Source organism: Scardinius erythrophthalmus, assembly GCF_964197995.2.
Source record: "Scardinius erythrophthalmus genome assembly, chromosome: 6".
Classification (NCBI taxonomy): domain Eukaryota; kingdom Metazoa; phylum Chordata; class Actinopteri; order Cypriniformes; family Leuciscidae; genus Scardinius; species Scardinius erythrophthalmus.
In genome coordinates, this window is record NC_138226.1 from 26569638 (window position 1) to 26641726 (window position 72089).

The window sequence follows — 72089 nt, forward strand, 5'->3', positions numbered from 1 at the left end:
GTAATTACTTCTACCAGCTAATAAAGTTTTCTCGTAAGCGTAGAATCAGCCATTTAGAATACAATACGAGCGAGTCGCTCGAATGGCGGCAGCCACGTTGCGCCTCCATCTTGAAAATACATTAGCCAAAGAGGGACATACCTGGAAATTCAAGCTTCGCCTTTCGCGTTTTGACACTCAGTGGCACCGTGACGAATGCGAGGGGGAGATTACTCACGACTGCCGGCAGATTTGAAATAATACGGCCACCGTTGGAGTTAAAACGCCCTCGGAATGGGAGGGGCTAGAAAGTTATATTCAGACTTCTAAATTGAGGCTCAAGAATCTTTGTAATTTATCATACTTTACTAAAGCTCTACAAAGATTTGTTTAAGCACTGTTTACAAATTGAATTTAGTCCTGTATCAATCCATAAATCTAATTTGTCTGGGAGCTTCTGAGAGCTTCCTTTTTAAACAGATATATACAGACATTTATGGAGTGCTCCAAATAGACACTTAACATACCCAGATGGCGCTAAAGAAGAGAATGAACATGATACCATCTACAAAGTGCAGAGCACTCCAAGAAATCCACCCTATACTGCAAAGTGGACAGTGAAATGAAAAACACATGCCTACTTTGATCTCCTTCCAACATGCCCTTATATAAAACGGATTGTGTATCAGAGAAATGGAATTTCAGCAATCTGATAAACACATCGCTCTCAAATCTCAAAATCTATGCAAACATAACCACAGAGGTAAACAAACACTGCATTTCTTTCTCATGTGGTTGGGGAAGAACAGGCAGTTACATGAAGTTTGATGGGCCTTAAACATCTACAGGAATGAGTGCATGTGTGCATACTGCACATGTGACTAAAAGAGATGTCTTCTGACTTCATAGCTTGAGTCAGAAGATTTTAGTGAGATGTTTTTCAGCACAGCCAGCAGAGAATGGGGTCTGAATATTGATCGAACCTCTTCAAAAGCTTCCACAGGCCTGAAGAAGATATCTGCTCTTGATTTTGTCTTGGCACCTGAGGATTCTTTCCCTGAGAGTGTAGAAATCCCATCTCAGCCCCTCAAATTGATTCTCTGAGAGAAAGATGAAACAATAAACAGGGACAAACAGAGGAAGCCCCAGGGAATGGATTGTACCAAGTCGACCCACTGCAAACCTCCTACGAGTCAATTACAATGAAAATGAATGCCAGACTTCTCGTAAGCTGAATTCTTATGCAAAACATCTCTGAACTGATATCATATTTAAAGCATGATTCAGTCACGGTAAAGCCTTTAACCTGAGCGCAGTGAGCTGAGCTGGTGAAATCATTAAAGACAGTCTCTTCAGAGGCACATGAGAGGTTTCCCACCTCACTGCATTTCTTCCCTGGTGACCACCATTAAAGAGCAAGTAAAACAGTGTCATTTTTTTTATGGCGCTAAGCCCATTTCCAGCTGGTGAGGAAAACTACATGTGTGCTAGACGCAGAATACTGGGAAAAGAGTAAGTTCTCTTCAGTCAGAGTACTTTCAGGACAGTTTGCTCCTCTAATCTCCTCTATGCCACAGTAAACCGAAATTAATGTCATACACAGGCCTCGCTTTTGAAAGGCAGCACATCAGCAAAAATGTAATCTTTAGACACACATACAGTACACACTCCCAGTCCTTTTTTGCTGGCACAATAGCTTAAATTTAGAGACAAATTCACACATCTGGTTTCTTCCTTTTAGTTTTTAACACAATTCTATTTTCACTTCTACAAGTCAGCACATCAGCAGCAACAAATCAATATGTGTGAGCTAAAACGGCACACATAATATATGTGTAGCATGGTGGTAAACACACACACACACACACACACACACACACACACACACACACACACACACACACACACACACACACACACGTAGTCAGCAACTCTTTACTGATATACTGATACAGATATGCTTTACTGAGAAAGCAAGCCAATGTGTCATGTATCTATATCTAATTTCTGTCTCATTTGAGAGAACATATATCTACATACTCATCTGAGGCGGCAAGGGAGGCAGTGTCTCCTCAAAACAATTGGATAATAAAAAAGCAATCCACAGGAAAAATAAATAAAACAATGCAAATATTACAAAATATGACATTAAAAGTGTATGAATCACTTGTTTTTTTTCTAAAGTAACACTGTCCAACAGCGACAACCTCAGGTAAAGGTACGGTGGGAGTCCGCGTCTCTCTTGCCTCGCCTGAGCCCATTGAGTTTTAACAAATGGCTGCATTTAAGAAACACAGAGGATATAGAATTTATTCATTCAATTTATTTATTCATAAATGAATTAATTCCTTCCATCCTTCATTCATTCATTCATTCCACCCTTCATTCATTCATTCTTTCCACCCTTCATTCATTCATTCTTTCCATCCTTCATTCTTTCCCTCCCTCCCTGCCTCCCTCACTCACTCGTCTACTGCAATTGCTGATTGAGGAATATGGGATTGACCTTTCAGCCTTGTTCATCAGCACAGTATGACAAAAAAATTGTCCATGTCATCCTGACACTGAAATACAAACAAAAAGTCATCCTTTGCTTCAGATTAATTCCCTCCCCAGGACATTCCCGATGGCATTTTGTTGATCATCACTGTTCATCTGAAGAAAAGCAGGCTCTGTCAACTCCCCACGGAATAAGTCTGTGTGATTGTGAACCCAGTACCACCACGCTGTATGAAGGTCTCTCACAATGGTTGGCTGTTGCACCTGGTGAAGTAAATATATAAATATAAGTAAATATATATATAAATATAATGGCACATAAACTAATTAAACTATTTATTCAGTATGCATGCAACTTAAATCAGTGCTCCAAAAGCATTCAAGATTTATGACAGTTTGTGTTCGAAATTCTCTTTTTAGGTCCACGCTAAAAAATGTGAATAAATGGATTATAACTACTGCATAGATATTATTTAGTAACATAAAATCTCCTAAAAATACAAAATATTGAATTAAAACATTATTGAACTAGAATATAGTGCCATCATTTCATTGAAATACATTTTTGACTGACACGTGAACAGTACCAGAGGGTTAAGCGCGATCTGCTGTGACGTCACAACCAGTGCATTGTGGTCTATGGATCTGCCTGAAGTGTACATGTTGGCTCGGACTTTAATGGAGGATTGTTCTTGTCGACTAGCATCTGTGACAAATGCCGTTGATAACTGACAGTAACGTTTGTACTAGGCTTTTTTGAAAGTTATATTAACTGTCTGAAAACAAAACAGGGTTCACAGACCGTCTAAATACGTTCACCACAGACCATATCTGTATATAATAAAGAGTATACACTATATATAATAGCACCTTAGTAAGATATATCAACATATGAACCGCTTTATCGTGTTTTATATTTTTACATTTGTATCATTAGATATTTGAGTAAGTTGAAATCCAATACTTATGTTTAAAAGTGTAATTCACCAATTTCTCAAAAAAAATCCTGTCGTCACTGGCGTGCAATGCATTCTGGGGTAGGCAAGGCCCCGAAGGATCCATCTGTTGTATCCTTCATTTCACGGGAAATGAAAGAAAGATGCATTTGGAGGAGGCTTCGAATTGGGACAGCCTTCATCACTCCACGGTGACGCAATCGGCCTTTGAAGGATGCAGCCTGTGAATTGAGTATACTCGCTCCATAGGTCAAAATCAAAGGGTCGAGGGTTTATCCAAATAAACTTCCGTCGTCCACTTGACAAAGTTGAATGTACTTCAAAATGGCTTTGGGGATTCCCCAGAGCAGAAGTGCATGTCTAAAATTGGACTTGAATGCAGCCTAGGCAAGCTTTGGGACATACTTCGTCATAATTGCGTCTTAAAAGGACAGCTCTGTCGCTTAGTGATTCTTTAATGCTGAGAACTCTCATCATGTGTTTGCAATTTGCATAATGATGCATTTAAAAGTTAATGACCAAACTTATCATTACAATAGTTCACAATGCTGTTGCAGATGAAAGATAATGTGGATAACATTGGATAAATATTTTTTCCTAAGGTTAGATTCTGAAAATCGCTCAAACCCCTTTATCTAAACCTCTCTACTTAACCAGTCAGACTCGCACATCCACATTTTTGTAGTTTTTTTTACATTTTTTAATCGTGTTTGTAGTTCTAATCGAATCCTCTTCCAACGCGCAATGGGTTGTGGGCAATTAGCCATTAGAGTGTGCACGGACCTGCACTTAAAAAGTAGACCACCAGTTTACCTTTGGAATTCTCATTTCAACACACTACGATTAGGGATACACTAATTCTAATTTCGAATATTATTTAGGACAGATAGTATGTGAGATAGAACTGGTGAAGTAAATGATGACTCATTAATAAAGACAGGCTTAATGTGTCTGTAACGATCACCAGTGAGAGTGCCACACATCCACAAACTACATTTCCCATAATCCTTTACCCAGACTAATCAGCCATGATTACATTCACCTGTACGTCTTTACCTTGTTTAGCTCACCCCATATAAGACAGGTTTTCACATTCATTCCCTGCGAAGTCTTGTTTGGTGTCTCTACTGCAATTCCGAGCGGTCTGTCTGTTCATGGTTTTCTTGATTCTCTGCCTGTTCCCTCGGATTTCTCTCTGTGCTTCAGCCCTTAACTGCTATTGTTTGGATTGTTTGCTTGTGTATGACCCTTGCCAGGATTTGGAATACAATTGTGGACAACCCTTTAAATAAACTGCATTTGGATCCTCAACCTTCTTGTCTCAGAGCAGTGCGTGACAGTGTCTGTGTACAGCATAAACTTCTAATTCTTACATTATTCATTAATGTTGAAATGTACTTGTGTCTTTTATTTACTTCAAATTGATTTTTATAACTCAATACCCAGCTAAACCTTTCATTAACATCCTATAGATTATGACATAAGTCATGACCATTAATTATCATTTACTTCAATGTTACATTTATGCATTTGGCAGACGATTTTATCCAAAGCGACTTACATTGCATTTCAAGGTACACATTTTACATTCTTATCAGTTCTTGCTTTCCCTGGGAATTGAACCCATGACTTTGGCGTTGCAAGCATCAATGCACTACTGTTTGAGCTACAGGAAAGCTATAGAAGTATCAATATATATGTCTGGCAGCACACAAATGCACAAAACAAAGAAATATATACTAATATAAATACAGGCTACAGTGACGGGAGATTGAGCACCATAGTACAGTGATGGTATCAGATGGTAATACTATGGTATAAATAGCATTGTCATGGAATTCATGTATCATACATGGGTCTCTGATTCACGTCCTAAACACATACTTTCCCAGCAAACATCGGTCCGACGGCAACGTCGTGTCCCTGGCCAAAAATAGTCGCGGTAGGACGGCATAAATCGGTAAAAATATGTAACACAGAACATTTCCTAAAAATGCATTCAGATACATTTGTACATGTCTACAGTTCTCTGGGTTTGCATGTATAATTGTTATTTTGACTTTTAGCTACGTGTAGTTCAATATATAGTGTATCGGATGAGAGGACGTCACCTGGCGACGTCTTTTACACGTGCATCTATAGTCCATCATGACCCTCAGTTGTGAAATATGCAAAAGCTGTGCTTAATCCTTGCATGGTTAATACTGCAATAATTAATTTAATTGCCCAAGTAGTTTTTAAGAGGTCGTGAAGACGTCCATTGACGTCCTTTACACGTCTAGTCAAGGCTGTGAATACACGTCCACTGACGTCTTTTACACATCTAGTCAAGCAAGACAGAAAAAAAAACAGGAATTATCTTTATGAAATACACGATTTTTATACAAAGTAAATATATTTACTTTATCTTGTTTAAATAAATTATAATCACAAAGTGCCCAGTGTGGTTAAGTGAATGCAAAGCCTCTGCATTTTAGTCATTATTTCAACCTGTTGTACCTGATGTATTCGTTGTAATTTTTTTTTTAATGGAATGTATGCATATACTTGTAAAACAGAAATATATCCGGTCACCATTTATGTCTGAGTTGGATGTAATTGCCAAAACTGTGCTGCCAAGATGTAACAAAAGATCTCGCGACATTACAAAATCCCACGATAGGTTAGATTATCTCACGAGATGTTAACGCGTTCTCCCCATAGACTCGGGAACATTGAAGTTTGAACAACCACGAGGAGAGGAGGAATTGAGGCGCGTGTTTTATCCATCCATATTATTAGAAATCTACTGTTGGGTATGTACATTTTGTATTATTAGATTAATGTGCTAGAGTTTTACTTGTTTGACATTAATGAACCGAAAGAAATGATGCCCACATTGTCAACTGAAATTGGCTAACGTTAACTGAGTTTGGCTAAAATTAGCTAGTAGGCTAAAAGTTACTTTGAACTTATACAACAGTATACCATAGTATAAAGTATGTTTGATACAGTCAAAGTTATTACTGTAGCCTTTTGAGAGTTTCTTGAAATAGAATCCATATCTGAAATAGAATGAAATATTTAGCTGGATTTGAACATGTATGTTTTCAGTAACTGCTTTGAAAATATTTTGTAATTTTAGAATAGCTAAACATGTCTATTCAGGGGACATCACAACCCACCTGTCTTTATCAGAAATGTCCTGTTCACTTTCTCACAGTTACACACCTAGTTAAGGGTCTTTCTCAAGGACACCACAGTGGTATTGAAGAGGCAGGGGACAAATTCCCCCCTCCCCCCAACTGATCTAACACCAATTTAAAGCAGAACATCTTTTATACAATAAAATAAAATGTAATGCATGTTGATTACCTTTTTCTAGTGTTTCATTCATGATTCATTCATCTTGTTCCATGGTTTTTTAAATTTAGCTGTAGACCATAAAAATATTTTGAAAATAAGTGCATGTCATTTACCTCAAATTTTTAATTTAATTTATTTCAAAAATAAATATATTCTCTTCCCTTAGATGCTGTGAAGAGGTGGAGCCCAAATTCTACAGACTCTGAAATTGATGCAGCAATGGCAGAACACCGGAAACACGCTCCAGGAAGAGCTGGGGGTGGTGGATATGTCATGAAAACTAAAGAAAACTAAGGGAAAGGACTCAATTGCAGAAAAAGAATTTATTAACAAACTGAAACAAAAATCAAAACCAAAACCCACAATGGGGAAAACAAGAACTCAACAAAACAATAACTTTAGAAACAACACATACCAGGGTTACACATGAAGCGGGAGACGTAAACCAGACAACGATCCGACAAAGACTGCAAACACAAAGGAGCTTATAAAAGGGAACCAATCAGGCAGGATAATGAAGGAACAGGTGGGACAAATGAAACCAATAATGAGATAACAAGGAGGGTGGGGTCAAAACAGTGACAGGAACACAAACACCACGTGCTACACGAGACAGGACAGGCATGTGACATTACCCCCTCCTTAAGGAGCGGCTACCAGACGCGGAGACCTTCCCTCGGGCGGCCACGGCGGAGACGACCCCTCGGGCGGCCACGGCGGAGACGACCCCTCGGACGGTGGAACTGGCACCACCGGCTCAAGCACTGGAACTGGCACCACCAGAACTGGCACTGGAACTGGCACCAACGGCTCAGGCACTGGAACTGGAACAGACACCACCGGCTCGGGAACTGGAACTGGAACTGGCACCACCGGCTCGGGCACTGGAACTGGCACCACCGGCCCAGGAACAAACACCACCGGCTCAGGAACTGGAACTGGCACCACCGGCTCGGGCACTGGAACTGGAACTGGCACCACCGGCTCGGGCACTGGAACTGGAACAGACACCACCGGCTCGGGCACTGGAACTGGAACTGGCACCACCGGCTCGGGCACTGGAACTGGAACTGGCACCACCGGCTCGGGCACTGGAACTGGCACCACCGGCCCAGGAACAAACACCACCGGCTCAGGAACTGGAACTGGCACCACCGGCTCGGGCACTGGAACTGGAACTGGCACCACCGGCTCGGGCACTGGAACTGGAACAGACACCACCGGCTCGGGCACTGGAACTGGAACTGGCACCACCGGCTCGGGCACTGGAACTGGAACAGACACCACCGGCTCGGGCACTGGAACTGGAACAGACACCACCGGCTCGGGCACTGGAACTGGAACAGGCGACACCGGCTCGGGCACTGGAACTGGCACCACCGGCTCAGGAACTGGAACTGGCACCACCGGCTTGGGCACTGGAACTGGAACTGGCACCACCGGCTCGGGCACTGGAACTGGAACAGACACCACCGGCTCGGGCACTGGAACTGGAACAGGCGACACCACCGGCTCGGGCACTGGAACTGGAACAGGCGACACCGGCTCGGGCACTGGAACTGGCGACACCGGCTCAGGAACTGGAACTGGCACCACCGGCTCGGGCACTGGAACTGGAACTGGCACCACCGGCTCGGGCACTGGAACTGGAACAGACACCACCGGCTCGGGCACTGGAACTGGAACTGGCACCACCGGCTCGGGCACTGGAACTGGAACAGACACCACCGGCTCGGGCACTGGAACTGGAACTGGCACCACCGGCTCGGGCACTGGAACTGGAACAGACACCACCGGCTCGGGCACTGGAACTGGAACAGACACCACCGGCTCGGGCACTGGAACTGGCACCACCGGCTCGGGCACTGGAACTGGCACCAGCGGCCCAGGAACAAACACCACCGGCTCAGGAACTGGAACTGGCACCACCGGCTCGGGCACTGGAACTGGAACAGACACCACCGGCTCGGGCACTGGAACTGGCACCACCGGCTCGGGCACTGGAACTGGAACAGACACCACCGGCTCGGGCACTGGAACTGGAACAGGCGACACCGGCTCGGGCACTGGAACTGGAACAGACACCACCGGCTCGGGCACTGGAACTGGAACAGGCGACACCACCGGCTCGGGCACTGGAACTGGAACAGGCGACACCGGCTCGGGCACTGGAACTGGCGACACCGGCTCAGGAACTGGAACTGGCACCACCGGCTCGGGCACTGGAACTGGAACTGGCACCACCGGCTCGGGCACTGGAACTGGAACAGACACCACCGGCTCGGGCACTGGAACTGGAACAGGCGACACCGGCTCGGGCACTGGAACTGGAACTGGCACCACCGGCTCGGGCAATGGAACTGGAACAGACACCACCGGCTCGGGCACTGGAACTGGAACTGGCACCACCGGCTCGGGCACTGGAACTGGAACAGGCGACACCGGCTCCGGCTCAGGAACAGACACATGCTCGACGGCGGCCATCTTGTCAGGGGACACAGGCTCGGCAGGCATGACGTGAAAAGGCTCGGCGGCGGCCATCTTGTCCGAAGACACAGGCTCGGCAGACGTGATGTGAACACTCTCGGCGGCGGCCATCTTGTCCAAAGACCCAGGCTCGGCAGGCGTGACGTGAACAGGCTCGGCGGCGACCATCTTGTCCGAAGACACAGGCTTGGCAGGCGTGACGTGAACAGGCTCGGCGGCAGGCACCTCCGGGATGGTCTCCGTGTTAGGAGCCACCGGATTCGGCATCACCGGACTCGGGACCACCAGACTCAGGACCACCGGAACTGGGACCACCGGAACAGTTACAGAGGGAGCCTTTCTCCTCCTCCTGTGTTTCGAGACCACCGGAACTGGGACCACCGGACTCGGGACCACCCCACTCGGGACCACCGGAACTGGGACCACCGGACTCGGGACCACCGGAACTGGGACCACCTTCCTGGCCTCCCGCTCCTGAAAGCGAGCGAGACCCTCCACCATAGCCTCGAAGGTACACCCATCATACGCCCTCCTGAGAACCCAGTCCATGGGCTCATTAAGAGCGTAAAAAAAAAGGTCCTTAAGAGGCCCATCATTAAGTCTTAAACCCTCCGCCGCTCTAAGGAATTCCCTAGCGAACTTCCTCAGGTCAGTTCCTTGTTGGCGGAGGGCACTTAATGACTGGAAACGTACAATGCGTTGGTAGTGGGGGCACGAGACAGGAGGGCCTGGTGGGTGACGTGACTCTTTCTGCTGAATCCTAGACATGGTCGGATCGTTCTGTCATGAAAACTAAAGAAAACTAAGGGAAAGGACTCAATTGCAGAAAAAGAATTTATTAACAAACTGAAACAAAAATCAAAACCAAAACCCACAATGGGGAAAACAAGAACTCAACAAAACAATAACTTTAGAAACAACACATACCAGGGTTACACATGAAGCGGGAGACGTAAACCAGACAACGATCCGACAAAGACTGCAAACACAAAGGAGCTTATAAAAGGGAACCAATCAGGCAGGATAATGAAGGAACAGGTGGGACAAATGAAACCAATAATGAGATAACAAGGAGGGTGGGGTCAAAACAGTGACAGGAACACAAACACCACATGTGCTACACGAGACAGGACAGGCATGTGACAGGATACAAAAAATGAGCCAAACAATGTGTTTAAGGGATAGTTCACCCAAAAATGAAAATTGTCATCATTTACTCAACCTCATGTTTCAAACCTGTATACCTTTCTATCTCCATTTACGGTAGTTTGAGCATCAAAGTTTTTAAACTCGGTTTATGTTTTGTGAGATGCAACCTTTTATTTTATTAAAAATTACTAACAAAATATTTTTTTACAAAAATAACACCGCACAGGCATTAATAAACAACTAATGGATCAGATTGTCAAAAACTCAATTTCAACCAAAAGTGGAGATAGAACCTTATAATTTTAAGCTCACGAAATGTTAAACATTGAAAAAAATAAAGAGAAATTTTGGTTGTTCAAGATCAATAAAATGTTGTGCTTAATCAGAACATGCTTCTTTTTTGCTTATGTCCACAAATAATGTGTTCTTGTTTTTGATGTACACGTGATTAAAACGTTTTATTGACGTTCAGGTCTGACTGGACCAATTTTGGACCTTTTTAGAACCTTTGTTAAGATGTGTAAACCTCAAGACTTGATTGCCTTTCACGATGTTACACAATAGGTGTGTGATTATTTTATATGCAGGCTTATATATACACTCAAAGGGACACTCCACCCATTTGCATTAAGATCTGCATTGTTAGAAACCCAGTCATACTATTGAATGGTCGTGCAACACTCTCTCATTTTCCCCTGAGACGGGAGAAATCCGTTATTTACCTCTTACACTTCCTCCTACAATGACGCAAAAATCGTCATTTTGCGTCATTGTAGGAGGAAGTGTAAGAGGGGGGGATTTCTGTTGAGACTACAAGCACTAGTTCCTCATCTTTCCCAGGGGGCGGGACCCGCTCACGCTACAGACCTATTACAGATCAGTGGGTGGGACTTTACTCTCTGAAACTGAAAGCAATATCCTCCATCTTGTTTGAAGCTAAGCTAACAGGCGCTGTGGAGACAGATGTAAAGTTATGACAATACCGGAGGAGAGTGCTCAATATGATATAGAAGAAGAGGATTTCGGAAGTCTGATGCTTGAATCAGGTGTTTGTGGCTACCTTGACAAGCCGCATTATAGCGAAGAGCAGCCGAGGCAGAAGACCTGCCTGCCGCGGACGAGGAGCCCGGACTGGCTCGAGTTAGGGCGGACCGGTGGCGCCGGTGATCTCACTATGCAACTACGAACCGCTACGAACACAGAGAGAGAGTCCGTCTGCGGCACGATGACAATTTCTCATGGACGAAATCTCTGAATCAGACGAGGACACGGACGTTTGTGTTGAGAACTATCCTAGTTTCGCACCGCATATGTTCTGACTGAATATCCAGGTACCATGCAATAATTCACCTTTTCGAAAGAAATACAAACGAGGAGTAATGCACTAATGAGTTCGCCAACTAACTAGACATTTTGTGTGAATGTGAAATGAATTTCAAGCTCTGGTGGTAGCTAGCCTTGTAGACGGAGGAGTGATTTCTCTTATAGGCAGATATGCGCTTTCTGGATTAGTGGGAGTGGCTTGCGGAGCTGTGCAATGTGGTGCATTGTGGGAGTTGTTGTCTTTCATACAAATGCGTCCTGAAGTTATTTTTTGTCTTTCCTCGGTCACGAAGGCACCAAATTCAAATTTTTTTTACATTTCGACTACATATATGACCCACTTTAAATAAAAAACAATGTTCAAATGGGTGGAATGCCCCTTTAAATTATACAGCAACACATTTAAATACACAGATGACGACACATTTAGACGTCCAGGGACACACAGAAAAGACGTGGAATTCACGGCCAGACGACGTCAAAGACGTCGGTTCAACTTTCATTTTGGAACTATTTTTCGACCATGACGGGACGCCTCGAACGGACGTCTTTTCAACGGTCATTAAACGTCCAAATGTTTGCTGGGTTTTGGCACTTTGATGTATATGACAATGTGTATAATGTGAAGTGTAAAGAGTGCAGGTTAGGTCAGTCTATATTTTTGGAAACACACACTGTAATCACACTTACAAATAATCGAATAGAGTAAAAGAGTATGCGTATTTGGCATGCTGTCCGAGAATTTTGGCCCGAATGCCCAAAAACTGTTATTAAGCATAGCAAGCAACAAAGTATTTGTATAGCTTATCCCTGGTGCGGAACAAACAGTGAAAAATATCAATGATGTTGGACTGCCAGGACATAAAATCACAATAGAAACACCGACAGGTCCGACCTGACACTTACTTTGATGCCGAACAACATACCTGTGCACAAAACCAGCCGTAACCAGCACAAAAAGATGCTTGCCTAAGTTGGTTTTCAGCAAGAGTGCAAGAGTGAGACACACTGAAATGCTCTATAAGAATAAAGAGAGAGAGACAGTAAAGAGTAAAAGAGATGTGTTGAGTACCGTGTTTCTGACTGAGGGTCCCTCTGGTCGGATGCTGGGCTGCTATGATTGGAAAAGTAATTATTGGCCTGTGCGGAGCATCAAGGTGAGTGACAAGCTGAGCTAGAGGCTCCAAGGCTGACTGTATCAACCACTGCACTGCCACAGAGCCCGGTCTCCACGGGCATGTCAAGCCTTAGACTGTGCCTAACCCCTCTGACACCCATTCAAGGAGAAGAGCTTATTCATTTTGTTACTCCCTTAAAACCACTTAAATATTGCTCTCTCCTCTGTGAAGAAGGGTATGGGGAGATCACGGTGCAGGGGTGAGTAACTATGGCACAAGAAGTGAAATGCTGCTCTCTAGATAAGAATGAGTGACAGACAAACTTCTGAGTAAAGGTTCATCACTCTCACAAGAGAGTGTTCAGAAAAGCTTTTGACATTCTAAAGTGTCAGAATACGAACTCAGACTTGCCTTGATGAAATGCATGGAGCAGATTAAGTGCTAACCTCTACAACTGGTTTAGGGTACGTTTACACGACAACAATGTCCTAAAAACGGAAAAGTTCTTCCTTTATGTTTTTTGTGTACAGACGACAACGCTGTCAAAACGTTATCCGTTCACACGGATCCGCGAAAACGCTCTATTATTCATACCAGGCCAGTAGATGGCGATATCGCTTTGTAAAGAAACACTACACGCGAGACTGAACACGTAATACACATGCGCATGGCGTTACTGTTTTCACAAATTGGCGTTTTTGTAGTTTACATGGAGACGATAACGGTATTGTTTTCAAAAACTTGCACTTTGAAATCCATTCTCAAAAGTTTGCGTTTTCAGGCCCCCAAAACGCTGTTGTCATATAAATGAATGTCAAAAATCTAATTGCATTGTTTTTTTAACAAATGGGAAGTCATACAACATGACATTTTATAACCTTGACACACAATTACAAGAGTCTGCAAGGGACCTCTCTATGACACCATTTCCTGTTTTCTGCATGTTGGTTGCACCATGTGATTTTGTTGGCCACAGCATATGACTTTAATTTGGTAGACTTTAACAAATATTAATAATTGATTATTGAAAACTACTAATGTTTTCCCCCATTGTTATGATAGGACAGTTGTATTACACTAACATTTTTGAAATTATACACCCATATCAAAATTATTATTATGATTATTAATTCATTCAGAAACTAAAAACTGGTTAATCAGAGGAAAAAAAAAATATTCAAGGCACTCTATGTATGAATTGCATTTTTAATGTAATTAATATGGATGAAAATGAGCATTGTGTCAATGACTCTTCAATATGAATGTCAATTCTTAAAACGCAGCATGCATAAACATGGGGCCGTGTTTGCTTTGTGTATCCTACCCTTCATTTTTAGATTAAAAGCCTCTATCAAAAGTGTGGTGTAATACATTCTTGAAAAAGATACCAGAATTAAAAAAGCAATCAAGGATCTGAGATATCTGATATATTAATAAACTGTAGCTAATATATTTCAGTCACAGCATGGTTTCAACATGCTAATTTACCCAAGAACCATGTAGAAATGTATGGAAAGTACAAATCGAATGGCTTCCATATGTAAGATTTTCTGATCGTGATCACAGCACCGCCACATGGACAGTCATAAAAGCTTCTAGAGTTTCTTTTCTACGCATGAAAATATAAAGTCTACAGAAGTTTTCACAAAACCCTATTACTGCGGTTTCATTTTCAGTTATTTCACAGAGAAAGTTTCCACCTTCCGATGGGACGTTGGGAGTTCTCTGTAAAAGTTCAAGTATGTCTGTAGCTCTTGACCCCTGTCTGGACAGCCTAACATCAATGGCAATGGTTCAACAATCGTTGTTTACTGAAGCCTTCGGTCATCTCAAAGACCCCAACCTCACCAGTCCAATATGAAAGTCTGAAATTAATCCTACAGATGGTCGACCATGCAAGCATTACAGGATAGAGCCGCCATTAAATTTGTATGGATCACCTTCAGCAAGAATTTAGACCTTGCAAGAGAGTTTAGTAGAGCTACAGTATAGTAAACATATTATCCATACAAAACAGAATTACCCAATGTGCAGTATTCTTCCTTGCTTTTCTGAATGTCAAGGAACTGGTAACTGGACTCTATATTATCATAGTGTGTTTTCTCATGCATGTTTCTTTTAAAACAGCATATGGATGTGAATCAGCATTAAAGGGATAGTTCACTTTGAAATAAAATTTTGGTATGTTTTAGCTTACCTCAAGGGCATCCATTAAAACAATTCCCCATCGTCCAAATTAAACAATTCCCCATCGTAAGTACACATTGATGGCCTAAGACACGAAACGAGCGGTTTGTGTGAGAAAACGAACTGTATTTATATAGTTTTTACCTCTTATACACAGCCACGTCCAAGTGATCTGAGGGCGCGCACGCATCCTGGTGTATAAATACTGTTCGTTTTCTCACACAAACCGCTCGTTTCGTGTCTTAGGCCATCAATGTGTACTTACGATGGGGAATTGTTTAATTTAGACGATGGGGAATTGTTTTAATTTGGACTCTGTGCATGCTCTTTGAGACAGTGACCATAGACCTGCATTATATGACTGTCAGACAAGAACGGTTTGACCTAAAAATATCAAAATTGAAACTACTGCGGAAAAAAAGACACCTACATCTTGGATGCCCTTGAGGTAAGCTAAAACATACCAATATTTAATTTCAAAGTGAACTATCCCTTTAATTCATTCATTCATTCATTTGTTTGTTGGTTTGTCTGTCCATTCATTCCAAGTTATTATTATGTTTTTGGGGAGTCATACCACATGACATTTTACAACCTGAACTAACCTTGCCTTGTCATAAAAAGGTTAAATTATCTGATATTTTAAGAGACAGTGGGCCTCTCTATGACATTGTTTCCTGTTTTATGTTTTTTACTGCATGTTGATTGCATCACATGACTATTTTGGTGGACATTTCTTGCAAATAAAAAATGATGTTAAAATGTGTTTTTTCTCTCCTAAAAACAGAATTGTGCAGTATGTTTCCTTGTTTCCTTGTGAAGCATAGGGTAATATTCAGAGAAAATGAACCACTCTTACAAGTACAAGCTATATTTAGCCATAGATAGGAAGCCAAGAAAACAATTAAATATTATCGGCTAACAGTTTCACTATTCATTGACGAGCTTACCTGTACCCCTCCTCCCTCCTTTCTGTCTTTCCACACAACCCTGAGCACGACAGACACTTTTATCTTTCCATTTTTAATATCATGCTCTAATTATTTACTCTTCAGGTGTATTAAAGTTGAGCTGAATAGTGACTAGATCCGCCTTGTTAGCTTTAATTACTTGTCTTTGTTCTTCCCTTTAATGAATGAGCCGAGCAAAATTAAAAGTGCTTAATGAAATGAAACCCAAACGGCAGACAGTACGCCATGTTTCCTTGAGATGGGTGGGAGCGGGGGCGGAAAACACGGGCATAAATAATAATTTATCCCTGTAACGTTGAACCATTTAGTGACATTATTATCATCATAGCCATCTCGCTTCGAACTAATACACCACAGTTGAAGAAATAGCAAGGTTTTTTTTCCATGCATCGAAAAAGATTATTTGTCAAGATTATGCATGACATTAGAAATGTCAAATGCCTCGAACATAAAGGAGACGGATGTCAGTATGCGGCGAGGAGGTGGAGAAGAGGAGAGGTAGGAGGGAGATGAATGTCAGCCATGGAAAAACAAACGGCGCCCGCAAGCCTGTGCACCGTCTCCGAACAGAATTAAACCCAAATTCATCAACTAAGCAGCCTGCCTTATACCAGAGTCCACAATGAAGCCAAGCATCCATTTAGATGCAAGTTAACAAGTGAAACTGCTCTTTTCAGGGCTGATGGTTTGTCTAAATGCTAATTCATGTTCAAAAAGCGCTCAACATTCCAAAGGCATTATGTGTAGACTCAGACAGAGTGCAGCAGAGACATCAAACTGCTTTCAGACCGAGCGTTATGCTCTGCTGGAAGGTTATTTTCCCCCACTGGCCAAAGCGAGATTGGATTTCAGTAATGAAACCGGCTAATAATGCTCATTATACCCTTAATCTGGGAACGAATTTGTTTTTTAATAACACAGCGATTCATACGTGTAATTAAAAAGTAACTTGGCATTTGTCACCCCAAATTAAACAAATACAGCTTGACTCACGTGGAACCGAAACGGTGACTGAAAACATAACAATGACTAAATAAATGATGTGGCAAAAACTATTATGTCACATCGAGGAAAAAAAGTAGGCCCACTGTTAAAATATACATGAATGTTCCAGTAATCCAACAGCTGGAGTCGTTGAAGCTTAATATGGAAGTCTGAAACAGGGGTTTTCTTTTGTGTTTGCTGTGTTATTGAGGGAGGACAAGTGTGTGTCTTTGACGTTAGGTTTCAGATTAAGGCTTTGGGTGGACACCAGGGAAGAGTAAAGGTTTCTGATTCTGTTGAACTCTACAGTTAACATTCTGAAGCCAGAGCTACTGATCTGGGGTCAGGTGAAGTTTAGACTTTATAAAAGAAATGATTCTGTTTTAATTTCCTGTCTGTCTGCTAAGGAAAGATCGAGTCAGCAGGTTAATCCAGCAAATCAGCACATCTGTAACCAAAACCCAGAGAGAAACAGACAGAGGGAAGACATTTTCCTTTTTCATGACAGGTCATTTAAAGAACAAAATGCACAAAGTAATCCTTTACAAGTCAAAAGATACGTTTTCTTGATTTGGTGTTTCATTGCAGAGATGAAGCTCCTTCAGATAACGTCCCTGTTTCACGACACTTCTGAAAGGAAGAATGGAAATGTGGCGTGAATACGTTAACGTCTTGCAGTCTGTGCTGCAATCTGGAGAGAATGGAAAGTTGAGAAAGACCAACTGACACATTTCAGCAGGCAGGCCGGACACACACACACACACACACACACACACACACACACACACACACACACACACACACACACACACACACACACACACACACACACACACACACACACACACACTGGCCATGTTGCTGTGAAGGACACAGATTCTTCCCTCTGCCATGCAGCCATATGAATCCTGGCTGTGTAGGGTGAGACAGATAGTGAGAGCAGAGAATAATTCACATGGTGAACAGATGAAGGGTTATCTGTCCATATTCTGCTGCATAAATCTCAGAATATGGGCCTGCTGGGGTAAAAAGGAAAGGAAAAAAAAGAGAAAAGCACCCAGGCTTTGGCTCTTAGTCTGCCCACATAAGATGGAAGAGACTGAATTTAAGAAAGTGAAAGCTATACTTTGTAGTGACTGAGACAAATCAGATACAATTATTTAACGAAGAATAATCTTTAAACCCCCTCACCCAACCACAAAACAAGTTGCCTGTGACAACCCCCCAAAATGATCGAATCAGGCCTCTGTTTACCATGGTTTTACGATCAAAAAGAACGTAAAAAGTCAACTCTCACTCCATTCCCCGAAACAAATGTCCATAAAAAAGCTCTCCTCCACATTCATTCATAGAAAACCTTCTATGAAGGAACATGCATATCTCCAGGACATTGTGTGTAAGATTATTGCTGTCTTGTTTAGTATCTTTTGTATTGTATACCATTTTATGCATACTTTATGATAGAACAACCAGTTAACGTAACATCACCTATACCATGTTTTGTATCTACAAATTTGTATTATGATGATCTAAATAATCGTGTATATGTTGATACCAACCTATTAGTACTACAAGAATCTTTAATAATTTCTGCATCAACACCCAATCCATGCTCGAAGACGAAGAGTCGTAAAGTTTACTTCCAAATGAACAACTTCTTATTGGCTCACTCATCTCCAGAGGGTGTCACATCTTCACACTTTAAAGATCACTGATCACAAGATCACGGCCGATTCTGAGAAATTCTGACGTGAAGATGATGCTGAGCTAGACTTCTAAGGACCCCTAAGTTTGTGCCAGGCTGCGGCCTTGTCTTTCCACTCACCAAAGACTCCAACTGGTTCTTTCATCAAGACAACATCAGCAGAGATCAACTGGAGCCTCTACAAATTGCATCAGGAAAGTTTTATTCAAATGAGCGAGACATGCAAGTATCAAACTTAGTCTCTCTATTTGATACATTAAGTATCCCTACCCCTTTTAAAGAAGGGTGTGTTAAAACTAAGAAACTGATGGTTTCCTCAAGGCTTTTGGTCTGCTGAATTTCAAACAAAGCTAGAACTTCTTGCTTTCCAGCTTTTTATCTCTATTTCCATTGCTAAACTGTATGCATGTATGTGTGTGTATGTTAGATTAGTCTAAGTGTTTCGTAGTTAATAAAGTCTTGTTCGTGTCACTTGAAAAGTTGTTTGTGGTTCATGCTCATATACTGGAGTACCTAATCATGCAGATTTTGGCTACATGCACTGAATAGCACTGTACAGTAAAAAAGTCATTTTCCTTACCACGGAAATTAACATCTCTTAGAATTAATAGACCAGTCAACTAAAATGTTAACCACTTTAATTGCCAATTGTAATCACACACACACACGCACGCACGCACGCACGCACGCACGCACGCACGCACACACACACACACACACACACACACACACACACACACACACACACACACACACACCTTTATCTCTCCCTAGTATCCTTTTTTATTCAACTACACAGAATAATAACCAATATGTTAAACTCCTACCAAAGACAGCCGAGGAATTTCCTTCTTCGCCAAATCAAATATTTGGCCCTCCATACATCATAGAGGATCTGACATTAAGTAGCTCAGTGCGTCACGGCAGGGTAGAGAGGAAGGCCCACGGACTCGCCACAGATTGATTTATAGAGACATAAGGCAGTAAATCACCAGCCATAGGGCGAGAGCGCCTAACGGGGCTCCAATAACAGGCCAGCAGCCAAATCGCTGTGTGAGTAATCTATCAAGACCTGTTACAGTCAGACGCGAGCGGGTACAGGGGGTCTACAACCTCAGTTGTGTCTCAGACACCAGTGTTGTTGTCACATTGTTGTAAAGAGACCAGCTCCCATCACAGACCATGTAATTCCTTTCATCTTTGAGAGAATGAACTTTAAGTGGAATTCTAAACTTTCACCCGCTTTGCTTTGAATCTTTCAGAAACAAGAACAAGACATAGACAGATATTCTTTGACTAGGAGTTAAATTGTCAAACTAAACTAGGGATTAAAGTCAAATTTACCAGTTCCAAAACGTGTGTAAAAAGGTAATCACTTGCTAGCTTAAGAAGCCATAGCTCCAATTAAATTGACCTAACAGCTCTCATAAACATGTTCCTTAATTAAGATCTGAAAGAGGAATGAATGAGAGAATGAATGAGAGAATTTAATTAGTGCATAGACAGGAGTTCCGGAGGCTCCGGACACTGATGATCCTCAGCCATTGTAGCACAATTCCAGGAAATAAACATAAGTGAATCACAACTGAACAAAGTGAACATTGCATGATCAGATAATATGCACAGAAACGCCATGTAACCCCTTAAAAACAAAACAAAAAAACATTTACTTTACTTTTAAAAAGAGTACTTATTACAGACATAATATACTGTACTTAAACAAATCCAGTACTTTAAGTGTGAACAAATGTAATATTTTTAGGTCACTTAATTGCATGTTAATTGCGATTAAAGAAAATGTATTATAGTTTAAATTTAGTTTAATTGCAATTAGTGCTTTTTTGACTAACTTAAGTAGAACATTTTTATGTGTAATTTCATTATTACTTCTATTGTCCTTGAAATATGGTTCCAAATATTGGCATTTTATTGTCACATCTGTCCACTGCATTAGAGGATAATGGTAAATATTCTAGAAGTACTTGGTGCATCAACACTTCTGTAAACCATTTTGCATTTGCCATACATTAAAAGCATGATGACATATAAAGAAGAAAGTGATATCATAAGAAAGGGTCAAAGGTCAAACCTGTCACACCTTTCTGTACACTGTATGCGAGTCACGCTGACTAAAAGAGACACACACACAAAACACCAGCTTCTGCTAATTAAAAAAAGGGGTTCTTTTCAGAGCTAATATTGATTAGAATCGTTTATGTAGCAATCACATGTAATGAGGACCCACAAAGTGTACGCATAGAGTCAGAGCATTCATCACTCAGACCACTGCAGACTCATAAATCTTAACAGTTTTTACACAAAACCATAGGCCATTGATCACTTCCATACTTGAAAGCAAGACTCCAGGAAAACAGTGAGAGTGCTAGGAAAGATTAATAGAGATGTGTTGGTCATACACACAAATGGCATATAAATTAATTGATGGACAAGCTGGGAAATGCAGACTAATCAATCACATTCCTAAAGATGGATGAGAGTATTGGCAATGGAGAGATGTAATCTTGAACAACACAATGGAAATTACCATTTTGCTTCTTTCACAAGCTTTCGAGCTTCACACGCTCTGTGGCTTCAAATAACACTCTTATAATTCAAAGTGAGCCGGTGGATCCCTCATTTAAAGCCTTTTTAGATTATAGACTACTTTCAAGTCAAAAGAATTCAGAACGAATGGTCAACATTATTTCAAAAGACTGAAAATAGTGAGCCTGAATGTGGTGTTTAATCGCTCACTGAAACCCCGTTAGTCCTCCCAAGAAATCCTTGAAAAAGAAATCTGTGATTATCAATGCACATCTTAATGGTGGCTAATGAAATTGCACGTTTCCATTAAAGACAATCAGATGTGGTTGAGATTGTTATTTTCCTTGACTGCACCTCTGCAAACCTGAGCACTGTCTGTTGGATCCAATAAGACAGGGCAAGGCCAAAACCAGAGGTGGACAGTAACAAAGTACATTTACTTGAGTACTGTACTTAAGTACACTTTTTGAGTATCTGTACTTGAGTATTACTTTTTCTGGAAACTTTTTACTTTAACTTCGCTACATTTGAAAGACAAATATCGTACTTTTTACTCCACTACATTTCTGTCAAGGTCCTTGAGTAGAATAACGTCAGTCAGGGGATGATTTTGGTTGCAGGGATTGCATTTTGGTTGGAAATGAAAGTCGGGTTTACGTCAGAACCCGACTGACGTTGGATTCTGACATCAACCCGATTTTCATTTTAAACGTTGGGTTTGGTCTTCTAAATGCGAATTGTCATTGTTTTGGAGCACACTAGCTTAGATAACAGTAAGGGTAACATATTCATACTAAAAGCCAAAAAACTTTAAATAGGGCACTATTTGAAGGAACAGCCATTTGGGTGTCCGAAACCATTGTGGACGTTATTTAGTGCACTTATTCAATCTCACATTCAATCACACTGGAACTGTGTTCTAGAAGTAAATTTGATATTGATATGAGGATATAGGCAGGCATAGATTCATACTGTACTGCATAAGGTACTGTAAGTATAACATACAACAATGCAACAATAATATAATGCATTGACATTTACTTTTTACTTTTGATACTTAGGTACTTTTAAAAATGAGAACTTTGTACTTTTACTTAAGTAAAAATAGGTCTTTACTTGTAACAGAGTAATATTTGACCAGTAGTATCTGTACTTTCACTCAAGTAAGGAAGTTGTGTACTTCTCTGTCCACCTCTGGCCAAAACTGACTTCAGTAACAGAGATAAAAAACAAACTAAACTTACCTTACCTTGGGCAACAATGTAGAGTGGAGCGGCATCTCAATGAACTGGCGTAGCCTAATAACAATGATCCAAATAAGTTGTCTTCTGCAATCCATGGACTGAATGAAGTGATTATGAAATATATGTCAAAGGAAAACTGTATAAGTGAATGCAACAGTTGGTTCATTGAATATGTCCAATACAAACACATCTGAGAAACATGGCAGGATGTATGAGAAGGCAGTCCTAAACTGAGTAAAGAGCAATACTGCCCTCTGCTGTGGAAAACTGACAACTTGTGCCTTATTTTGCGTCAGTTTAGCAACAGGGTCATTCATGTTTGGAGGATTTTGGACCAGGTTAGTTAAAAAACAAAACGTTAAAATGTCTTATCTGAGGGAGAAAATGTCTGTCTATCAGAACACACACTGGTTAAGCTCAAGCCTCAAATTTCAAGTGTGGCATAAGAAACATAAAAGAGTAGGCAAAAAGTTCCTAGATGACCAACTACTTCAGTTGAGATTCTGAAGTGTGCATGCGATGGACACTTTAGGCTACTGTCCCATGAGGCCACAGGAGAGGATTTGTGAATAGCAGTGATGCGACAACTCACGCTAGGTCACATGATAATGAAAGCATGGCGGATGTAGTACATTCAGATTACATTCATAGTGGACACACTACTATATACTATAGAACGTACCTTTTTAGCGGTCGTGAAGTAATTACTTATTTAAAATAAGTACTCAAGAGAGTATGCGATTTCGGATCCAGCCTAATTCTTTGTTCTTGGATTTGTTTTCCCTTCAAGGTAATTATAGCTACTTGCAAGTCGTGATTTCGAGCATATGCTGATGATAAGGTAACAGAGAAACCCCCCTGGTAGGATTTTATACCTCTTGATGGAAATAAATGTTATGTTATTTCCATCAAGAGGTGCATACATATTTGTTCAAGATTTTGAATTTAGAAAATGCTAAAGTCCAGCACTCTGTGCTACTCTAGCACATCCCAAAGACTCTCAATGAATTTAAGGTCTGGACTCAGAGGTGCCAATTCATGTGTGAAAATGATTCTTCATGCTCCCTCTGAACCATTCTTTCACAATTTGAGCCTGATGAATCTTGACATTGTCGTCATCCTGACCTGGAATATGACCGTGATGCGTTTTCCAACATGGTTGTCTAAGAAATGAATAGCTACACGCTCCATCAATTAAGGTTAGGATAACTATTGCCAAACATATAACATGCTAGAAACATAATTATCACTGTAATAACGATACAATCAGCCTATTTTTTTTTTTTTTTTGGCCGGGCAGTGTATATGAATCTGTGATCTGTGTTACTATGAAATGGTTTTCAATGAAGATATTTGATTATATGATTTTTTTTTTTTTTTTAAATATGCAGGCTGGATCTGCTGTTCTGGAAGCCCAAAAGCAAACTCCCCTTTGTCCCGAAGCTCAAATGTAAATGAGAACGAGATTCCAATAAAATGTGCCCAGTCTCGAGAGGAGCCAGAAAATGGATCTGTTTCAAAAGAAATTCATGGCCAAATCACCGGTAGCCAACTTTTTTTTTTTAACATGGGAACACAAATTAGTATTATCTTCAAAAAGAAACAAACAAAGTGAAGGATTTCACTCAAAGAGAAATTCCTGCCTTTTACTCATATTTCCATGCATGGCTTCAGCTTCAGCCAACCTCCATCTGTTCGTGCAATAGAAATCACTGAAGGATAAATATCTGAAGAGTTCCATTCAAACATACTTCCATTAAAAAATACTTCACAGCTAGGAAAATGATTGCTTTTCCAATAATTCAGATTTGATTTTTGTAATGCAAACGTTTAAGTTAAAATATGTGAAGAGCATGTTATTAAAGGCCTATGTATTATAAAAAATAATTAATATTAAATTCTGTCAATAAAATCACTCCCATGTTTTAATTTACCTACATTTTTCCCATTTTTAAACTAAAAAAAGGGAAACATTTTGTACAATGTGTCCACAACTGACCTAAAACAAGGGAACGAATTAATAAATTGTGGGAACGAATTGGGCCACAATTTCTTATCTTTTTTTCCCTCAATACATAACAGAATATTACACATTTCACCGCTATCCCCATATGGAATTACAAATATAATTACTTTTCAAACAAGTTTCCTGAACACCCATGCATTCTGATATCTCTTAGCCTTATGTACCTATTAGACCACAAGAAAAAAGACGACACCAGCTGAATGCTGCTTTAGTGCCCTGAAAGCTTCTTACAGATAGGCTTTGAATCTCAAACATTGTAAAAAAAATGTTTTTATTAAAAAGTATTTTTGTCCACAGTAGTTAAGACTTTGGCACCTAAAACACAAACAAAAAAAACAGTTTACACCCATAATCTGCATTCCATCAAAACGCATACATAAAAGGGATAAATAAAAGAAAAAAAAAAGTTCACTTCTTCATTAACACAGTGCTTTCCTTTGTCTCCTGGCAGACACAAAGGCCACAGATTTCAACCAACCAATCAGATTAGGGAGGGGCGAATATTACATCATACAAAAAGGATGCCTACAAGGCACAAAGGTTCTCATTGTAAGACAGTGCTTGTTTTAGAAAAGAACACCAATAAAAGTTTATCACTGACAAAAATACACAAAAAAAGGTCACAAAATCATAAAATCAAAAACCACAATCAAACAATAGGCAATAATACTGAAAAACACAAAGGCAAGATTTGTTGATTCTCTGCTGATGTTCCACTGATTTGAGTTTCCAGCGTATACGATGTCAACAGCCAAATTTCAAACCAGTGGAATCTCGGTGTAGACGGATGGTGTCCTTCCATCCACCGTGCAGAGGGAGACTGGCTGCAGACTCAACCAATCAGAAGAGTGAGAAGTTTTGTCTCTGGGCGTGATGTCACAGGTGGAAGCAGCAGGACAGAGTTTGCAGTGTGAGTGAAAATAAGGACAGAGAGGCACCGAGGGTGCTAGATACAGTCTCTGGGGGTCGTGTCCTCTCCAGTATTGGGCAAAACTGATACGCGCATTTATTCTAGAGGGTTCTGGGCATCTGCTAACAGGTCCGGTCTCAGGCACTCGATGGGACATTGAATGTTCTGTAGGGCAAAAGTAAAAAGTGCACTTGTTTTATGGCAAAATCCAAAACATACACATAAAATGTATGTGATGATTAAATAAAAGAGCAGAAGAGACCTCTTCCTGACCCCAAACTTTTGAACGGTAATGCATAGTCCATAATAATATACATTATCAGCTATAATTTCCCTCAAATCTGACTTTCATCAAAGATTAATACATTTTTTCTTTTCTTTTTTCTCTACAAATTGGGTATCACATCTATAAAAGACTCACAAGTTTGCGTAGGGCGTTCTCTCTGTAGCGGTCGAAAGCATCAGTGCGCACTGGAGGCTGAATGAGGTCCGCGTCAACTTCAGCTCCAGGACGACGACAGTTCTCACAGCGCCAGCCCTGGAGAGACAGCGTGGTTTTAAACATGGGAATATATATATAATATATATGGTGTGGAAACTAGGACATAGGACCTAGTGTTACCTGTTGTCCCCCGTGGCAGGTACAAGTGCAAATGGCTCCGAGATACTCCTTCTGCCACTGGTTGCCCACCTGGTACAACTTCCCCTCATCATAACAGGTGGATTCATCTACAGCAGACAATGCTTGTCAATCAACTAACCGATTTACAACTACAGTTAAACATTCAAAGTTGCTTAGAAACTACTGTAAAAAAAAAAACGACACTTACGGGGTTCACATTTAAACTCTCCTTTCCCGTTTCCCAGACAGGTGCAGCTCATCATGTGACCGTTCTCAGCATGACGGTCCCACTTCTCGCCAACTCGGTAGTTGTGGCCATTGTCATGGCACCACTCTGTAGATTAAGAGATGCGTGTTGGTTGGCAATATAAACTCTCAGAAGTGTGTGGAGAAAGACATTTGAGTTTCCAGCGTATTCATCCTTCACACACATTCATACAGTGGTTATTGCACTTAATAAGCTGGTCTCAGAGTTTAATATCATCTGGTTAAAGGCTGACAATACAAATCTGAGACATGAGCCACCTCATCTCTGACTGTCATGTTTGAAAACCTCCACAAACATGTCAGGAAAAAGCTAACATGGGCAAAAGTATGGGGGCAAAATTTGGATTTTATTTCACAAAAGATCTCAAGTGTACTAATTAAAGTTATTTTCGAGTACCGCTTAAAGCACGTGTCAGAACGAAACACCCATTAGTTCTTGGAGTAAATACTATATAGGCTCTAAACTGCATGTGTACACAGCTTTTTTTTTAAAGGCGGCTGCTGGTGTTTCGCATGCATTCGGCCAATCAGTGTAGAATTACGTCACTGGTAGTTCCTATTGTGCTGGGTTACACTGAAGTAGGAGATAATTTAGTTCCCTCAAAAGGCCGTTCCTAGAACTAAACTCGTTCCCATTTCCTGCGATGCGGACACGCCAAAAAGCGAGTATTTCCACCATTAGTTCTAGGAACAATGAAAAGGTTCGAAAGCCCCTAATAACTCCATTTATCATGCACTTTAATCTTTAAAACTTTGCAGACCTTTTACTGTACATTCACAGCTATATTACACTCTACATGAAAGGTTATATCCGAAGAAAAAGCCTAAGAGGGGCACTTTAAATAAACATATCACATTATTAAAATGCTAAACGGTTGCCCATGCCAGAGAGAGGAGTGGTGTTTAGCATTTAGTGGCACCGCTCATTCACTCACTGGATGAATCACATCTGAAATGACCACTGCCGAGGCCAAGGCACTTGCACCAGAGTTTAAAGCCTGTCTCAGACATGCGCTCCCACTCAGCGCCCACTTCATGGTGGGTGGCAGTGAATGTGTCGTAGCACACATCCTTGCTTGAGGGAGTCACTCCAGCACCTGGAACTAAAGCATATCAGGGGTCAAGGTCAAGCGTGTAAACTTCTGAAATGTGGTTATGTGAAATTTGTTTGGCTTTTGGATGATTTACCACTGTTTCCAACAGTCACAACATCATCGAGGACTTTCTGTTTTTGGTCTCCATTGACAGACTCCACAAGGACATTATAGGAGGCACCAGAGGTGAGACCGATCAGTGTAGCGCTAGTGGACGTACCAGGCAGACGCATCTGAAGGGGAGAGAGCATTCAAATTAATAATCACTGAAAATATCATACCATGAAAGAAATATGTAAACATCAACACCTAGAAGTTGCATAAATTAGGACCTACTGTAAGTTTCCAAACAGGTAAATCTGCACTTTGATTTTTAGTTTTCAAATTGTGTTATTGTTTCAGTATACTATTAATTAGCACTGACAATTTAAATGTAAATTTAATACAATTAATTACATACAAATATTTTTCAAAATAAATACATTTATATAATTATTAATAGTTAAAGAATTTAATAATGCCCCCCGAAATGTCCGTCTGCATACAAGTAATTTACTTGAATGCAACAATAATGTACAGTATAATAATGGTTTTGATGTTTCTTTAGCAGCATATCAGAATGATTTCAGAATTACATCACATGAGATCATGTGACTGAAGACTGGAGTATTAATAATAATAAAATAAAAATATTCTCTCTCTCTCTCTCTCTCTCTCTCTCTCTCTCTCTCTCTCTCTCTCTCTCTCTCTCTCTCTCTCTCTCTCTCTCTCTCTCTCTCTCTCTCTCTATATATATATATATATATATATATCACATTATTATTGTTTTTGCTGTATTTTTTTTATCAAATAAATGCATTAAAAAACCTCTTATCCCCAAAATTTTGAACAGTAATGCATGTACATATATAAACTACTTAAATAATTATATAAATAATTATTATTAAATAAAGACTTAATTTCATTTGAAATGTCCTTATACACATGGCTCAAATCAACTTTTTTACTGACCAATGTTTTAATGATGTTATGTTTTAAATGATCTTGATTTGGGGCTTTATTAGCTAGTGTTGATATTTGCGATTTTTTTATTAAATTATTTTGTATTACATATTGTATATAATAACACTATACTGTCAGCTACTGTAGTTTACTCACCTGGAAGCTCTTCTCATTGATCTCTGTGATGGGACTGCATGACACCACATACTCTGAGGTGTGTGGGACAGGCTGCCATATGATTGTGGTCTGGGTCTGAGATTCCTGGGGCAGGTTTGTCTCATTGTAAAGGCCACCAAAGGGGAAGCCCGGTTCAGGGCCCTCGTTCACCTTCACCACTGGCACTCTCTGGCCATCTGCTCCTGGCAGAGGGATGTAAACCAGGGGCTCGCGGTGGTTCGGGGGATGAGGCTGCTGGCCGTTGTTTCCCAGGTTGAAGCTCTGATATTCAGTGTAGATGTGTTGGCCCTGTTGCCCCAGTGTGTTGTGTCTGTTTGGCCCCAGCATTTGCACGTGGTTGTTGAAGTTGTCATTGTCCTCTGGGACATCTAGCATGTCATGGCGGGGCCGGCTGGGGTCGGGGAGCTGAGAGGGCAGCTGGTGACTTTCCAGTTCTAGCAGAAAAATTGTGTTGGGGCAAGCAAATGAGTAATGCAACAGCACATTTTTGCCAGCAGAGGGCAATGTAAAGCACATTTAATGTATTGTGCTTTGCTTAGATCAGCCTTGCATTTCTTTCTTTTGAATTAGGTACACTATGCAACTTTTCTTTGTTCAAAATGTATATAATGAGCAAGTACATCATTAACCGCAAGAGCGGCAAAAGTTACATAGTGTAGATTTAAAGCAATTTTAAAGACATGAAAGTGCCCAGTCTTTCTTTCAAAATAAAAGCTCCAGCTTTGCTATGTAATGTGTATTAATAGCTTAGTTGAAATTAAGTATAAAATGTATTATAATATAAACAGTTTGACTGCCAATAACACCCCCAAAATACTTCAAATATTAATTTCAACATGTAGATGTGGAAGTGCACTACAGTTCCAAAGTTTGGAATCAGTAAGAGTTCTTTTATTAATAAATTATAAAAAAATATCTAAAAATTGTAATTAATATAAACATATTGTTAATATTTTTATACAGGAAGAAAGCATTCAACTGATCAAAAGTGACAGTAAAGACATTTATAATGTTAAAAAGATTTCCATTTCAAATAAATGCTGTTCTTTTGAACTTTCTATAGGATCCTGAAAAGAAAATAATTTATTGCTGGCCAACTGTTTTCAACAAATATAATAATTTAAAATATTTCTTAAGCAGCAAATCATCATATTAGAATGATTTATGTAATGGCTGCTAGAAATTCAGCTTTGCTATCACAGGAATAAATTACATTTTAAAATGACAATTTATACTGTATTTTCGATAGAATAAATGCAGCGTTGGTGAGCATAAAAGAAAATATAATTTTTTTTTACTGACCCCATACTGTTGAACAGTAGTAAAAAAAAAAAAAAAAAAAAGGTTAATGAAGGTGTACTTACGAGTTTTTGCCTTTCCAATCAGTGGAGTGCTTCTCTGAGCATTATTTAATGCAACAATCTTGATAATGTACTCTGTGCCTGGTTTCAAACCTACACGTACAGACCACAAAAATGTTGGTTTACTAAAAAAAAAGTGAATTCAAAGGCGAGCTGTCTAAAATAAAAAAGTTTAAATACATTTAAATAAGGAGAAACAAAAGGTAGAACATTATGAAAGGCATAAACTGAGAAAAAGCAGTACCAGAGATAAAAGCGAAGGTCCTGCCAGCCTGGGGTCGAGGGGTCAGCTCTTTAGGACGGTCTCCAGCCTCCTCATAGGTCACGTAGTATCCAGTGATAGTGCTTCGTGGAGCCTCCCAGGTGAAGGAGATCGAAGTAGAAGTCAGAGAGGTGAAATGGAGGTTTGTAGGTGGGCTAATAACTGGTTTCGCTGGAAAAAAAATATTAAAGGTGCAGTCTGTAAGAATGACAACTAGTGGTCGAAATAGGTACTGCAGTCGAATTCAAACTATCGGAGATCGTTGTGTTTTTCAGAGAATCGAGTATGTGAACTTAGCATGTTTCTGCAATAGATGCAAACATATTATGCTATTTTTATGCGTTAGTAGAGTGAAAAAGTTACATACAGCACCTTTAAAGTAATTCTATTATGTTATATTATATTATATGTACCTGTAGTAGCTGTAAGGGTGAAAGGCTCACTACGTCCATTTTCACTCAGCGTATAGATATTGATCTTGTAAGCGGTTCCTGGCTCCAGACCTATAGGACACAGAATCATATGATCATAAAATTATGATTTGCCAAGCAAATGATGCAGCCTGTTAAATAAGCTGCTATAGCTGTGTGGAGTTGTACAGTACCAGTAATCGTGTGGGTGCGTGAATCCGGTTCAATGGTTCTCTGGATAGGATTATGGCCGCCCATGGTTGGTGTGGCTTCTACCAGGAAGCCTGAGATAGTCTCGGTCTTAGAGCGCCAGGTGAGAGTGATGGAGGAGTCCTTCACGTTGGATATACGGACACGTCGAGGTGGACTGATGTCTGGGAAAATGAGATCTAGATTGAGTTTTGGCCAATACACACATTAAGAATGTGGGTCTGGTTTAGAGACGTGGCTTACTGTCAGGTGTTGTGACTTCTCCCTTGACACGACGGCTGGTGAGAGAGTTCTTCACACCGTAAACCTCCACTTCATAATCAGTGCCAGGCTATAAACACGCATACAAGGGGGAAAAAATGAAGCTGAGCCTTGAAAATGTGTTCCACAAAATACCATATAATTTTCTGAAACAATCTGGCTAAGGCTTTAATCTTTGATCTATCCACTGACCAAAATGACAAGGTAGATATACAATGTGAGGTTTGCCTGATGGAGATTAACATTGCCCTCTGAGAACCAGTAACCCACAACCACAGCTAAAATCAAGAGTAAATGCCTCAAAACTTGAGGAACAGCTGTTTCAATAGTGATCTTTCCATGAAACCCCTCAGTGCTGTTTATAAGGGCTACTTTCTAGCAATTAAAAGTGTGATGCAAAGACTCCAAGGAATGTAGTAGTTTGTTCTACACTAGTCACTAGTTTTGAGAGAATGAACTTCTCCAGTATGAGACGGTTATTCACCATGAGTCCACTGGCGTGGAACTCAGTGGAGTCAGGGGTGATGTTGTCCTCTTTAGTGGGACCGTTCTTGCTCTTGGGGGTGATGGCCACACGGTAACCCGTCAGCCTGGCGTTAGAGGAAGACCAGGAGACAGTGAAGGATGTTGGACCCACCTGGGAGAACTGCAGACTGGTGGGGCCAGGAATAGCTACAGAAAGAAAAGAGAATATTAAAAGAAACATTAAATTATATTACCAGATTTTTCTGAAGAACATTGCTGATTGCTAGGTGGCTAAAAAAAAAAAAAAAACTTTTTAATGTTTTTGAGTCTCTTATGCTCAACAAGTCTGCATTTATTTGATCAAAATACAGTAAAAACAGTAATATTGTGATATATTTTTACAATTTAAAATGTATGATATAGTAAAATTATAGAAAATGAGTTAATGTAATTTATTCCTGTGAATTTTCAGCATCATTACTCCAGTCTTCAGTGTCACGTGATCCTTCAGGAATCATTCTAATACGCTGATGTGATGCTCTAGAAACACTTATTATTATTATTATTATCAATGTTGAAAACAGTAGTGCTGCTTGATATTTTTGTAAAAATCGTGATACATTTATTTTTTCAGGATTTTTTTTTTGACAAACAGAAGGTTTAAAAGAACAGCATTTATTCGCAATTTTAAAATAACAAAGGTATTTAATGTCGCTTTTGATCAAATGAATGCATCCTTGCTGAATAAAAATATAAATTCTTCGAAAAATAAAAATTTTACTGACCCCAAACATTTGAAATATTAATAATAATAATAATAATAATAATAATAACCATACATAATAGGTAGCCTCATTCCTATTCATGTTTCAAGATAAGTTTATAAATCTTGCATCATTGTATCAATCATTGCATCAATGATTTTACTGTAGATATCATAAAACATAAAACAGTGGAGAACTTATGCATCAAATATTTATAGTGCAAACTGATTAAATAGTAATAATAAGCAGTACTACTACTGGTACTAATAATAATTAATTAAAATAATAATAATAATAAATAAATATATATATATATATATATATATATATATATATATATATATATATATATGTATATATATATATATATTTTTTTTTTTATATATATATACTGATTAAATTAAAATTCTATATTAATACAAATATTGAAAATATGATTAAGCATGTCAATAATCATTATAGTTAGAAATATAAATGCACGTCGGTGGACATGTTATTAAATAGTGCAGTTGTTGAATGTAATACCTGTTGTCTGAGTGCCCACCAGAGGAGGGCTGGGGGTCCGGTCATGCAGTGCGATGACTTTAACAGTGTATTCTGTGCCTGGTCTGAGGTCACGGATCACTGCAGACTCCTCATCTCCATTCGGGACAGGGAACAGCTCTCTCTCTCCCTCCTCAGGACTGTAGTACAACACTCTGTATGAGGAGACCACGCCATCGGGACTCTCCCAGGAGATGCGCATGGAGGTTGAGTCCACGTCACTGAAGGACAGGTCTTTGGGTTTGTCCACCGCTAGAGAAAGAAATTTTTGAAACTATTAATTCATCTGTTTCAATTAAACCTGATGTCATTACATCTGCACTGTTTACATTGCAAGCACTTTTTTAATATTTACAAACAATGAATTATAGTGAATTGATACCATTTTTTGACACTTTTGTGTCTTTTTAATATCCTTTGTGAAATTTAAGTGTGCTAAATTGCATATTGAATGTGCACTTGTAGTGCACCTCAACCCTTAAAAGCATATAAACTTTTTTTTTTTTTAACCTGTAAAAAAAGGATTACTTAAGTGTACTTCATGACATTCGTGACTATGTTTCATAAACACACTTTTGTGCACATTTTATAATATCAATTTAAACATTAACTTTAAAAGTTTTAACATTTTAAATTATTATGTTTTAATAACCCTAACGAGTCAAAAAAGCACTTTAAGGTTCAGCTAACTGCATTTAATATACATGTAACCTATAATAGATTTTAATTTAATTACGATTAACATGCAATTAAGTGTATGATAACATTATTTTATATTATATTATTTCTAGTACTCTCTTTTTAAAAGTATACTAAAGTGTACTTATGTTTCATAAGGGATCCAATCACTTTCATCCTTCTACTATTTTTCTCAGCTTGTACACCTACTTGTGAGTACATTTTCGACCAGAGGGGGGCTCTCTCCGTTCTGGCCCAGGGCGTAGACGCTGACGGTGTACTCTGCTGTCGGCATCAGGCCAGAGAACGTCATTTCAGTCTGGTCTGGATTAACACACAAAAAAAAAACCACACAAACTTAACTATCACTTTGACAACATTACTTCCTTCATTTCCAATGTACATAAGAGAAGGCACAACACAATAGTTGCATTGAGAGTGATATTACCTGGAGCCACCACTTCAGAGAAAACAGGTCCCTGTCCATTTAGTGGAGTTCCTGTGACACGATAACCTGTGATGGGACCAACCGCCGGACTCCAGCGTACAGTAATAGTGTTGTCCTTCACGTCAGTCACCTCCATCCCTGGTGGAGACTCAATATCTGTTTAAAGAAAAAAAGTCCATTTATACAATTTTTACTTCCTAAATCCTTAAAAAAAAGTCTGACAAACTAGTGAACAAAGACCCGACAGATTCTCAGATGCGTTGGTTTACCTGTTCTATGTATAACATGGATGGGGGTGCTGGACGCAGGGCTGTCTCCTCTGCCGGTCACAGCGTAAACGGTGACGGTGTAATCGGTGCCTGGACGCAGGCCTTCAATAGTGGCAGTAGACTGGGAGCCGGGGACAGTAAACTCCAGAGGAGCGTCAAACCCTCCTGCGTGGGAAAAATTAGAATGATTTAGCCAACGGCAGACACAAACTCTTCACACCAACACAGATATTCAGTGCAAAAATTGGATGAATGACTGTTAATACATCTGTTCACATCAGACCATAAATGAACGAATAACGAATAAATGAACATTACATTGTTAATTTTATATTAAAAATGTTTGGAATTTAACACTTAATTTACACGTAACTCCATAAAGATTATTGCGAATACATGTAAGGTAAGTGCAAATGTGTGGTGTGTAAGCTAAGCTATCAGGCTAATTGGGTATCTGTTTGCTATGCTAGTACGTAAGCTAACTAAAGCAGGCAACAATGGCAGGAAAACATGCAAATACTGTTTGTCTTCATGAAAAGCGGGTGTCAGAAATGTAAACTTTCGTAGCGCTTTGTGTCCCAAAGTGAGTGAGTGAGTGAATTAGTATTTTAATTCAGTCCGTCTGCTGCTTTTTTACAAACTGTTCTGAACAGACAATCACATACAACAGGATCCAATGACCTACCTGACTCTCCGTGCGTGATCCTGTAGTACCTCACAGTGACCGATGGGGCGTCCCAACGAACTGTGATGCTGGTTGGTGTTGAGGAAATGACTTCCAGGTCAGTGGGGGCATCAGAGACTAAGAGAAACAGTGATGAGAGACAATTAGTACTAATAAGATCTAAAGTGAGCCGCAATGAGGAGTCAAAAGAGAGGAAGAGATGTAGCAGCATACTGGTAGACTGGGTTCCAGTTAAAGGCAGACTCTCGCGGGATCCGCTGACGGCATAGACGTTGATGATGTACTCCGTCTCCGGGGTCAGGTCTGTGAGGGTGAAATGGCTTCTTGATGGGGGCAGTCTCTCCTCTTTAGCACGCCCCCCACTGGTCATTTGGTAGCGGATCCGGTATCCTGAGATAACGGCCTGAGGAGCCTGCCAGCGCACGGTGAAGGAGTTGGTGCCGACATCAGAGAACTGCAGGCCGACAGGAGCGTCAAAGACTGTGAAGTAAAATGCATTTTAGTCAAACCATGCAACTTAGTCAACCAATGAAACAGGCTTGAAATAGGATGGGTTTGTTAAGGAATAGGTTTGTTAAAGAAACCGTTCCTAAAGCTATATATTTTCATATTAAAACCCATATATGCTGTTTGAGACAATAAATAAAATGTAATCAAATAAGGACATAAAATAAAAATAACTAAACCACTGAAGAAATATTTAAAAAAGGTAAAACTTTACTATAGTAATAACAGTAAATTATCCATAATTACAAGCAACTAACCCTAAACCGAACCCTAACCCTATAGAAAGGACATGTAGTTTATTAATATTATTTAGTACCTATTTGTGTAAGTACACTGTAAGGACTTCACCTATTTTAAAGTGTCATGTTACGGTGTAATTATATATTTAAGTATATATTTGAGTAATATTAATTAACAACTTGTACTTACCATAGGGTTAAGGTTAGGGTTTGGTTTAGGGTTAGTTGCATGTAATTATGCACAATTTACTGTTATTACTATGGTAAGTACATGTAACGGACACTGTAAAATAAAGTTTATCGAGAAACTTTAATTAAAATTTCTTGTATAGAATTTTTCACAAATATTGTTCCAGGCAAATACAGTTGATTTTCCTAAAAATGATTGATTTAGAGAACCCCAATTTAACTAAAAGATTCATTTAACATTGTTTTAGGACACTAGATAGAAGAGCTGATATTTATAGATGATATATATAGATGATATTTCATGATATACCAATACCAATTTAGATGCCACAGTAAAAAACACTCCTTAAAATATTCAAAAGTTCATAATAAATGTACAGATTAACAAATAACATTCTTGAATGGAAATCTCCACTTGTTAGTTTCTTTTTTTTAGCTGGCATTTTTTAAGTTTTCTAAAACTTACAGAAATAAAAGGGTAATTACGGTAAGAGAAATTTGTTCGGTCTACGCTAAACCATATCTCGTAGAATAGAACATATTTACAGTGTCAAAGCAAAAAATCATCATTATTACCTGTTCTCTGAGTGCCAATCGCAGGTGAGCTCTCTCTCTCCTCATAGACACAAATCACTCTCACCAGGTACTCAGTGTTGGGAACAAGATCTAAAAATCACACAGAGAGACTCATTACTAACACCTTTTCATTAGTGACACTAAAGACAGGACTGCACAAACAAACATAAATCAATTCGGCTGTAAAAGTCACGTACGGTGAAGAACGACAAAATTTTCGCTTCCTTCCACAGTGCGCTCAGTGGTGTCATCGTCGTCGTCGATCGGATGATAGTGGATGATGTAGCGATTGATATCAGAGGATTTGGGGACCTGAGGGGCAGTCCAGGACACCAGCATACTGTCTGGAGTCACTCCACTGAAGGACAGGCCAGACGGGGCAGGGACAGCTAAAAGAGACAGGAGGCAAGTGCAATATTTTTTATTTCCATTTAAAAGCTGTGTTTTGGAAGCATCAAACATCTACAAGAATATAGTGAAATATTTTCAGTGTCCCATTTGTGGAAGGCTCTCAAACTGTGTTATTTTAGTATTGTTTATACTGTATACTATTATAGTATTTTTTATTTTTTTTTATAAAGCAACCGGTGGAGGACAGAATTAGAAAATGTTTATGTGAAAAGCAGAAGTCACACATATTGACGCCATGTGGGTCTACACATCAGTTTTCTCCAGACAAAAAGAGAGTGAGGAAGAAAAAGAGACAAAAGAGTGTGGTAGAGGGAGGAAAAAAATAAAAGAGTAAGAAGGAAAGAAGGATAAAGTGCTGCAACTAGAAACAGCTGCTAGTTTTTCCTCAATCCACTTTCAAACAGGGATATGGCTGCCATATGTATATAAAGAAATACTGTAGCAACAAAGAGCAGGAATGTTCAACAAGTATGAAGACAGATTTACTGCACATTCATTTGGACCAACAGGTCATTACATTTACAGGTTTTTCTTCATTTAAAGGTGCACAAAATATATCTTTTTTGTACTATATTTATTTTTACTCCCAAAAAACATCCAACTCTAACCGTTTTTTTTTTTAAATATGCATTGCATTTTTTTAATATGCATTAAAATTTTGTGCCAGGAAGATTTTTTTGGAAGGAGTTGATGCTTATTCACTAATGATGCATTAAATTGATCATAAGTAACAGTAAAGACATTTATAATGTTACAATATATTTATATTCAAATAAATGCTGTTCTTTTGAACTTTTAATTTAACAAAGATTCCACAAAAATATTAAGCAACAACAATATCAATAATATATTATCAACATTGATCATTTCTTGAGCATCAAATCAGCATATAAGAATGATTTCTGAAGGATCATGTGATCAGTAAGTGATGCTGAAAATTCAGCTTTGAGTCACAGGAATAAATTACATTTTAAAATATATTCAAATAGAAAACAGTTAAATTGTATAAATAAATTGAGAAATATTTCACAATATTACTGTTATTACTAAATGTTTTAACAAATAAATGCAGCCTTGGTGAGCATAAGAGACTTCTTTCAAAAAGATAAAAAAAAAAAAGATTTTACTGATCCAAAACCTTTGAATGGTATAGTATAGTATAGTATAATATATATATATATATATAAAGAAAAACATAGTTTGGTGTAAACAAAATTATTATTATTATTATTATTATTATCATTATTATTATTATTATATAAAAAAGCCCTATTTGGAGCCTTAAGGCTTTTTTAAAGCCTTATTTTTCATCATACATGTATGTAAAGTCTTGGAGACATTTTGTTCAGCAATTTTTTCCTTACAAGTTCCCCACACTCTTTACCTGTTTGCTGGGTGATGGTGATGGGTTCACTCTCTCCATTTTCCGTGACTGTGGTGACGGTGATGTCATAATCAATACCGGGCTCCAGGCCGTGCACGGTGTAAAACCCTGTCGTGGGCTCCACAAATTCAACAAAGATTGGGACACTGTCCCCTGCAGCCAACACCGTGATGCGGTAGCCCGTAACGGCGGTGGAGTTAAGAGGACTCCAGCTGAGGCCAATAGTGGAGTCAGTGATGTTGATGAAGTTAAAATCAGTTATTTTGGGCACATCTGGGGAGGAGAGAAGGTGCCAGAGGCCCAACACAGACAGAGACACAACACAGAGTGCCGGAGGTAAGTCATCGGCCCAAAAAAAACATGGATCATGGTTCATATTGTGAATGCTGAACCATGGAGATGAGCATTAGGAATTTGTGATATGAGTATATAATATCAGAGTTCTAATGCCATTTTTTATTTATTAAAATACAGACCAAAATTGTGAAAGAAATTGAGCTCTTATGTTCTGTTTGCCAAAATCAGCTGACAACAGAAACATATGCTGATTTTATTGTTGCTTCACATTTTTTGGTCATTATTGAGAAAACATGTGTATTTAGTAATCTGCATGTTCTCTGTATTTAATGCCTCAATAGGCATTACAAGCAAGGACTGCACTGATTACAATACACATGCTTTAAGCAAAGTTACTGATGCAAAATTATTGAGTTACGGGGTGATTTGTCTCTCAAAAAGCTCTTATGCCTACCCGGAGTCACAGTGCTGGAGACAGGAATGCTCTCCATGTCATCCTTCACAGTAAACACGCTGACATTATACTCCACTCCTGGACTCAGGTTCTCTAACGTACACGAGTTATGTCCCGCCTTCACAAACTCCTCCACAGAGTTCCCTTGCTGTCCTTTGGTGGGGGTGCAGGTCACTCTGTATCCCGTGATGTCTACGGGAACAGAACAAGTGTTGCCAAGGGAACACATGAGCTCATTTGAGAGAGTGCTTCACATTCTTTTATTACACAGTAATCCTGCATTTTTTTTATTTTATTTCCATGACTTTTCAAGCTGTTTGTAATTACTGGAACACTGTCGCTGCATCCAAAATCGAATACTTCCCTACTATATACTATGTAAAAAGAGTACGCCAAAAGAGTAGCATGTCCGAATACATAGTATTCACGATTTGATTGACAGCAGTGGTCCTAGAGGCAAAGTGGTTCCGAATGAGGAGTATGTTATGAATATCTTGTGAATGTGTGAAAAAAAACAAAAAACAAAAAAAAAAACACATGATATACAATCATTTACGCACTTGAAAAACGCAATGGCGCCCCCCCTTGATACTAACCTGGGATTTTAGCATCGTTCCACTGAACAGTCAGCTCTCCGGTGTTCGGGTTGGACTCCAGGTTCAGATCCGTGGGTGGAGAAAGAGCTATAGACAGATAAAACAGTGTGAGAAACTTCTCTCTCACACTCCCACATCTTTAATAAGCTCAATATAATAAGAACAGAAAAATGCGCTTACGAGTGACCACCCGTCGAGTGATGGGGTTGCCGTGCTCATGACCGCTGATGACCGGCTGGACGCTGTAGGTGTACTCAACTCCAGGGGTTAGACCTGAGATGACGACACTACCAGACTCGGAGATCTCATCCCTAGGGGCTTCTCCGCCTTGGCTGGGCCTTACGGTTAACTGCAGAGCAAAATTAAAGCGTAAACATTGTGCATTGAGGGTGTCAGAATGTGAGAAATGTCAAAAGCCTGTTTCTCATTAGTACTTTCTCAAAGTAGCCATTAAAGCAAAAGGTAATGGCCTATATAGCTGCTTCAGTGCCTCTGGTGTGTTTCAACGGTAACCTACCTTGTATCCAATTTTGGGCACAGGGATCCAGGAGACAATGATGGAAGTGTCTGTGACATCAGTGCTGAAGTAAGGAGCATTTCCCATTGGCTGAACTAAAAGCCCGAAAATACAGAACAATTGCTTTAGAACTTAATGATTTAATGATTCGTTAATGATTCATGAATGTATTTGGAAGTGTTTTGACAGGCAAACAGAAACTCACGTGTGACGAATGTGGCGAGGGACCCCTCACTAAGCACTTTGCCTTTTTCTGCATGCAGAGTGGCCGTGTACACCGTATCAGGCTGCAAGTTGAGGATGGTGTACTGTGACAAGCGGGCAGGAATACGCAACTGTTTGGGGTTTGAGCCCTCAACAGTCAGGAAAAGTCTGTAACCTGTGATTTGAGCCCTAGGAGGTGACCAGATGATTACAGTACTGTCCTCTGTAATGTTAGTGAAATGAATATCGGTGGGTTGGTCAGGCTCTGTGAAAAGAAAGATGTACAGGGTTAGCACGCATCATAGTGCCAAAAATGGTTACTCTTTATTTTGATGCTCCCCTTGTTGACAATAAGTAACGTTGCACCTACATGTCAACTAACTCTCAATTGAGTATAAGTTGAGTAGACTGTTAGGGGTATGGTAAGGTTAGTAGAATAAGGGGTTAGGGTTAGAATAATGTGGCATGCACTTGCAAAGTTACTTATAGTAAGTAGAATGTCTGTTGGGGGACCATCCCGATGAAGAGTTAGTAGATTTTAAGCACAGTCTACACATACTCTAATGAGAGTTAGTTGACATGTAGGTGCAACATTACTTATAGTCAACAGAATGTCTAAAGGCACCAAGCCGATGGTTGGCCATCTCACAACGTCTAGTTTTTGCGTCGGCACTCGTCAGCGGCAGTTTGCCCAATTTAGCATGTTGAAATTTGGCGTTGGGGCCGTTGGTGAGATTGGGAACCCTGATTGGATGTTCAGTTTAGTGAACAAGTCAGAGCATGAGAATTAAAGCGAAAGTGATGAAAGAGAGCAAGTAAGTCAAGACGGCACAGACAGAAGTCTGATCTAATGTTATGTTATCCTACCTGTGCATTCCAAAACGCGAATATTTTCATAACATGAGCTACCTGCTGATATAGACAGTAATTCCTTACACGCAGGCGCAGAACGCATGTGCTAGTTTGCAGTCGGCTGTAGTCTGCGCTGTGTGATCAAGCGCAGCCTTTTGGTCCAGACGCAGCCGACGCGAGGTGACAACGCCGGTTTTTCGACATAGCTAGTTCTTTGAAATATCAAATTTTGTGTATCAAAATAAGGTGTTACCCCAAAAATAATAGCAACACTAAGCCAAGATTTTTTGTATTGTAAAATCATCAAATAGCTTTTATTATATTACCGGTATATTGTATTGTATTGTATTGTATTGTATTGTATTGTATTGTATTGTATTGTATTGTATTGTATTGTATTGTATTGTATTGTATTGTATTGTAATGTTGTTTCTGAAGTATTTTTTTTTCTATTAATTTATTTATTTTTGTAGAAATGTAGCTTTTCTCACTTGTAGCTTGCTCTCCAACCAGTGGCTCGCTCTCTTCACCCGATTTGAGAGAAAAGATGAAGAAACGGTAGAGGGTTCCAGGCTGGAGGTGTGTGATCTCAGCATATCTGTTCTGTGTCACCGGGAGCGGGATTTCTCTCTCGGTCAATCCATCTGGACCCACCTCACCCACAGAAACACGGTACCCAGACACCTCAGTGGATGGACCGGTCCAGGTGATTGTGATCTTAGAGTCAGACACCTCAAAGAACTGCAGATCGGTTGGAGAGGGAACTTCCTCTGTGGGTAGAATTTTTTTATTTATTTTTCTTCATTCAGACCTTGGAATACAGTTTCATGCTATTCTAATACTTTCAAGAAATAAAAGGTTGCTCCTTAACAAAACATAACCATGACTCTTTCTACCTTTTTGAGTCACAAACCTGATTCTGAGTGACCTTCCTTTGAAGGGCTTAACTTTATTGTAGCCTCTCATTCAGACATGTGTTTACCATTCTGTAAAAGTTGCTCATCTGAGCAAAGGAATTCAGACACCCTACCGACAGACCAGACGGCCTGACAGGGAAAAGAATAATAGGCTTTCAGGACTGTTTGTTTTAGAAGCAGCCATAATATTTCAGCAGACATCAAAAACCTAATTACATGTAAAGCCGAACTGTTGAACCCTTTTTGACGCATTTGCACCTTCGAAGAATCAGAGCATACTATAAAAGTCAATTTGAATATGTATTAGATAAAACGTTTTCATTGAGACTCAGTTTTTGTAAAGTTGCAATGTTTGCTGATTTACCAGATCAGTATGAAACAGTCAGAACTCTGTAATTTTCTCCAAGCCAGTCCCCACAAAATCAAAATCCACACACTTTCGACATATTACCCTATAAGGATTCACAGGCGTTTGGACGCCGACTCGCTGACTCAACTCAAATGTGATCTTATCTTTGGGCTGCCAGACAAAACACCTAAATCCACTCAAAAGAAAACAATAAAAAGACATTTATGGCTTGATGACATCATGCTATGTTTCCACTGCACCCCAAAGATCAAACCATTTGTTAAACAGAAGTTATTATCTTCAGATGTATCCTGACACACATCTGAGGTCATGTAACACATCTCTTCTTTAAAGATGTGGGTGAATCTCATAAAATCTCATGTCAAGAACAGGTCAATGTCATAATTCACCCCAAATCAAAAATAAATAAATATAAAATAATATTAACTAAATAAAATAGAAGCCTATTTTAGGAACATCACAGATTTTTGCAATGTCACACCATTATAAATTGTATACAGTATACATATGTATATGCATACACATAAATGAAGACAGTAAATGAAGACAGTTTTAAAAGACAACGTATTTAACTGTCATGAAAATAATGTCACATTATTAAAACTCTTAATGGTCATAAAAATAGGCTTCATACTTTTTTTATCCATGTTTTTCAAGATTCGCCCATGTAGTGATTTCATACCTGCCAGTGGTTCTCCAGCAGTAGTGACCTGAACAAAAATAGGTTCACTCTCCAGACTGTCTTCCACTGAGTAGATGCTGATGTTATAGAGCAGACCAGGGCGGAGGTCACCCAGGGTCACTGAGGTGGCAGTGTTAGGCAGGTTCAGCTCTGTGCTGCCAGAACTGCCCTCTTCAGATGGGGTGTACACCACACGGTAACCTAAATATACAAGATATACACTTATCATCTGCATTTTGTGTACAATTTATATATAGGTCACATTATGGTTTGTTTTACTAAAGACAGCCTGTGTTTACCAGTGATAGGAGCCACAGGTTTAGACCAGCTGATAATCAGAGAGGTCTCCCCCACATCCTCCACTTCATGATCAGAAGGAGCATCAGGAGCTGTGGAAGCATTAGCCAAAACATAAGCTAAAATGATCACATCATCATACAATCAAATACTGCAAGTAAGAGTATTCGTAAGTGTAAGATGTTGTGGAGTTGACTTTTTACCGCAGTGAAATTTCTAACATACCTGTAAACACGCTTGAGATTTAAGTTGTTAGACATCATTTAATTGTTTTATATATTATATATTATATTATATTATATTATATTATATTATATTATATTATATTATATTATATTATATTATATTATATTATATTATATTATATTATATTATATTATATTATATTATATTATATTATCTGAAGTGAACAAGTGAAATGAAACATTTGCCATACTCTTATATTTTTACTTAAGATGAAAATAAATATTGGTTTAAAAATGTAATATTGGTATTTTGACCCCCTTTATGCTTTTTAGGGCCCTGTTTACACCTGGCATTAAGATCCATTTTGGTCGATCGGATCAAAAGTACACGAGGGAGACACATACCCGTTTACACCTGGTGTTTTAAAGAACACGCTAGAAATCAGGAATGGTGAGAGAACATTGCGCTTGGTGTGTTTTTCAAAAATATGTCAAGTCGTATATGGCTTTCCCAGTAGGTTCAATTTATAAAGTATTATATATAATATTATAAAGAGGATGAAAGAGGAAGAGATAACAAGAAAAACCAAGAAAGACAGAGAAAAGGTTCACCTGTAGTCTGGGAAGTGGTAAGAATCAGGTTGGGTTCTCCTTCTCCTGTCACTTCATACACATTTACAGTATACTTTCTTCCTGGGAGAAGTTCACTGATGTTCACGGATGTAGCCGAATGAGGAAGGTCTGGAAACGGATAATCAAGTTAACATTACAAACATTGACATCTTTAACTTCCACGGATGAATTGCAGACAAATGAGGTTTACTAGTCTAATTTGACTAAACCAATGACACTACACTTGAGATGCACATACTGACCCAAGACCATGGGCTGTCCTCTCTGGCCTCCCTCCTCACTCAGCTCATATTCCACCCTGAATCCAGACACTGTGTCAGACGCAGACACCCAAGAGATGACGAAACTGCTGGAAGTGATCTCAGTCACAGACTCAGAGGTGTCCACCATCGGAGGGGGCTGGGTGGTAAATCCCTCAGCGGTAGCCACTTAGGGAAGTTATGGAAAGGGGTACATTAGCAAACATGCTGTTTTTGGATACACTAAGTCCCATTCAAAAACTTGCTGATGAATAATTATTTATGCTTGAAAACTGTGGTTTCACAAATACATGCACGTTTAATGAATGAATAGCCTACATGAGCCAAGCACGGTGGAGAAATCAAAGCGAGTGGTTTCTCTACGTCCGAAACGCAGGATGCTGATGAGTTGGCCCTCGTAAGTGACTCCTGGCTTCAGTCCTGCAATGGTGTATGAGTTCAGATGGCCTGGAATAGTGACCTCCATCCATTGGATATGGGTGTTTTTCTGTTTAAAATAAGTAGGTTGCAGCTCAACTATCACACACTATTGTGTATTAGATAAATAACCACTCTAATGTAATCAGAATTCAATTTGATTCAAAGAGCAAAGGGCCACTAAAGTTTATAGCGTCTCAAAAGAGACTCACCGGTCTCCATTTGAGTATGTACTGTGTGATGTGTGCAGAAGCCGGGGCGTTCCATTGGATGGGGTGGGAGTCGGGCTGGTTGCCAGATTCTGATATAATCACCTGGACTGGACGATGACCACCTGATAGAGGTATATAAAATATTCAGAATTTAAATAATATTTACAGCCAAGAGCACACATACTTGCAAATTACAATACGTAAAATGTCTTAAGAGAATACCATGCCAGTAGCTCATCATGCTAATACTATAAAACAACAAACACAGAGTTTTTGAACAGTGTTTTCACAACTCGCATATTGAGAACAAACCGAGATGTTTTCTGGCCTAAAAAAACATTAATGTGTTCTAGGAAAGAGAAAAAAAATTGTTTGTAGCGTTAGTGTGCTCTGTTCCTTTTGGGAAACGCTGAAATGGGAAACGTAGCACTAGCTTGTGAGATTCTTACCACAGTTTCAGCACTAAGACATGAGGATGAGAGGACCACCACCTCCGTCTCAGGCTTTCAAACCTTTAAATCCAGAAACCCTCAGCAACTTTTCTGAAGTGATAAATCTCTATTATTTACCAATAAAGTTTCTCAACACTGTTTTTAAAACTCATTTTCTTCAAGTGTCTTGTAGCCTCATGTAGCAATATCCTCAAATTGCTTCTGATTTCAATCTGGTCCCCATTTCTCCCAATTACTGCCATGGGGGTAGTCTGTGTACAGCACTTAAAGTTCACTTAGTCTGCATTACGTTCCGCCAGCCTGCACCAGCCTCACTCCCACTGTTCCCAGCCTTCTCACAGCTGGACGCCATTACTGAGGGATATTGCTCTGGGGTTGCTTTCACTCAATGAGCAAAGGGAGCACTTCTGACCCCAAAAAGCTCTCACAAAGAGGGAAAAACTTTGTCAGATCTTGTGGGGGAATTTAGTGGTTGTGTATAATTATTATTAACAACACATTTATTTTGTGATAAAAAGGAATGGATTGATATAAACAACATTCTGTACTGGTCATTAGTGATGGGCAATATGACCAAAATCACGGTAATGGTACAAAAACTTAGTTTTATATCATATTATATGATATTCACTATACAGTTCAGAAGTTTGGGGTCTTCTTTTCGAAGAAATTAAAACTTTTACTCAGCATAGGATGCATTACATTGATCAAAAGTGACAGTAAAGACATTTACAATATTACAAAATATTTATATTTCAAATAAATGCTGTTCTTTTGAACTTTCTACTCACCAAAGATTTCTGAAGGATCACGTGACACTGAAGACTGGAGTAATGATTACTACAATTTCAGCTTTGCCATCACAAATTACATTTTACAATATACTAAAATAGATTTTTTTATTATTATTGTAATCATATTTTCACAACGTTATTGTTTTTTGCAGTGTTTTTTTTTTTTATCAAATAAATGCAGCTTTGGAGAGCATAAGAGACAAATATATAAAAAAAAAACTCCGACCCCAAACTTTTTAAATGTAGTGTATAGATCACATAACAAACCAACAAGTGATAAGACAGCACAGAACCAGCTTTATATTATCACAATAGGACTCAAAACAATAGTGAATTACAAATATAACTGGATGAGCCATTATTTGAAGTCATCATTAAATAGGCAAAATATGCACAACAGGCCTGGCATGGCATTGTGCAACACGTCAAATTAAAACCACTCCCAAAATCAACAAAGCTGTCTAGACTGGAAGAGTAGTTTTCTTCTTAATCTTGGATGTATTTTTTTTTTTTTTTTACATGACCAGTTAACACGTTTCTGTTTAGCAGTGTATGAGTATGTGTATGCATATCGATGTCTACATAAAGAATTGCCTTCAAGGATAATAAAGTTAAGTTTCTACCGTCATTCCATCCAGCCCTAGTTGTTGATTTTCCTCTACAAAAGTTCGGAGGCAACCATTAACAATGGAAAGTACATAATCTCTGAATTACTTTACAGATGCTGTGCAAGCAGAAAAAGTAACAGGTTTGGTTGAAATTCAAACTAATTCTCAACACAGGACGAAAGAAACTCAAAGACAAACAAACAGTGCCAAAAGGGCTGCAGGGGGTGATTTAGACAGCTGTGTTGATTGGGTGTGTGCCTTTCTCCATCCAGGGAACTTCAAAAGAACAGACGGCAAACACAAGGCATGGGCCCACCCAAATCAAGGTGTGGATGAGGGCATCTTAAAACCAACATCCTTGATTTCAAACGCTGCCAGAGGACAAGCATTTGTCCGTTGTAAAAGAAAAGATCACAAGGAAGAGCAAATCCTAATCACCACTCCAACAAAACACCTGGGAGAAATGGCAAACAGCACACTTGCTCTCAGTGAACATCTGGAAGCCTTTGACTTCCAAACCTCTCCCCACCCATGCCCACAAGACTACTTATAGCAGTACACAGTGTGACCCACATACGGTGTGTGTGTGCGCGCGCGAGAGAGGGAACATGTGCCTCATAAAAAAAATCTCTCAAAAAGATGCAGTTTACTCACCAGAGAAAGACTGCTGAGGCTCGCAGCTCATCTCTCCAATGCCATTTCCATAGCAGTGACATCTGTAGTGGATTCCCTGAATGAGTTTGTCCCAGGACTCTCCAATCTGATAGAACACTCTAGTCTCGGGCTCTTGGCACTGATCTGGAAATGGAAATCGGAGAAACACGGTCATTTTCCAATCATTAGCTCGGTCATTTATAGGGAAAAAGGCTAAAACTGCTAATCCTAAGGCTACAATTTAGAGGAAGAGGCACTCTAATTGTTTCAAGAAAAGTTCATTTAAGCAAATGAAGACAAATTATCCATTTCAGTTCTAATTGATGAAACCATAGATGTGGCTGGCTCACCAATAGCATCACACTTCCAGCGTCCACGGCCTTGACCAAAGCAGCTGCAGTTCATCATGTAGCCTTCCTCATGCTGTTTAGTGAAAGTCTGATTTACTTCATAGGTCAAATTATCCACAATGCACTGGTCTGAAAGAAGAAAAGACATGCATGAACATATAAATAATGGATACATATTTCATATAAACTCATCACTTACAAATGGGAGATGACAACGCTCACCTTTGATTTGTGAGTAGGCAATGCAGCTCCATTCCCCACGGCCATTGCCCACACACGTACAGCGCATCATGTGACCCAGAATATCATGGCGTCTGTCCCACTGATCTCCCAGACGATACATCACACCCTCGCTAGTGGTACACACCTCCTCATGAGCTGGTGGAAACCCATCAACATTATTCACAAACCTTCACATTTCAATTCTCCTCAACTGTCCTTCTTAAAAATGTAAGGCGTTTTAGCCAATGAGACAAGAACATATCTCTTTTCGTTTTGGAAGCACTTGAGGACTTTTCCGAAAAACAACCCTCTAACTCCTTCAAAGAACAACATTAAAGGCCCGTTCACATCAAAACCAATAACTATTGTCTTTATTGTATAGTTTTAGTTATTATCTTTGGTGGGAACGGGCCGATGGGAACTTGAAGGAGTACCTAGGCCTGTCACGATTATCGATTAATAGTTTGATCCTGGTTATTTTATCTAATAGCAATTATTATTGCAATCAAAGACCTTTCTTCATATGGAATGAAGTTTTGAATGGAGGGACACAAAGCGCTCAGATAAAAAAATCTTCATTTGTGTTCCGAAGGCGAGCGAAAGTCTTATGGGTTAGGAAACGACATGAGGGTGAGTGATTAATGACGGAATTTTCTTTAAATCATTAATCACATTTATTTGTATGACAATTAATCGTCAGCACAAAATGCATGATCCTGACAGGCCTAGGAGTGACATAAGTTAACACCAAAGTTAATTATTTAGTTTGAGGAAGAGACCAAATCCAGTTAATTGAGTTTTTAATGGCCAAAATAGTAATTAGGGGGTCAATTAGTGTCAAACAGCTAAAACTCAATTCTAATGACCATAGATCCATTAAGCTCAAGGCCGTTCCTCACAAACAGCCTCATTGTTTCAACTGGGATATCATCGATTGGTGTATCTGGTTAAAAAACGAGGATGAGAGTGAGGAAATATCTCCAAGGTTAAGAGTGGAGGAGGCTACACAGCTGCCCTGGAGAGCAGCCAGATATATATGCTTCACTGCCAGCCAGACTCTGGTCCAAAGCCAACCTCTCTCCGTCTGCAGCCCCGCACAGCTGAGGGGCCACGGCTATCACAGACGGGCAGAAATCCGTGCTTAAACAATAGCTGCAGCTTCCAAAGTACAAGTTTCTAAAGTTATTTTCCACACTGTTCACATTCAATACGGCAAGTAATATATTACTTATTATACTGAAAAAAAAAAAAAAAAAACTGTTGATGCATGACAATGGTTCCTGTGTTGAGACAGAAATCCCTACCCCCTACAAAACAAACACGTCAAAGAAACACAAAGAGCAGCTCTGGTTTCAATCTATGTCAGATCACTAAATCTCATAAACTCCCCAGGGTTCGCCTGGCTCTAACTGGCACCCTGGTGACAGAGACACCCATCAAAGCTCAGGCAGAATGAGGTGTTTATGTAAATATGGCTGAATAGGTGCGGAGTGATCTTTATTCCACGTAGTTAACGTCCTCATCTTAACTGTTACCAGATCTTCTCCAGCACAGACCACAAAGTAATTGAAAAAGCAGTGAGACACATGAAATGTCACTTATTTTATATATTCAGTCTTTTTGCTGATATTCCTCAAGTAAGGAAAAGCATGGGACATGGACTGCAACGTTCCTCAATATCTTAGTAGAAGTTTAAGATAAAATGATTTGCTCAATGCACGCTATTAGGATCCAGGGCTGTGTTTCCCAAAAGTTCCCACCAATGGCCTCTACGATCAACTTGGGTAACGATACTTTTGGGAAACGCAGACCTGGATACTTACAGGAATAAAGTGCCTTTATAACATTATAGTTCTCCATCTTCTTATGTGCCAAGCTCCAGTCAAGTCCTAACCTGTTACTATCTCTCTCTCTCTCTCTCTCTCTCTCTCTCTCTCTCTCTCTGGCTCCAACATTTATTGCTAGTGTAAAACTGGCACTTACCTGCCATGGGACAGAAGCCAAACCGCTGCTCTTGGTCATAGTTATAAGTTGTGCCGCACCATTTCATGCCATCTCTCCTGCCGTCAGCGGTGCAGTCGGTGTAGTTACGGCCGTTGAAGAGGAACGGGAACTGACAGAGTGCACCATTGGAGTTTCCTCCTCTGGTTGCGACCATAACTAAAAATAAAGATATTTACCAGTGAAAAACTGTAGCAGTTCCAAGAGGAGGTTTTGACTTCCAAAAAATGACAGGGATAATCCCTCAAAAAGATCCTGGGGTTAAAAAAAGAGCCTGCTTATGGGTACATGGCTCATTCAGGGCTTGAACCAACAACCTAGAACCAACTGTCCTCTGCTTTAACCACACCACTATACATGACACGAATAGTAAAAAAAAAAAAATGTAGATATGAAAAAAAAAAAATCACATGAAAATCAAAGTAGATATCCTTTTTTTAAGAATCAGTTTTAAAGAAATTAATACTTTTATTCAGCAAAGATGCATTGAATTGATCAAAAGTGACAGTGAAGGCATTTATAATGCTACAAAAATCTATTTCAAATAAATGCCTGAAAGGCACCATGGTTTCCTCAAAATATTAAGCAGCACAACAGTTTTCAACATTGATAAGAATAGTTAGCAATATTTCTTGAGCACCAAATAAGCATATTAAAATGATTTCTACAGGATCATGTGACTGAAAACTGTAATGAGGCTGACAATTCAGCTTTGCCATCACAGGACATTTTAAAACATATTAAAAATAGAAAACTTTAAATTGATTAATATTTTGCAGTAGTGTTTTTACTGAATTTTTGATCAAATAAATGCAGCCTTGGTGGTCATAAGACACAAATAAAAAACTTACCGAGCCCAATCTTTTGAATGGTAGCATATATACACTTACCATGGTTGTTGGTACAGAAGGAGTACTTGTAGTCCTTTTCAAAGTCAGATGAGGTGCTGCACCAGAGCTGCCCATCACTGCGTCCCTCGGACGTGCAGGAGTAGAATGTTTTCCCCATGAACACAAAAGGGAACACACACGGCTGCCCACCTGAGGTCCCACCATACACCTGGGACTGGCTCTCTATGCACACATGAGAAAAGAGACAATGATTTTTTTTCTTTTCTAAATGAACAGCAGCAGATTCAATCACATAAAACCGCAGACAAACCTGATGAATAAAGACACTAACCTGACTCTTCACAGCTGACACCATTCCCTAAGCACGTACACAACATCTGTTTGCTGCCTTGGGTCTTGATCCACCGCATTCCCAGGGCGTAGGAAATGCCTGCGTCTGTGAGACAGGATCCCTCCGCGGGGTGTTCAGGCTGGTACACCACAGGCTGGACATTGGTCACCACACGAGACCCAGTCCCTAGAGCACAAAATAACACATGAGGATACACATTTTGTCTCTACATCCATACACTGATTCTCAAGGCCACTGCAAACTAGTAGGGGGTATTTAATTCAAGATTTCAAATTCTTTAATTAATGTAATATTTAAATTTTATTTCATTTAACAAAAATGTGAGGTTCTTACCCAGGCTAGTGGTGTGCAGTGATGCATGTCTCTCACACTTCCACTCTCCACGTCCATTTCCAGTACACAAACACTGTAGCACATGTCCACGTGAATCTGTCTTGCTCCACGTGTCTCCGATCCGGTAAGAAGTGCGTGTGTCCTGGTCGTTACAGCGGTCTGTGATGCACACACAATCATACAATGCAGACGTTTCTCATCAGAAACCATTTTGTGGTTCTTCATCACAAACAAAATAACTGGTTAATAAAACACAGTAACGTTAAAGTTTTTCCCTCTTCTGCCCAGTTAAAAAAGCTCTTGCGCTGATGCCAGAGTTTTAAATGCACTTTGAGTGGATAATTAAAGTGAAATCCAGTTGGACAGATGGAAGGGAGTTTTGTGTGGTTTGGACCGTTCCACTATTCTAAAAGGGGTGGAGTTCTTACTTCTGGATGTGCATGTAATACGTCCACTTCCTTCTCCGAGGCAGGTGCAGTCCACCATCATCCAGCCTTGATAGGGTTTCTCCCAGGTCTCACCAACCATGTAGGACATGCCAGCTGTATTGTCAAAACAGCGCTCCGCTATCAAGCAAAAGAATAAAAAGGGTTAAATAACATGATATTAATACTACTACTAATAAGACACATCTAATTTCCTTTCCATCATAAACAAAACCACTGTAATTAATTTAAAGAGCCCATTAAATTACTTGATGATTGCAGATTCTTTCTTGTGTCAACATATTTTGTATTGAAACTGGAACTTTGGGTGGGACATATTGAAGGGCCGATAAAAAAAAAAGAGTTTGTTATGAACCATGATTTGCTACTTGCTAGTCGCTTACAGGTGGTATTAAGGCAAGAGAGATTCTCATTCTAGAGAGTATTTGATTGGACAAAAATCTGTGTAGTGCAGGATGAGTCATCAGTTATTTTGGTCCATTTTCCTGGAAGCGAAAGTCATTTTTAAACGCATATATCTGCTAAATATAATCTGCTAATAATGTTTAAAAGCAGACACAGAAAAAAAAAAAAACATCAAATGCTCAGCTTGATAGTGTCTTTAAATGCCCAAACTCACCAACAGGTTTGCATGTCCACTCTCCTTTCCCATTTCCCAAACAGACGCACTCCAGCATGTAGTCTCCAGTGTCATGGGGTCTCTTCCATGTGTCTCCAATCTTGTAGGAGTGCCCTCCCTCATGACAGCGGTCTACAACAGAGTCCAAGAAGGTAAACAACAACTCCCAAAAGTATAATTCCCAAAGTGCGGTTAAGTACAGTGAAGGAAAGTTCCAGTCTACCCACTTCCAATGGTGCAACTGATTTTCCCTTTGCCAGAGCCAATGCAAGTGCAGTCCCAGATCATCCCATCCTTGGGCCTCTCATAAGTCTCTCCAACTCGATAGGAGCGAGTGTTTACTTTATCATAGCAGGTCTCTTCAGCTGGGAAAAGACATGGACTCTTTGTTCTTCATACTATTCAGTACTTCAAACTTAACTTCTTGTATAGCCTATCTATATGGTTATTATTCAACCAAGTCAGGAAACATTAATTCCAGTGCTGTGTCCCAAAGAATAAAACCAATGTAAAGGCACTCACCATCAGGCTTCGATTTGCACTTTATACCAGAAACTCCATGACAAGTGCAGATCAGTGTGCTGCCCAGATAACTGCGCTCCCACTGCTCTCCAACTCCATAAAACTGACTATTTTCAACACAGCCATCTGCAGAGGACACAACAAAACCCTTCTGAGCTCTAAAATATTTGAACTTTCTCAACAAAAAACAACAATGATCACACAAAGAATAAAAAACCGAATCCGTAGAGTAAATTTTCCAGCTTTTAAGTAACAATTTGCGTGCGTAAAACCACTTAACTGCCCATTTCAAAACAATCAAAACAAAAACAAACAAATGGAGGACCGCATACCTTGGGACACGGATGACACCGAGTGTTCCTGAGCTTGTCTCCTATGTTTCCCCGTTCCTTTCGGCATACACTGCACAGTGCAGGCGAGCAAAGCCACTGCCAACGCCGTGCCCAACGGGCCACTGGTCATTTTCACAGGTGAGATGAAACAGTATACCAGTAGTCAAGCCTTCCTTTCCGGCTGCGGGATTCAGGGTCACTACAGCCGCTTTCAGTCTCCAAGTTCCCTCTGTGTGTTTCCCTCCCTGTGCCTGTCCTGCCCCTCCAGCTCTTGCGCACACCTCTGCGGAGAGCTCAGATGTGCGGAGCGCTTTTATTTGACCTCAACATTCCGCCCTGGAGGAGGAACCACTCGTGCACAAGCGTATGAGAGCGTCGACTAGCCGTGCACACAGACACCCAATCTGAAACTCGCTTTTTGCGTAAAAAGTTTAAGATGATACTGAATCCAAAGCTAGCGCTTGCAAACAAACATTCTCAGTAGAGTGTACTTGGCTTTTGTTTTATAAATATTGTTAATCCAACACCCCAGTGTTCAATAATGACCCAAATCTGTCTGTTTAAGGAAGCCTTTGACTGTACTAATCTAATAGAGATCATGCTACAGTTGGAGTGCATGAATGTCCATGTCTCGTTCACAGATGGTTCAGGGCTGCACCCATCTGAAACCAATTAGACAAACTCTTAACTTTAATAATACTTCCCTGGTGGTAAAATAAAGTCATTCTCAGTTTACTGTCACAGTTAAAAATGCATAAAGATTGAAAGAGGACTTATACCACAGATGTAACTGGTAAATAATAGACAAATAATTTCAGTTCTGAGTTTACATGGCTATTAGTTACCAATATGCTAAAAGTATTGAAACCTCATAGACTCTATCTTTGATAATAATGATGTTTTATTTTATTTTCCTCCTTAAAAGTGTTTTAGGAAGCCAATTTGTAATTATAAATGTAATACACAAAAAAACCTTGCTGCCTTATTTTTTTAAGTACAATCAACTTGGCCGTGTAAGTCATGTAAACTTAAATTACATTAAACTGACTTAAAAGAATTAGTTGGATCTCGTATAACTTAAAAAAATCAAGTTTAAAATGGCTTAACTTATTTTGATGAGTTGAAGTAATGCAAAAACATATGTTGTCATATATATATATATATATATATATATATATATATATATATATATATATATATATATATAATCATGTTTTGAAACAATTTTTGCTTTTTGTTTTCAGAAAAAGAAATAGTATTGCAAAATTGCAACTATGGGCTTTCAGGGCTGCAAAATTGCTTTGACTTCTTGGTTTGGACTTTTAGACATTTTTCCACCAAGCTTGGAGGCTGAATTTTGAATATATTTATTTAAGGCAACCCGATTACACTTTATAAAGTTCCATAACCTTGCATATTCCACACTCATGGACCCCTTGTAAAACCCCTGAAAATGCATATAAGCCTAGTGCATCTGCTTTGACCTTTATAAAAGTCTTCCCAAGTATAAGGCTGAAACTACAGTACGTTGTCAATAATAAAAAAATATATAATATTAAAAAAATACTGGAACCGCAAAGTTTTATTTTTTTGCTACACTTAGATGATGTGTCTCAAATGTTCATAGGCTGATATTTGGGGTGATGTAATCATTTCAGTGGGCAATTAAGAAAGAATGTATTACAGATGATATCACTAAATATGTTCCAAACATGAGAGCAATGGTGTCAGTAAGCAGTGACCTTGCTGTGATCTAATATATAGGCTATATACAGTTTTGCTAGAGAGAGGGGAAATACAGTAACAATGTTTTTCTTTTTAACTTTCCTGCTAATCACGGCTTAATGTATCTAGCTCTGTCTATATGTCTTATCTTTAAGGCATCTTGCAGGTCATTCATGGAAATGCAGGACTCATGTCAACACCCACTCATTTTAAAACTGTGCCCCTCTCTCTCTCTCTATGAATGGAGATCACTATGCTGACAGAGCTCCCATTTAAACATCATTAGACTTTTACAAGCTGCTTTCTGAGCTTGCAATAATCATACCACCATGTAGTTCAATCCTCCATATGATGAGATGAGACAGATTGCTGTTTAACAGATGATTCAGTGATTTCCAGGCCAGATGGTTGGTTTGACTCATGCTTTATTCTACATGTCTGTCTCCCCGCTGCTCCCTCAGTCTTTCTTTATCCTGCCCCAGGATAAGTGTAATCTATGCGTATGAGCTGATATGCAAGATATCTTTCTCTTTCTCTCTCTTAATGGGCTTATAAAGACTTCTGTCCACAAAGTTTTAACGACATTTTGCTGCTCTTTAAACATCTCAGTTAATCCAGTTTTCTCCTTTGAATTTGGATGACTCTCTCTACATTCTCTTGTGGTTTCCCAATGCAGACCACCTTGTCATCGATGAGGCACGTGGTCTGTATGAATCAGTTTTCATTTTCTCAAAATTTGTCTTTTTATGAGCACATGTTGAGGTTGGTCTTCCTGCACTTTGGTTTCTGTGTATCTGAAACCACTGGTGGTAGTGAGTGGCAAATATGTTGTTGTCTGGGGGATTTTTGTGGAAAAGGGAGAAGTTACAGAGATTGAACCTAAAGCTGCTGCGTCATGGAGGTCAACGCACAAAGAGTGAACCTATGAGATCTGACTCCTCTAAACAACATGTGAGCACATCTGGCTGCATTTGCTGTGACTCATTGAATGAGTCAAAGCCAGTGTTTTTGTGCATAGCTGCACAACAATATTCCAGAAACATCCATAGGTCATGAAAACGTTGGCAGTTGACAAATGTGTTCAAGAAAGACATTAAGTTCTCAAATAAAACAAGTTAGCATTTTAGCACTTCCGGTTTTGTTGTCCTGAAGTCAGTGAGTTTTTTTTAATAGGTTTTTGGTTAAATGCTTGAAATAAGGTCTGTGGTTAACTCAATCTCAAGATATTTTCATGTTTTATTCTACGATGATATGAAATACATAACTAACATCAGTAATACCCTCTTGTGGTTTTTAAAAAGCTTTTACTTTTCTTGAAATAAGCGGTAGCTAAGAAGTGGCTAAATGGGACTACAGAGGTTGTCGGGACATTAAACGTCATCAGACTAACAGGTAAACTTATCTCCTGATGAGCCTTTGACAGCCTCGCTGTTTTTATAATCACGCTCTTGCAAACTATTATAACTCGAACTTTCAGGAAAAATGTTTTTAAACAAAGACTAAAAGAGTTTAGTTAGTTGGAAGCTTGAAGTTTGAAGTTTGAAGTCAAAGTTTGTTTGACTTCTGCCGATTGTATTTATGCTCCAGAATTCATAAAAGTTATGTTAATTTGTGAAGATTATCATGATGAACAAAACATGTGAGAATCATAAGCTTTTGCTAGTCACAGTAGATCTTATTGTTTTACAATAATCCAAAAGCCAATTTTTGTCTAGAGGCTTTTAGTCATCAACTCTATGGGCCCTTTTTCAATGATCTGAAACGCAAGTGTCAAAGCGCAAAGCGCAAGTAACTTTGTGGGCGGGTCTTGGCGCTGTTGCTATTTTCCCGGCGGGATAAATGACTCTTGCGCCAGGCGCAAATCTAAAATGGGTTGGTCTGAAGCAGCTTCATTATTCATAGGTGTGGTTTGGGCGTAACGTGAAATAAACCAATCAGAGCGTCATCTCAACTGTCTATCTATCTATCTATCTATCTATCTATCTATCTATCTATCTATCTATCTATCTATCTATCTATCTATCTATCTATCTATCTATCTATCTATCTATCTATCTATCTATCTATCTATCTATCTATCTATCTATCTATCTATCTATCGTAATAATGTATGATTTGCAAAAATGAAAACTGCTGCTTCTGTGTAGATGAGAGAATCAAAGTGTATGCGCGTTGTGCACATGCTACGCTACATTGATTATGGCCAAGCATGCGCCCTTAAAATAGCATATGAATAACATGCGCAACGCGCCACTGACTTTAAACTATTTTTTCCTGGTTAGTGGCGCAATTGTTTTCTAAACCTGCAAAATAGCATGAAGGAACGTTTGCGCCAGAACACGCCTCCTTTTTTGCGCTGAACCGCCCAATGAGCGCAAGTTCATTCCCTAGTTTAGCGACGTGCTTCTGTGGAGGGAAAAGCGCGCTTTGCGCAGGTGCAAAATAGGAATGATACATGCGTCGCTGTACAACGTCAATTGCGCTGGGTGCAAGATAGGGCCCAAGATGTTGATTTGCTGCTCAAGAAACTTTTCTTATCATTATCAATTTTAAAAACAGTTGTGCTGCTTTATATTTTTGTGGAGACAGTGATACTTTTTTTCAGGATTCTTTAATGAATAGAAAGTTAGAAAAGAACAGCATTTATTTGAAATTAATACTTAGTAACAATATAAAATGTCTTCACTTTTTGATAAATTTAATGCATCCTTGCTGAGTAAGCCCGTAAAAAGTTTTTTTATGGCGCCACACTAATAAACGACGTTACCAGAAGTCCCCATATAACGCATCACATTAGATAAAAAAAAGGTAAAAAAAAACTTTTATCTGTCATTATGTGGCCTTCTGTTTTGCCACGTTGACAACAATTGAAGAAATTTCAGTCTTTGCCCAATTATTCCTCATGTAAACAGAAACTGTACTTTCGCACTTACTGCTCACATAGAAACATCTGCCAGGGAATATTTCCAAGATGGCCACCCAGCGAACTGATGTGGCTTAAAGGGACAGGACTTTGGTAATGGCTAGTCTAAGCTCTTTGTAATCTCTACATCTCTGCTGCAGTGTATGACATAATTCTCCCAGAGGACAGGGGCGGGGTACAGCTGCAACCCCCATCAGTTTTACCCAGACATCACTAAACTCCAGCAACCCCCACAGAATCCACACAATCTAACTGCTGCTTTCTGCCTCCAAACTGAATTTATTTTGCCATCTGATAGTTTTGGCTCTGTTGTGGACTTAAGAGGGATGTGTGTGTAGTATGGGAACTAATATAAAAAGTTTCTGTTTGATCCTGAAATTTGTGTGGAATAGTTATTACACTGCTAAAACTTAAAAAAGTAAGTGTTTATGCCTTACAATTTTAAGTTTAGTCAACTCAAATATCCAGGTCACTTTGAACAATTTCACATTTCAAGTTGACTAAACTTAAAATTTTAAGGCAGCACGAATACTTTTTTTATTTATTTTTTTACAGTGTATCAATGGATCTGCAAGAAGTCTCAATGACAAGGGGCAGAGGAAGACACAGATTTATCAAATTACTTTCCAAAGGAAGTAACAAGTCGGTTAGAGAGGCGTTTGTTTATTCCAACAAACTCTCCATCACGCCAAATCAGCTTCTGTTCTGATGTCATTATTATCTGTATGTCTCTCTGCATGTTCGTGTTCATGTGTGCACCTGGTTTTTGTGTTTTTTTTTATTATAGAGCACCAGAGAGGTCAAAGGGTAAAGGGGAATTATGCTCATGAGAGATCTGGTCATGTCTCAGGGATCTAAAAGACACATATACCATCTTTACTTACTTTTCATCACCATGACAACCCACATGTGCATTTAGTCAGTGATGTCTCAGAATTTCCTTTCCATAGTCTGAAAGTCTGCACAGAGGCCTGGTTATCCCTAGTTACAGCAAAACATGCATAGAACTTCTGTGACAGGAATGCTTACTAAGTTGTTGAGTCAATTTTTTTTTTTTTTTTTTGCAAAGGAAAAAAATGAGGAAAACTCCTACAGAAAAGAGAGTGACCGATGTTTGTTAGCGGAAGTTCACACAGGGTCCTACACCCCTGAGATTTGTGAGTCAGAACAGAATCTGCTTTTGGTTTGTGAATGGGCTATGGTCTGCCCTTTCGTACATTAACCCTCATGTTCTGTTTGGACTACCTTCACTGTCTTATGTTTGTGTCCAAGAGACCCCAATAAATAATTTGCAGATATAACTTATAATGCATTTAACCAGACATTTTTAAGCTTTAAACCTCTTTTATATACCTAATGCAATTGCCAATAATGTGTCTGTTATCCAATTCATGGCCGTCAGTATGGTGGTGCAACTATCGCTAATGAGGGGGAACTCGCACTGCCCTATGCCTGAAAGGGTATGCTATGAATGTCTGATTGGGTTCAGTTTTCCCACATTGTGGCAAAATACAATACAGTTGTAATCAAAATTATTCAACCCCCACTGCAAATCGGGTTTATTGGCAAAATTTACAGACTTTCAGCTGTTTGCAAAGAACAAATCAAACAAAAGTAATTGAAATAGCTCAACACAACAGAAGTTTCAAGTGGTTTCCCAAAATTCAACTGAAAATGCAACTTTTAATGACTTCTGCAGTCTTGAAATTATTCAGACCCCTGAACAGAATCCCTCACAACAGCACAAACAGGTGTTGTCTCAAGCACACCTCATGCAACTAATCAAGGGCTTCATTAGTTGCACCAGGCCATGTGTGCTTGAGCTAGAACACTTGATATATCTGAACTGGCTAGGTTTGTTGAGTGTCACGTTTGACTGCATGTTATAAATATGGCGAAGTCAAAAGAATGGTCCAAAAAGTTAAGAGAAGATATCATCACCCTTTACAAATAAGGAACAGGATACAAAAAGATAGCGAAGGAACTTAAATGTTCTTAGAGACACAGTTGGAAGCATAGCTCGCAAGTTCAAAGTTAAAGGAACAGTGATTACACTACCTGGACAGGTTTCAGAGAAACCTTTGAGTGACTGCAAAAGACCTGCTACAAGACTTGGTGGCAACAGGCACTGAAGTCTCAGCTTGCACAGTAAGGTGTATACTAAACGCATGCCAGAACTCTAAGATGTAGCCATACCACTACTGACCCAAAAGCACAAGAAAATTCGGCTCCATTTTGCTAAAAATCATATAAATAAGCCACAGAGGTTTTAGGATTCTGTTCTGTGGAAAGATGAAACAAAACTGGAACTTTTCGCCCCTATGGATCAGCAGTATGTCTGGAGGAAGAAGAATATAGCATGCTGAAAAAACCCTCTGTCTACAGTTCAGCATGATGGTGGCTAGGTGATGCTCTGCGGCTGCTTTGCATCCTCTGGCACTTGAAACCTGCAGCATGTGGAGGGCAAGATGGATTAATTGAAATATCAGGAAATCCTAGGTGAAAACGTCATTCCGTCAGTGAGGAAACTGAAGCTTGGTCGTCATTGGACCTTCCAACAGGACAATGAACCCAAGCATGCCTCAAATTCCACCAAGGCTTGGTTGCAGAACAAGTTCTGGAAGATTCTACAGTGGCCATCACAGTCACCTGACTTGAACCCCGTAGAAAATCTCTGATGGGATTTGAAGAAGGCGGTTACAGCATGCAAACCCAAGAATATTACTGAACTAGAGGCCATTGCTCATGAGGAATGGGATAAGATTCCTAAGAAACGCTGCCAGAAGCTGGTGTCTGGTTATACATCTCATTGCATCAGATCATAACAGCAAAAGGGTGTTCTACTAAGTACCAAAGATGCTTGCCATGAGGGGGTTGAATAATTTAGAGACTGCAGAAGTCATTAAAATTTGCATTTTCAGTTGAATTTGGGGAAACCACTTGAAACATTTGTTGTGGTGAGCTATTTCAATTACTTTTGTTTGATTTGTTCATTGCAAACAGCTGAAAGTCTGTAAATTTTGGCAATAAACCTGATTTGCAATGGGGATTGAATAATTTCGATTACAACTGTAGCACTTAAGATAGCAATAAAATTCGAACTTAAAAAATAAATGAGGATTGCAATGCTGTACGCAGATTGATCAATACAAATGAATACAAATTAGTACAAAAATAGGAATAATAATTACATATTATTAGTTCTAAAATGATTTGTAATAGTATTTTTTTTCCGGGAACATTAAGACCTAAACAGAAGTATATTAGAGCAGTAACAGCATGAAATGTTGTTGATAATTAGTGTTCGTAGGATTAGGAAAAGACCAAAAGCATCAGAAATGTTGACTTTGAACATGGGGATTAATAAAGAGAGGCTTCAAATATATTATTCATTTCTTACAAAAGAAAAGTTGCCCAACACATGGGGTGGAGTGAACAAACCACAAATTCAGTGTTTTGCAACAATGGAAATGTTTTGTGGAAAGAGGAATGGGCGGAGGGGAAAACTGCTCAAATGAGGCCAGGGTGAATCCAACAGAGCCCCTGCTGAGATGATAAGGTGACTCTTTATCCCCAATGAGAGGTGCCTTCACCACTGATCCCAATCTCATCCCAGACAGCCCTTTTCACAAAACAATGGCTTGTTATTTTTGTCCTGGCAGATGATCTGATATAGACAGGTCAATGTTAACCAGCACTACACCTACACCTGCTTTTAGCTACACTTAGTCCACCCTTCCACCAGAGCTGCAAGCACAGCAAAATGAAGTTTAAGAGGTAGGGAAACAGTATTTGGCTGTGCTCTCTCCTATCCTGTTTAATGAGCCTACATCATCTGCAGATGAAAGCATGGGAGGCAGTTCTTAGTGTGCATTACTCTGGACCGAGAAAGTAATGTTTGTCTATCTAAGGCATAAATCACACAATAACACTGACTAAGACTTTTTTCTTTTTTTTATCCTGGATTAACTTTAATACCTATCACATATACAAGAACATCTTAGCCTTATATAGTAATGTTCTAAATCTAAACTGACAAAAACTTTTTAGGAGAAGTATTTGAGTTAGGCACATTGAACATAGAAGTTGATATTACATTCAACAATACATAACGACTCTTTCAAACTGTTATATTTATAATTTAACTCATGCTGACAAAGACAGCTTGTGCTGTGCGTTTCGTGAGTCACTGGTGCAAACTGATCAATGGCAGCTATATATTAAAGCTGTGTTTAAAGCCCTAATAGGTGCGTAAGTACTTGTTTGCTTGAGATTTATGAGTTTTTGGACCTTTAAGGAAAATCTAATCTTGTTAGTTCCTGGCAAGTAGTATGGAGAGTTCCTTAATATGTTTTTGTTTCTCAGACGTTTCCCAGAAGAGTACTGCTAGATATTCCTGGGGGTTGATTTTAAAGGATAGTGAGAAAGATGCATTTCAGGAAAACTGGCAAATATTGTAAAAGAAAAACAATGAGATTTTGAAACCGGTAACAATAATTCAGTACAGACGCAGGCACACTAAACCCTATAAACTACACAAACCATTGAAATGAAGGATGTGCATGAGTGGAACTATTACTCAGTGCCATAATTCAACCAATGTTATGTCATAGAACAGCGTCTGTGGGCAATTTGAGTGGAAATCCTGAGACATGGATAAACACCTGCACGTCATTCCAGATGGTGCTGCGGATCTGCAGTGCTAGTAATGAGAGAATTTCCTTGCACTGGGAAGCCAATAGTGTAGAGTGACAGGCATCAAGAGGAAAATTTGTGGAGTTCTTTATTGCTATAGCACTCTGAATCATTACATTTCCATCTTCAAAAGGATTCATACACCACCCACTAGGGTTGGAAAGTTGGATGAAGCTCCCAGAAGGAATTTAATTCAAAATGACAAAAACATGGTTTATCTTGTCAATGAATCTCTCTGTGTCATTGTACAATTAGGGAATGACATCATGTTGTCAACTGTTGTGGTGTGAGATAAATCATAAATCCCAGACTGGGATATAAGGACATCGCATGATGCCAAAAAGACATTATTAAACGGCACTCCAAAAGTGTTCATGTTTATTATACCAGTATTGGGATTTTTTGTTTGTATCACTTCACTTGTCTAAGGGTGCGTCTCAATCAGATCCCTATAGCTATATCGTGTACATGAATCCAGGCACTGGTAAGGACCATTGGGTTTGGATTGGGAAAGTGATTACTCAATTTTCTGTGACTAGACTACGTAAATGTCAATGTACTGTACAACGTTGTTGAACGTCATCGCTGGTATTAATCAACAACAGGCAGGACCTAGGCCTATATCTTTTTTGATATTATTTATTATATTGTGTAAACACATTGTTCTGTTATATACAGTATACTTACAAAATTTAAGACAAATATTAATTATAAATGTTAACTAGATGTGTTCACTACCTGTCTAGCAATGTGTGTTAATGCTGACATAATAAAAAAAAAAACAGTTTGTCTTTTAAAATCTTCTATTGGATGTCATTATATTTATTGAGTTGACTTATGCATTTTATGTTTCGCGCTTCAGAAATGGGACGCAATTTCCGGTAAGGAAGCATAGTGAGCATCGATGCTCCCTGGTTTTTGCGGTGCATTGTGATATTTTTCAGGGAGCGAACCTTCCAGCTTTTGAAATTGATAGTTACATTTAAATTTCTTGTTTGGAACATAAAAAATTGCCTTCTTTTTTATGGAATTGTTATATAAAACCAATATCAATCCTGCGTTTTTTCTTGGGGAAGAAATAAAAGAAAAAAGCTATGAATCAATATCAGCTGAAAATAATGTTATTGATGGAAAACGTCTCTGGTTACTTGCGTAACCTATGTTCTCTGAATAGGGAACGAGACGCTGCGGATAGCGCAGTGGGATATTCTCTGAATGTGCCGATTGTCTGAAGCCCTATAGAATCATGCCAATTCATTGGCTGATGGCTCCTGCGCAATCTGGCTCCGCCCCGACGCACTTACGTCGCATCATTACATATTCGCGCGCGCTATCTGCTCCTTAGATTTCTCTGCCGAAAAGAAAACTGTCAGCAGCGCGAGGAGCTTGGCAGCTAACGCAGCGTCTCGTTCCCTATTCAGAGAACATAGGTTACGCAAGTAACCAGAGACGTTCTCTTTCATAGGTTCACTCAACGCTGCGGATAGCGCAGTGGGAACGGACTACCAAACTCGCCAAGCTAGAGCGCTTTCCATGACTGGTACATAAATGAGACAACGACCAAGATGAGTTCAAACAGAAAGAACCTGGGAACCCGGGGTCATGTCAAGATCCAAATTATAGAACCTTACAAAAGTGTGCGGAGAGGACCAGCCTGCCGCAACACAAATGTCCTCCAAAAGTGCTCCTCTAAAAAGAGCTTGAGAAGATGCCACACTTCTGGTGGAATGTGCTCTAATGCTAAGAGGTGAAGGCAAGCCACGCACCTCGTAAGCCAACGAGATAGCTTCTGTGACCCAGTGAGAAATCCTCTGCTTTGATGCAGCAAGCCCACGGCGGCCAGCACCGAAGCAAACCAGAAGCTGGTTAGATTTCCTCCAACCGCCTGAGCGGTCTAAATATATCTTAAGAGAACGAACTGGGCAGAGCAAGTTAAGCTTCTTATCTTCCTCAGAAGAAAATTGAGGAGGGTGGAAAGCGTTAAGGTTAACCACCTGCGAGCGGAAAGTTGTGGAAAGAACTTTGGGGACATACTCTGGTCTCGGCCTCAAGGAAACCTTCACCAAGCCAGGAGCAAAGTCCAAGCAAGACTCGCTAACAGAAAGAGCTTGTAAGTCTCCTACCCGCTTTAATGAGGACAAAGCCAACAAAAGAGAAACCTTGAGAGTTAGAATCCGCTCCGGAACTGACTCCAAGGGCTCAAAGGGGGCCTTCGTCAAACCCTCTAGGACAACAGAAAGGTCCCATGAGGGAACTCTAGGGGAACGAGCCGGTTTCAGGCGCTTAACCCCACGCATGAAGGCCGAAACTAACCTTAGTTTCCCCAGGGGAATCTCGTCTGATTCCGTATGTGCTGCAATAGCTGCGACATAAACTCTGAGAGTGGTAGCAGCTGCTCCAGAAGCAAACTTCTCCTGCAGGAATTCCAGTACTGAACCAACAGGGCAGTTAACTGGGCTCCTATCATGTGCTAAGCACCATGTCTCAAAAACCTTCCATTTGGAGGAATATAGCCTCCTTGTAGAAGGGGCTCTAGCACTCGCAATGGTCTCCTGAACGTAAGTTGGGAGATCAGAACTTAATGCTAACGGCCTCTGATCGGCCAAATATACAGCTTCCACATGTCTGGGCGAGGATGCCATATCTTGCCCTGCAGCTGGGACAGCAGGTCTTCCCTGACCGAGATCTTCCAGGGGGAAGATTCCAGCAGAGGAATTAGCTCCGAAAACCATGGCTGAGACGGCCAGAACGGAGCTACCAGGAGGAGGCGGACTCCGCTCTCCCTCACTCTGGCCAAGACCGCCTGGATCAGTTTGATGGGCGGGAAGGCATAGAGTTTCTGCGTTGGCCAAGGGTGAGCGAACGCATCTATCCCTAATGGAGCCGGGGGACTCAGGGAGAACCAAAGCGGGCATTGGGCCGACTCTTGAGATGCAAAGAGGTCCACTTCCGCTTCTCCGAAAACCTCCCAGATCAGGGCCACCGTCTGGCGGTTCAACATCCATTCTCCCGATCTGAGTTTCTGCCTCGACAGAAAATCTGCTGCGAGGTTCAGAACCCCTGGGACATGAACTGCTCTCAGAGATAGGAATCTGCTCTGAGACCACAGGAGAAGGTGACGCGCATGCCTTTCTAGGGTGCGCGACCGAGAACCCCCCTGCCGGTTCACATGAGACACCACTGCCATGTTTTCTGTTCTGACAATTACATGGTGTCCCTCCAGAAGAGAGGGAAAATGATGCAGAGCCAGAAAAACGGCTCTTAACTCCAGGCAGTTTATGTGCCAAGAGAGAGTCTCGCCAGTCCAGACCCCACACGCTGGTCTGCCCTCGAAAACTGCTCCCCAGCCGGTGAGAGAGGCATCCGTCGTAATCATCTGGCGACGAAATACCGCAACCATGCTGACCCCTTTCCGAAGAAAAAGAGGGTCCCGCCAAACTGACAGGGCTCGAAAGCAACTGCGCGATACCTTCAGTAGGCGAAGGGTTGAGAACCCCTGAGAGCTTCATCCACCACATGAAGGGTCTCATGTGGAGCAGGCCCAGCGGTAGCACGGAGGAGGCCGCGGCCATTAGGCCCAGCATCCTGCGGCAAGTGCCCACAGACACATGATGGCCTAGCGAAAAACGGGCCAAGCATGTCATTAGACTGGAAATCCGCGCAGGAGCCAAGCGGGCCTGCATGAGAACGGAATCCATGTTCGCCCCCAAGAAAACGGTGCTTTGAGCCGGAGCAAGAACACTCTTCTCCGAGTTCAACCTCAAACCGAGAGACTGGATATGACTCAAGACGATGTCTCTGTGGTGGGTCACTAGCTCCCTGGACTGGGCTAAAATGAGCCAATCGTCCAGGTAATTTAGAATACGGATGCCCTGGAGCCTCAATGGGGCCAGAGCTGCATCCATAAACTTTGTGAATGTCCTCGGGGCCAGAGCGAGGCCGAAGGGAAGGACCCTGTACTGGAACGCTCTTTCTCCAAAGGCGAACCTGAGGAACTGCCTGTGTCGCCGTACAACCTGGATGTGAAGGTAAGCATACTTTAGGTCTACTGTCACAAACCAATCCCCTGGCCGAATCTGAGATATGATAGCTTTCAGTGTCAACATCTTGAATTTCCCTTTGTAAAGGGCGAAGTTCAGTCGGCGGAGGTCCAGTATGGGACGCAAACCGCCGCCCTTCTTCGGGACCAGGAAATAACGGCTGTAAAAGCCCCGTTCGGTTTTCCCTGAAGGAACCTCCTCTATTGCTCCTTTGAGAAGGAGGGATGAAATTTCCTGCTGAAGTACAGAAGCCTGAGTGGCGCTACAGTAGGAAAGACCCCGTTGAAACAGGGGGGATTGCGGCAAAACTGAAGAGTGTAGCCGAACCGAACTGTGCGAAGAACCCAAGACGATACCCCTGGTAAGCACTCCCATTCTTGAAAGAAATGTGAAAGAGGAAGAGGGATGTTGTAATGCAGACGACATACCTGAGTGAGGGTGCCGTGTTGACATTCGTGGGGTAGAGAAGTTGACTGTGCAGGAGAGCCCTTGGCGTCCTGGCACGTGATGGGAGGCATCGATGCTGGGGTCATGGTGACCAGGTCCGCCTGCTCCGGAGGAAAACGAAAAGTGCCTCCGAGGATGCGACCGACAGTTATAGAGAGTGTCGGGGGTGAGGGGAGAAAGCAAAAAGCGTCTCCTTCCTCCCACGCCAGGCTGAGTAGAGATGGTGAAAAATGGCCTGCACTTCGAGACACTCTGAGAGGCGAAGGTGACAGGGCAAGGAAAGGAGAGCTGGGAGGTGGGCAGAAACGCTTGCGCAGTCTGTCCCAACCTTTTCCGACCGGAGGGTCAGGAACGGCTCTGGGCCGCCGGAGCGGTCGGTTTGTCGGACCGCTTCATCTGGAGGCGCTTGTGAGGTCGTTGACGGGGAAACGGGCGACCACGGGCTCCCCAAACCGTGTTAGGTGGGGGATGCACCGGTTCGCTCCTCCTGTTAAAGAACTCCTATGAGTCTATGAGAGGGACGTACTCTGGGTCGAACAGGGGAGGGAGCAGAAGGTTCCCTAGCCCTCCTGGGCATGAACTGTCTGAACGCAGCCAATTGGGATTTGGAGGAGCGGAATTTCTCAACCACCGTGTTGACCGCCTCACCAAACAACCCTGTTTGAGAAATGGGGGCGTCCAAGAGGAAAACCTTCTCCTTGTCACGGATCTCCGTGAGATTAAGCCACAAGTGGCGCTCCACCACAACAGAACCAGCCATAGAGCGACCTATAGCGCGTGCGGTATGTTTGGTGGCTCTTAAGGCTAAATCCGTAGCCTTACGAAGCTCTTTGACCGCTTCAGGGGTCACGCCATCGCCCTCGTCCATTTCCTTCAGGACGTCCGCTTGGTAGGCCTGAAGAATGGCCGTAGTGTGCAGGGTCATGCCTGCCTGCCCAGCCGCCATGTAGGATTTTCCAATGAGAGAGGAAGTAGTCCTACATGCTTTAGAGGGGAGGAGAGGGCGCGACTTCCAGGACGGCGCAGACGACGGAGCAAGATGGTCGGCTAAAGTCTCCTCAATCGCCGGAATGGCGGAATAGCCCTGTTCCACAGAACCCACTAGGTTGGTGAAATCAGCAGCTGCCGCATTAGTGAGGCGCGCAGAGAAAGGCTGCTTCCAGGATCTGGAAATCTCGTGATGCAGATCACTGAAAAATGGCAGCTTTCTCCGTTGAGGCCTAGAATTAGGGCCACTGAGAAGTCTCTCGTCGAGTTTCGACGACTGAGATTCGCGGGGCTCGTCGGGCCAATCAATAGCGAGCTTCTCCGTAGCGCGCGAAAGTACGTCAACGAGCTCCGCGTAGGCCACAGTAGGCCACGCTTCCTGGCCGCTCGGCGGGATAACCTCGTCGGCGAGAGTAGGCCCGAAATCCTCGGAGTCGGAGGCCTCGGTAAAAAGTACATCCTCCAGCCCGAAATAAACCGCGTCGTGTGCTCTCGGGCTGGGGCGCAAATAATCGTGCGAAAATTCGACTGGCATGCCTCGCGCGTGCCGAGGGGAGGGAGGGAGAGAAAGAGCGGGGCTCGTCTGCTCGAACTCCACATCCTCAAGCTCTACATCCGAACCCCAAGTCGCGGATCCTCGAGAGGCCTCGGGAGCGCGACAGGAGGAGACGAATGATTCCCTCTCAAAAACCGCGAGCCGCGATTTGAGGGTTTTCAGCAACAAATTTTCACCGAATTTGCATTTAGACGATCCTATGACTGCCTCGCGCGCATCTGAAAAGCCCAAACATTAAACACACTTACTGTGTGGGTCGTCGCTAGCGATGTAACGAGCACATGGCGGGGTACAGCGTCGGTATTCCATGGCATTTCACCGTAAGGAGAAACAGAGTTCCGCTTGAACAGTCGCAGAAGCGCCGAGAATAATCCAGAAGTCGTATTTTCGAGCTCAGAAAAATCACGAGCGAAGGGCAAACGTGACTGCGTCGTTCTGAAGGCAGAGAAATCTGAGGAGCAGATGGCGCGCGCGAATATGTAATGATGCGACGTAAGCGCGTCGGGGCGGAGCCAGATTGCACGGGCGCCATCAGCCAATGAATTGTCATGATTCTATAGGGCTTCAGACAATCGGCACATTCAGAGAATATCCCACTGCGCTATCCGCAGCGTTGAGTGAACCTATGAAAGAGAACTCTTCTCCTTCCCTGGGCAAATCCCAGAATATGTGTGATTATGTCTTTCAGAATTTAAATTGAACTTTTTACGTGTTTTGTTATGCTCAGACTGATTAATCATTGTCAAGCCACCCTAATATAAACATATTCTCAGTGGTTTCCCAGGATTGGTAACGATGACTTCTAAAGTAGGCATGAAATGAAAATTCACCCTCTCTATTTTCTAAATGCATGTTATAGATCTTATTGTGAATGATTAATTTATGCATTAAGTAAATTACCTACTAATACAGTAAATTACCTAAATTACAAACTTGATTGTCCGTTGAAATGAATGACATATGCTGCCGTTCTCCAATCATTTTGTCTGCTCAAACCCCGCCCTTTTCTTAAAATCAACAGCAAGTTTGCATTTGGATCTGCCTCCATCCAATCAACAACTGATGGATAGAACCAAACTAACTAAAACTATCCACCTCCAACTGTGAGAGTATGAGAAAAGCAGCTAAATATATCGCTGAAAGATCTCCCTAAATATGTTTTAGAAGGTTTCTAGGCCATTTTGGGTCCTGTTACACTGGTGCCATTTGGTAGTGGGTATGCCATAAGGTCTTACATATGGCATGCCAATAAATCATACAGAGACAATATTTTACATGTCAGACCTTATTAAATAAGTATTTAAATAATTATTTTATAGCATAAATTATCTGTTGCACCAAAGGACAGTTTTAGGGTTTCGCCTTGAAGACTGTTTCCCATTTGTTTGCACAAACTGTGGTCAAAATGACTGTTATTTGTGTAAATTACATGTCATTGAATTCTGTGCATAGACACCCCTAAACACATTTGATTACAAATTCCATGGACCAATTTTGTGTAAAATGCTGTTATATGCGATTAACTTATCTTTTTTTATTTTTTTTGTGTTTTAAACACCACATCAGATATCCAGTCATCATGGGTGTAAACGGCGATCTGTCTCACATGACATTCGGATCACCCAAGGCGGATGTTAGGTGTACACAGGGAAGGGCCTAAGGGTCCTGGGCTAACGGGCCCACCATGTCTACAAAGCCGCCTCACCCGCCTGTCTGTAAGGCCTTACTTAAACCTTCTTCCTGTTTAATTTATTACATGTTTCGTAAGATGCCTTCAGATGAAAGGCTCCGTTATGTTTTATCACCATCTGTTTGATGTGTGTGTGTGTAACACTGAGAGATGTTGAAAACAGACGGTGTGCTGAGGTGTGGGAGCTTTCTGCAAAGCATTATTCAGTATTAAATTCAGAGGTGGTAGTGTGGTGTAGTGGTATAAGGTCTGTTTTTAGGCTGGAATCCTTCAATGGCAACCAGTAACAATCACCATCATAGTCTTAAAAGGGATAATTCACCCAAAAATGAAAACGTTGTTTACTCACACTCATTTCATTCCACACTCTTGAAAAGAAAAGTTCTATAGAACCTTCAAGGGTTCTGGCAGGTATTTCATTTATAGAAACCTTTAAGGCCAATTCATGCTTCACCGACAGACACAGACCAACGCTGACAGTCACCAGAATACAACATATCACTTCTCAGACATTCTAATACCGATTTATCATGTTCAATTGTTGAAAACAAGCTCTGGCAAATGCCAACAGAGTAACACACTGATCCGACAAAACCCGGCGAAGTGTCTGTTGCCGCCTGTCGGTGTGGTGTGAATTGGCCTTAAAGGGGTGGTTGAATATGATTTCACTTTTCTAACTTTAGCTAGTATGAAATGTTGCTGATTGAGCATAAACAACATCTACAAAGTTACAATGCTCAAAGTTCAAAGCAAAGGGAGATATTGTCTTTTAAAGAAATTACTTTTTAAGGACTACTGTACAACAAATGACTGGTACTACATGGCATTCCTCCCGGGTTAGTGACATCACTAACCCTAAAATTTACATAAACCCCGCCCCCAGAACAGAACACGATTTATAGATTATCATGACAGAATATGCTAATTAATGACTAGAAGATAACTACACATAAGCTACATAAATTCACCAACTAACCATTCAGAAATGTTGTCTACATGTTGTCACTTTTTCTTGAGTCTCTTCATCTTTCTGACTTCGATTTGAACATAAAAGGCTAAAGGTTTTTGAAATTTCCAGTGCATGTCTGTGTGAGGTAAAAGGACACAAGCTGTTGAAGCTCCGCCCTCTGTGCGGGGAGCAGCAGCTCATTTGCCTTTAAAGGGACAGACACAAAAACAGTGCGTTTTTGCTCACCCTCAAAAAATGACAACTTTAACATGCTATATAAAAATATCTGTGGGGTATTTTGAGCTAAAACTTCACATACACACTCTGGGGACATCAAAGACTTATTTTACATCTTGTGAAAAGGGCATTATACTACCCCTTTAAGGGGTTCCCATGG

The 72089-nt window shown here is 40.4% G+C and overlaps 1 protein-coding gene across 1 annotated transcript; it reads right to left on the reverse strand.

Annotated features, from left to right (window-relative positions):
• Window positions 1–24769: 24769 nt before the first annotated feature.
• Window positions 24770–53969, reverse strand: fn1a (fibronectin 1a). Its single transcript, XM_081368882.1, has 46 exons — window positions 53681–53969; window positions 53349–53474; window positions 53054–53191; window positions 52827–52958; window positions 52190–52327; window positions 51762–51920; window positions 51408–51593; window positions 51116–51298; window positions 50208–50384; window positions 48225–48380; window positions 48003–48131; window positions 47653–47796; window positions 45145–45266; window positions 44834–45002; window positions 44498–44683; window positions 44235–44363; window positions 43440–43529; window positions 43141–43341; window positions 41663–41941; window positions 40321–40584; window positions 40116–40210; window positions 39779–39947; window positions 39599–39685; window positions 39003–39194; window positions 38252–38524; window positions 36654–36845; window positions 36457–36546; window positions 35159–35425; window positions 34946–35062; window positions 34261–34425; window positions 33992–34147; window positions 33754–33867; window positions 32848–33117; window positions 31578–31765; window positions 31076–31163; window positions 30817–30996; window positions 30626–30715; window positions 30195–30383; window positions 29954–30043; window positions 28569–29023; window positions 27505–27643; window positions 27252–27419; window positions 26258–26383; window positions 26050–26156; window positions 25849–25965; window positions 24770–25592 (listed from the first exon to the last, which is right to left on the reverse strand). Exons 1-46 carry the CDS (start codon window positions 53808–53810, stop codon window positions 25524–25526), a joined length of 7431 nt encoding a protein of 2476 aa, XP_081225008.1. The 5' UTR covers window positions 53811–53969; the 3' UTR covers window positions 24770–25523.
• Between the last annotated feature and the right edge of the window lie 18120 nt (window positions 53970–72089).

Excerpts from the sequence above, each read along its gene's own strand:
- fn1a (XM_081368882.1), bottom strand. The coding sequence starts at position 53,810 with ATGACCAGTGGCCCGTTGGGCACGGCGTTGGCAGTGGCTTTGCTCGCC. Across the intron at positions 51,594-51,761 it reads ACTGCACACCACTAGCCTGG|GGACTGGGTCTCGTGTGGTG; the intron begins GTAAGAACCTCA and ends TTTGTGCTCTAG. Across the intron at positions 26,157-26,257 it reads AGAGTTTAAATGTGAACCCC|ATGAATCCACCTGTTATGAT; the intron begins GTAAGTGTCGTT and ends TGTCTGCTGTAG.